We start from the raw sequence: 72,089 nt of genomic DNA, 5'->3' as shown, positions 1-72,089 counted from the left end.
TCTGCGTCATGGAATAAACCAAGATATCATCAATAAACACTATCACCGACCGGTCTAACATCATCCTACACACGCGGTTCATGAGGTCCATGAACGCGGCAGGAGCATTAATGAGCCAGAAAGGCATAACCGCGAACTCGTAGTGGCCATAGCGCATACGGAACGTCATCTTCTGTACATCCTCCTCTCTGGCCCTCATCTGATGATATCCTGAGCGCAGATCAATCTTGGAGAACCAAGATGCTCCCTGTAACTGGTCAAAGAGGTCATCAATCTTCGGGAGTGGGTAACGGTTCTTCACCGTTACCTTATTCAATTCCCGATAATCTATACACATCCGATGCAACCCGTCCTTCTTCTTCACAAACAAAATCGGGGCTCCCTACGGTGAACTGCTCGTTCTAATGAATCCCTTGTCTAACAGTTCCTGCAGTTGTGTAGACAACTCCTGCATCTCAGGAGGAGCCAACTGATACGGTGCCTTGGCTATCAGAGCCGCACCATGGACCAGGTCGATTCTGAATTCCACCTGCCTCTCTAGAGGTACCCTGGGCAACTCCTCAAGGAATACGTCCTCAAACTCCCGTACTATGGGCACATCGCCCACCGTTTCCCTACCCGCCTCCCAGGTATCCATGATATAGGCGACATAACCTGTACAACCCTGCTGAAGGTAGCGCCTAGCCCTCGCTGCTGAACATAAAGTTGGTCCTCGGTGTGGCCTTTCGCCCTGAACCACCAGCTCCCCCCCTCCCCACTAGGGGTTCTAATCCGTACTGACTGCTGCGCACAGTCGATCAATGCCCCATTGGGGCTCAGCCAGTCCATACCAATAATGACCTTGTTCCCCTGCAAAGGCATGGGAACCAAGGCCACCAGATAACGTTCCTTGAACAGCCTCAAAACACAATCCCTGTAGACCTCCGACGCTTGTACCGACCGATCGTCCGCAATCTCGACCTCTAGAGGGCAATCCAACATGCCTGAAGACTCCGGAAACTTCTTGCTAAGCGCAAGAGAGACAAATGATCGAGTGGCACCCGAATCAAACAACACCTGAACTGGGATACCGTTCACATTGAACGATCCTAAGCAAGGAACATAATATATCAAAATCACAGCGACATATCATAAAAGCATAAAATAAGAAATCATACCCGTCACCACATCGGGTGCAGCGCATGCCTCCTTGGCGGTCAGCTGAAATGCTCGGCTCTGAACCACTGGAGCCTCCACCTTGGCCTTCCGGCCATCCATAACCCGTGTTGTCGCTGAAGTCGGCGCCACAGCCGGTGCCGCTGCTGCTGCTGTCAATCTAGGGAAATTGGCCTTTTTATGGTCCTTCTGATTGTAATGAAAGCAAATTAGGTCAGATATCTGAATCGCAGGAGTAGAGGCAGTACAATCTCTACCAAAATGTCCAACATTGCCGCACTTATAGCAGCCTGAACCCAGCCCAGTGCGACAAGCTCCCTCGTGTCACCGACCGCATTTCCCACAGCGGTCTCGCCCTGACTGGCCTTTCGGCCTACCATCGGATCCCTTGGGCTTCTTCCCCGAAGCCCCCATCGTCAGCCCCTCCACTGCCTTCCTCTTCCGGATGTGCTCCAGATCAATCTCCCTTTCCCTAGCCCTGGTAATCATGGAATCCAGGGTAAGGCAAGGTGAGAAACTAACATGCTCTCGGATGTCAGCTCGTAGCATGTCATGGTAGCGGGTCCTCTTCATGTCCTCATCACCCGCATACTAGGGAACCAGCAATGCCATCACCCGGAACTTGGCGGTGACCTCCGCCACAGTCTCCGTAGTCTGTCTCATATCCAAGAACTCCCTGGCCAGCTACTGAATCTCCACAACTGGAGCAAACTCTGCCCTGAATCTGGTCACAAAGTCTGCCCAGCCCATAGCCTCAACAGTCGAGGCTCCCAAAGAGTCACCAACCGACTCGCACCAATCTCTGGCCCTGTCTTTCAAACACCCTGCAGCAAAACGGACCTTCGACCCTTCCGGGAAGAAGCTCATCAGCTGCGCAGACTCCATGTCTGCGAGCCATCTCCTAGCAGCAATGAGGTCCTTCACCCCATGGAAATCCGGCGCACCACTCCCTCTAAAGTCCTTAAAGGACAATGTGCGTAGCCCTGACTGGCTGGTCTCCATGTCACTCCTGAACGCCCTGAGGTGTTCCTCCATCAGCTCAATGATCCCTTCCTTGATTGACCCAAAGATAACCGGTGTCGCATCAAGGATACCCCTCGTGATCTCGGACACGATGAACTCGCGTAACCCATCATCCACATGCTCGGATCCTGTGCCCGAGCCCGATCCTGACCCGGATCCTGAACCTCCTACCTCATGTCGCGTGACCACCATTCTGAAAACAAACATACAACTGTCAGGGTCACATATACCTTTTAGATGTCTCACACACTTTCCAAGTTTCCAGGTTCCATCTCGGCCCTCCTTGATTCGAGTACGGATCCTCTTCTTTCAGTAGTACGGTGTGACATCCCCATATTTCTCGGCCAGAAAAGACCGATTCAATTTATGCTTTTTAAAATAAAATCAGAGAAATCTTTTTATAAGATATTGCGGAATTGGTCCCCAAACAATATATGATAAAAGTTTATCAAAATCCTTCATTAAGAAGGTATATAATTTCCATATATATATCAAAACCTCGGGATCTCATGTTCCGATACAGATCAAAAGCATAAACAAGGCATTATAAGCCTTTCAACAGTTATTTACAACTACTGGCCTATAATCCAAAAATCTCTCGTCATCCTCCGACTATGCTCGGGGTCCACTACCTGTAATCATAAAACTAAGTGGGTCAGGCTTGGGAGCCTGGTGAGCATATAGGGTTTTCAACCCACAATAATAATATACTTATTAAGTTCACCAATCAACTATAACCCTGATTACCCATTCCCGTTGTCCTCACTTTACGTCCCTAAACACCTATCACAAGGGACCTAGCCTAAGGATTATCATCGGGATGGACATTACTGCTAAGGGGTTTCCTCAGCCATACATGTCCTTAAGGCAACCATGAGGGGGATGAAGTACGCCAATGAACATTTAATTCATCAACACCTACAAGTTGCGAACCTGCTAGTGTTCCACTGGACTATCTAGAAAGTCCGTGGTCGTCATCTATACTTCGCTAGATGACTACAACAACAACAACAACATCGACATCGAGGCCTCTCACCATTTTAACACACATGAACTATTTCATCTACCCATGTTCTACCCAACATATTTTGTAGATAAAAAGCATATACAGTTTAAAACTTGTATAAAACATTAATTCAACAGTCACCTCGAATAAACAATTAGCATATTTACACATAACACGTATTTCAAGGTAAATACTTCATATCTATGTGTAAATTGAAAGTAACTACACACTCACATATTTTGGTGAAAATCGGGCAGCAATTCGTTTCCTAAAACGATCGTTTCTAATAAAACCGGGAGTTTTATTGAGAAACCGGGCTCTGCGAAAGGTCGGGCTTCGAAACCGAAAAGATAAATTTTTCGGGCTTCTCGGGCACTTCGTGGGGTATTCCGGGCTTTACAATTGATACCGGGGCTTTGTGGGATGTTAAGATGAAGAAAATATGGAGAGAGGGGCTAAAAATGGCAAAATTCCAAAAGTAACCGGAAACCCTCGCAGGTACCCTTCTATTTATAGGGTCCGAAGTTGATCCAACGGCTGAGAAGATGGCACGCTTCGGAGATCCGACGGCTCGCAGGGGGTGTCTCGCACATGGCTCGCACATGCGAGGGCTCGCTGTCGGCTTCTAAGTGGACCGCGGCTAGCTGGCGCACCTGCGAGGCTCGGAGCTAGGCTATGCGAGGCTCGGACACACGCGGCAGCTGGGCGAAGCTTCGGCTGGGGAGCTGGCTGCTTCGGATTGGGCCTCCTCCTCGGTCGAATCAGAAGAGGACACGTGGCTCGCATGACTCAGCAGCCTCGGTGACTCAGCAGCCTAATGACTCAGCAGCCAGGTGACTCAGCAGGACACGTGTCACTTTCTAAGCGAGGGTGACGTGGCAATTGTGACTATGCGAAATTTCTAGGTTTTCGCGCCAAAACTTCTAAAATCCATAACATTCACATACGAGCTCCGTTTTTGACATTCTTTATATGCACGCGTAGCTAAAATTACGATCTACAACTTCCGTTTAGACTTCGTCGGCTAATTTTGACTTTAAATTTTATATTATTATTTTTAACAGACCGGGACAGGAAATATGTTAAAAATTCATAACTACTTCATCCGACGTCCGTTTTCGTCAGACTTTTTACCGTTGTGCTCCTAATGACGAGACCTTCAATTCTCGTTTAGGTTGTGTCGGCTAAAAATCGTTTGATCTGAAATTCGAGTTTTTAGCTGTCTACTGCTATGCTGAAACTTCGAAAAATCATAACTTCCTCATACGAAGTCAGATTTGGGCGTTCTTTTCATCGAACTTCTCGGTTTAACGAATACTACGACTTTCATTTAGATTACTAAGTCTAAAAAGTAGTTTATCAAAAACTCACTTTTTACGACATTCAGCACCGTGCCGGTTTTGTCGCGAAACTTCGACAGGTCATAACTTCTTCGTTATAACTCGGATTTTGGTATTCTTTATATCCCCGAAATCCTTGTTTCGACCACTACAACTTTATGTAAAGATATCGGGCTTATCTCACACTTTAATTTTGACGCTTATTTTTAATCTTAATTAATTAAGCCTAAAACACATAATTCACATAATATTCACATAATTCCTTTTCATTTCTTCAAAATGAGTTACAAAGGTTAACCTAGACTATCAACTCAATATAAATGCCTAGGCTAGAAACACGAGTGTTACATACGGGCCCATACTACCTTCCACATCTACCCGTACTTTCCTCAAGAATTGATTCGACTTCGCCAAGTCCCCTTTACCGATACCCTTTCCACTGATCCCATCCTAGGCTTCCCTAGGGCACTCTCCGACCTACTCTCCGCCATTAGCTGCACTAGGAGTCCCCCACCACCTCCCCCTAACTAGCTTGCGGATATTGTTACATATCCATTCCTTAGTTAGTTGAAGTTGGCCAGAACCCCCATAGCACAAAGCAAGCAGCATTCGTGCATTGAGTAACCAAACCAGGCATAACCTACACAGGTCATCCTACCATTGACTAATCCGTCCTAGCATACGGCTCATACAACAGGCACATAAGGCATCCTTCCTAGATCCTTAGTCCTACTAGCATGCAATTCTCAAAATCATATATCAGGCACACAAGGCATCTTCCTAGATCCTTAGTCCTATTCTAGCATGCAGTTCTATGAATCAAACCATATAACATAACATATTAAGTATGGGTATCTTGGTGAAAACTTACTTGAACTCGGCCGGTCGCACGCATCACACACTTTGTCTTTTAAAATTTCTCAATGTAGATTTTAGAAAACCATTTTCCTTGTAAAATCTTTTAGTCACTTGGTTTGAGTCCAGACACCCCTGAGGGTGTGTCTGAATCCCTCAAACCAGGGCTCATATACCAACTTGTAACGACCCAAATTTCAAGCCCGAAAATTTCATTTTTAAACTAACAATTCCATAAACATTTTTACCATAATATTGTCGAATAAACAACACGTCACAAAATCATATTGTTGTGTCCCAAACCATAATGTCAAAAGTAATAAAATCAGAGTAAAATCCCAAGAGCACATTGTGGAAAACCATGTGTGTGTGTGTGTGTGATGCGCTGCTACACCGCCGGCTCCTTCCCCTTCGACGAAGAGGTACTTGAAACCAAAACCAAAACTGTAAGCACAAAGCTTAGTGAGTTCCCCCATCATACCACATACCATACAATATCGTCGGTATCTTTCAACCAGTAACCTTCATTGGTATCTTTCAATCGGTAACCTTTATCGGTATCGGTATCTTTCAACCGGTAACCAACATCGGTATCTTTCAACCGGTAACCGACATCAGTATCTTTCAACCAGTAATCAACATCGGTATCTCTAACTGATAACTGTCATCGGTATCTTTCAACCAGTAACTGGGACTATTTCACCCCCTTACCACTAGCATATAATCTACAGATATGAACATACAGTCAGGCATATCCAGGTACTGACCTACCCTTCGGTCCTACGGACCACTGTTAGGGGAACTAATCCCTACTATACACATAACATATCATCCACATAAATCTCATAACCAACACATAACCAGACCAAGATAATTATCACAAAGACCATTATCTTCTAAATACCCCTTTTTGGTGGGCCGGCATTGTGGCCTTAGACCCACCCCTACTGGAAGTCAACTAACCTCAATGTCGTGTATTGTTTGAATTATCCTCGGCGCACAAGTCGACTCCCTTCGACTCCTCGATCCCTACACGACAACCTTCAAGTCAACACACAGCAAGTACAACCCTAAACAGGGCCAGTCCAAGTCTAGTCAAAGTCAACTTCAAGTTGACCCGACTCACCGAGTTGGGCCGTCAACTCGCCGAGTCCCTCACCCTTTACTCGTCCTCATCCAAGACCCGACTCGTCGAGTTAAGACATCAACTCGACGAGTTCCTCCCTCACATGAATATCGCATGAAACTCAACCAACTCATCGAGTTGATGAACAACTCGTCAAGTTCACCTTCATCTGATGAACAAGTTCTGTCCTCGACTCGCCGAGTTGATGAACAACTCATCGAGTTCATCTTCATCCTTAAGAAGATTGCCTTGGACTCGCCGAGTCTTTTCTAGCACTCGTCGAGTCCCATGAACTCCAGGTCTAAAATCACGTCCAATACATTGGGTAACTCTTCCTGTCTGATTACCACCCTTCTGACACTTAACTGGGTTCCTTTGACTCTCAACAGATATAGGGTTCAAAGCCTCGGACTCATCGAGCCCCAAGAACGGACTCGTCGAGTCAATCATGTCCACACTCTAAATCCTTGATTTCTGATGTACAACCTTTGATCAAAAGATAGATCCAAACTTCTATAATCAATCTAGCATGTAAAGTTACAAACTTTACGTGCTTGCATGGGACTTTGAGCTCAAAAAGACAGAAACCAAGCTCTTAAGATGCATGGGGCCTTTCATGGGTGCAAAAGTGTAACACCCAAAGTTTTGAAGGCCAAGAAAGGAAAGAAAACCCTAACTTTAAGGGGGGGACTCGTCGAGTCCAAGGAAGAACTCGGCGAGTTCAAGCGGGATCCGGGTCGAGGAGTAAGTAACCGACTCGGCGAGTCGGCCAAGGAGACTCGGCGAGTCAGGTCTGCTCGAGGAAAACCCTAAATCCGGAACTTTGGGCGCTATTTAAACTCCTTATTCTCTCCATTAGGGTTCCTTAGAGCCTCCCTCATACAGAAAACGAACCCTAAGCCCCCATTGTTGTGCATTCAAGCTTCCAAGTCATTTTTAGGTCATTTTTGGTTGAATTGAAGGAAGAAGAAAGAGGGAAATCATTGAAGTCTCAAGGATTGGCCTTAGATCTGGAGTTTGTGGAACCTTTCTGAGTTATTGAAGGTAATAAGTCGTCTTTCCTTTAGATCTTCTTTGGTTGTGAGATTTGGGGCTTTTTAAGCCATGGATAATCATCCATTTGAGTTAGAAGGCGGATCTGGAGTTGCTACTTCAGATCCAAGCATACTATGGTCTTGAGAAGCATAAAGTTTCAGCCCTTGAGTTGATTATGGAGCCTCCTTGCCTTAAACCCTAGTTTATGGTGTATTTTGCCTAAATCTCCTTCTCTACACATAAAGTTTGCAACTTTACGTGAGGAATAGGCTTGGGAAGGGTAGATCTATGGTTTGGAGTCCATGCAATCTGCATGTATAGAGATCTGAATGGACTCGGCGAGTCCTTTGAGTGGACTCGGCGAGTAGCATGAAGATGAGGAGGAACTCGACGAGTGGGATGAATAGCTCGTCGAGTCAGATGAAGTTGGGTAGGAACTCGGCGAGTTGGATGAACAACTCGGCGAGTCTATTGAAGGTTGTCTTGGACCCGGCGAGTCTGTTCTTGGACTCGGTGAGTCAGGTCGCGAAACCCCAAACCCTTCGAGTTGAGACTCGAATCGGTGAGTCAAGTGGAGACTCGGTGAGTTGGACAGGTCAGGAGTCAGAAATCGGTAGACTCGGCGAGTCATGGACTGACTCGGTGAGTCGAGATGCAAATGGAAGAACTCTGAACATATGAACCCGGCGAGTCAATACGGTGACTCGGCAAGTAGGGTTGACCTGGAAGGTTGACTCTGACCAGGACTTTGTCTTTGACCGGAGTTGACTTGGTTGACTGTCGGGGGTCAGCTAGAATAAGTGTTGCGTTGATTTTGATAGCTCGGGAAGCTAGTGGAGCAGGAGTTCAGAGAATTGCTGGTCAGCAGCCAGTGGGATCATCAGCGAGTTCAGCCAGTGCATGTGAGTTTCCCTTTGTATGAATGGGTCTACGGCCACAATGTCGGCCCATGTAGTTATGAGTAGAAGACCCGGGGCTTAGCCCTAGGCACAGTATGCTAGTATGATATTCGGGACGAGGTCCAATGATAGAGAGCGGGTGCCCAAGGAATGATTTATGTGATAGTTTATACTTGTTGTCTGTGTGATACTTGTATATGCCTGGTAGGGAGGTGAGTGTGTGCGAGGTCCCGTATCTCACCAATAGCAGAGTGTGGATGGTGTTCCACATCTCAGTAGCAGAAGATCAGGGGCGAGGCCCAAGTTAAGGAAGGAGTGAGGGTGGGATGGTTCCGTACCTCACTATCAGCAGGAGTATGGATGGGGTTCCATGACTCATCAGTAGCGGGACAAGGGCGGGGCCCAGAGATAGGCGAGGCCTTAGGACAAGATCCGTTAGAATGTGTTAAGCTTACGTGATGTGATGTGATATGTTTATGTGCTATTGTATGTTAGTGGGCGAGGCCCTGTGACAGGCTAGGCCTAAATGAAACAGATCTGTATCAAAGCGGGGCTCGAAGCCAGGCGGGGCCTGGAGCGACGGGGTTGTTGTAGCGGGCGAGGCCCGAGGTAGGGGTGGGCGAGGCCCAGGTTAGCGGGCGTGGCCCAGTATGTGCAGTATGTGGTTATGCATGGTATGTGGTAAGGTGGGGAACTCACTAAGCTTTGTGCTTATAGTTTTCAGTTTTGGTTTCAGGTACTTCCGGTAGCGGATGATGGAGCTCGGGGTGATCGCATGGCACACACCATAAATTAGTCAGCCTGGGAATGTTTACTCTGATAACGATCGTGTATTTTGGAAAATATTACTCTGTTTGTGTTTTGAAAAGATGAATTTGCTTAATGTGATGTTTTATTAAAAGAAATTTTTAGTCTTGAATTTTGGGACGTTACAAGTTGTTATCAGAGCCTTGGTTTGAGGGATTCAGACATGCTCTCGGGTGTGTCTGAACTCAAACCGATGAATTGGTATAGAAGTTTTCAAAATGAAAAGAGAGTTTTGTAAAAAGAGAGTTTTGGGGAAAGAAAACAGTTTTAGAAAAGCAAAAATAATTCAGAAAGAAAAGAACTTTGAAAAGAGAAAAAGGGTGTGGTGCATGCAATCAACCGAGCTCAAGTAAGTACCCCAAAAATACCCATACAAGTTTATGTTTTGATTATCAGTTAGTAGAACAGCATGCTAGAATAGGGCTAAGGATCTGGGGATGATGCCTTATGTGCCTGTTATATGTGTTTTCGAGTTGCATGATAGTGCTGATTAGACAGTAGTCGGATAGCCTGTTTAGGTTATGCCTGAGTCTATGAGTTTGTGTGGTCTATGAGTTTGTATTGCATGCTACTTCAGTTTCTTGCTATGTGGATACGATTGCTTGAGTATGTTGTGGTTAGATTTCCCTTTGTCTGAATGTTGCTTGCTCTGTGCATTGTGGGATTCTGAGTGATGAAAGTAAGCCATTAGGTGTATACGACACGTCACATGTGATCAGGGTTGAATAATCTCAGAGTGCTGGATTTGGTCCTATTGCGCAGCTCTTGTTAGAGTCCAACCGTTTTAGGGATGAGTCTTTTACTTGAAGGATTATCTGAGCCTCGTCACATGTGATGGTATTCAGGTGATGGCTAATTGGCATCACAAGGAGACCCTCAGCAGCTAAGGACTGGTTTGAGCTGAGTCAGAGGTTTTCCTAGGGTAAGCCTAGGACGACATAGTGCTGGGAGTAGTAGAAGTGGTTAAGGGACCTGGTGGAGTCAAAGCAATTCCTGAGGAAAGTACGGATAGATGTGGAAGGTAGTATGGGCCCATACTACTGAAAGCAGATAATCCGTACTCGATTTGGGAAAGGCTGAGACAAGACCGGGAACCTGGTAGGGTGTATTTGGTCTCGCATCAGTGATGAGTATTCTGATAGTGGTTGTGGTATATTTTCAGCATGGTGACGTTGCGAGAGAGACCAGCGGGCGGATCAGGCGCCGGAGATGGGTCAGGCTCGGGTTCAGGGGCCGAGCAGCTCGAGGAGCGAATGAGGGAGTTGATATCCACCGAGGTTACGCGCAGTATTTTGAATCAGACTCCTGTGATCTTTGGCACGGTCAAGGAGGGTATATTGGAGATTTTGGATGAGAGGTTGGGAGCCTTCCGTACGGAGATGATGGCTTTGATGGGAACGCGTACTTTGACATTTCGGGATTTCAGGGCTTGCGGGGCACCAGATTATCATGGGGCTAGGGACCCCATCGCTAGCAGCAGATGGTTGGCTGATGTTACCAATGCATTCCGTAAGAGCCGGTGCCCTGAGGGGGACAAGGTCAGACTCGCTTCATGTCTTCTGAAGGACAGAGCGAGGGATTGGTGGGAGGAGATTGGTCATGCTTTGGGGGATGATGTCGCGTTGGACGCGATGACTTGGAGCGATTTCTTGGCCAGGTTCAGGGCGGAGTTTTCGCCGATTATTGAGGTGCAGCAGTTGGCACGGGAGTTTCAGGATTTGACACAGACCACTGAGACTGTGGCGGAGATCACCGCCAAGTTCAAGGAGAGGGCTCTTCTTGTACCGCAGTATGTCACGGATGAGGAGAAGAAGAAGGCCCAATACCATGAGATGTTGAGGAATGACATCAGGGAGTTCATGAGCAGATCCAGCTGTAAGATGCTGGAAGATATGATTTCTCGGGCTAGAGAAAGGGAAATTGATTTGGAGCAAAATTTTGAAGAGGAAGCCGGATGAGGTTCAGGTAGCTGCATGTTCGGGCAAAATGCCCAAGGGATCGGATTCGAGATCGGGGAATTATCAGGACCGCAGTCGGTGCGGGAAGTGTGGCAGGGCACACGGGGGCGTGTGTAGGAGTGGTAGCGGTGGTGAGTCTGGCTGTTTCAAGTGCGGTCGGACTGGTCATTTCAGCCGGGATTGTATTGTTACCACTGCGCAGGGATCAGACTTGTTATGTTTTCATTGCCATCAGCGGGGCCACAAGAAGGCCCAGTGCCCCAGTTTTTTTTAGCAGGGCGGGTGATGGCACCTGCCCCTGCAACTTTGAGGATCACAGACGGCTGTCAGGGCCGTACAGAGGCGCCTGCGGTGGGAGGCAGAGCTCTTCAGATGACTACCTTAGAGGCGTGATCAGCACCGGACGTTGCAGGTATGCGATTTCTGTTTTCAGTTCTTTTATTTGTGCATGATTATATTGTTATGGTTCTGCATCATTATCGGTATGAGTATTTTATTTTTTTTGAGCGGTTGATTGTGATCGAGTTATATGCCATCTGCATACCTTGGATGTTCGAATGGTAGTGAGGGGATGTGCCCTATTAGAGAAGGTTACATAGGATGCAGTAACTGTAGCATGCTTGGGATGGACTTGGTATGTCTCGCTAGATCGGAGTTGTATAGTGTTAGAAATGGATTGGTTAGATCCCTAGCTATGGTAAGCTTGGGTTCCTCAGCAGATCGATTATGGAATGGTAGCAAGAATTTCTTTGAGTATTGAGCAACAAGGGGTAACCAGGATCAAAGTGGGGGAGAATCCTCCGAGTGCGCAAAGGTAGGAGCACGCAGATCCAGAAAGAGTGTCCGACCTCCGAGAAGGAAAAGAAGTGGTTCAGCGTTGATGGATTGAGGATTTCTGGGTTGGGAGTTTGAGAAACTCTCCATCAGCTAGTGCGGGTAATGGTAATGGTTAGTACGTGGTTGGGAATTCAGGTTGTGGATCGCCCGTAGGACTCGAGGGAGTCGGAATGAGATCTTGAGAGCTAATGGCACATGGGTGCCTTCGCATTAGCAGTTAGTGGTAGAAAGTGATGTAAGACTACGGGGCAGCCGTAGCATTCACTAACAGTTAGTGGGGGAAGTTTTGTAAGACTACGGGGCAGCCGTAGCATTCAGTAGCAGTCAGCAATGGATGGTGATGTAAGACTACGGGTAAACCATAGCATTCCTTAGTAGCTTCGATAGCGGAGTTGGGGCGAGGCCCTTACCTCCTAGTGATCGGTCAGGGATCAGGAATGGGTAGTGGATGAGAATGATAGGGAGTTTGCCTATATACCCCTAGAGAGGTGAGACCTTGGGAGGCCACTCCAGGATATGGATGGGTGAGACCCGTGGGCGAGGCCCGAGCGAGAGTGATTAGACTAGTGGGACTAGAAGGATAGAGGCGGGTGGGACCCGTGGGCGAGGCCCGTGAGTTTTAGCAGCGCAGGTGGGACCTGGTAGGGGCCTTAGTGTCAAGTTAGGGGATCGGGGATCCCAGGATTGTAGTTCCTGAATGGCAGAACAGATTGAGCAGTTAAAGGTGGTCGAAGTTTCTTCGAAAGTCGCTAGGAGTGACTAGTGGTGGTGTTGGGACTAGCTACCGGTGGGAGCCGGTAATCCAGACATTGATAGGTTGGTAGGGACCAGGGTGGTCTTAGTTCATACGGAAGGCAGACAAGGAATAGCAAAATTTTCAGTCAGTAGTACTGCGGGTAAGCAGTGTATGGTGGAATTCAGTTAGTTGAATCGAGGGGTGCTCGGCACCAAGTTATGACAGAGAAGAGAGTGTCAGCAGTTACTGACGGGGGTGACCCGTACTGGAAATACTGGGGGTGATGGAGTTGGTGAAGGATAGGACCTTCACAGTGACAGAGGAAATAGTTGGATATGGATCATCGCCTTAGGAAGGCAAGGGAATCGCGTAAGGAAAGAAGGGGTCAACCCCTATGAGTTCAAGTGCAGTACTCGGAGAATACTAGAAGGATTGTCGGTTAAGTAAGTTGTGTTTCTAAGTTGTTCAGGGTCAGGTTTGACCCGAGGTTTTATCCGCGAGGTTTATGTTAGTCAGAATGACCAGGTGGAAGACCAGCGAAGGTAGGCAGCTGGTGTTGGGATAATTGGTGGGTTTTGGAAGCAGATCGCAGGTGGTGGACCATGGCAAATTTCGAGGACGAAGTTTAGTTTAAGTGGGGGAGAGTTGTAACACTCAAAGTTTTGAAGGCCAAGAAAGGAAAGAAAACCCTAACTTTAAGGGGGGACTCGGCGAGTCCAAGCGGGATCTGGGTTGAGGAGTAAGTGACTGACTCGACGAGTCGACCAAGGAGACTCGGCGAGTCAGGTCTATTCGAGGAAAACCCTAAATCCAGGACTTTGGGCGCTATTTAAACTCCTTATTCTCTCCATTAGGGTTCCTTAGAGCCTCCCTCATACAGAAAACGAACCCTAAGCCCCCATTGTTATGCATTCAAGCTTCCAAGTCATTTTTGGGTCATTTTTGGGTGAATTGAAGGAAGAAGAAAGAGGGAAATCATTGAAGTCTCAAGGATTGGCCTTAGATCTGTAGTTTGTGGAACCTTTCTGAGTTATTGAAGGTAATAAGTCGTTTCTTTCCTTTAGATCTTCTTTGGTTGTGAGATGTGGGGCTTTTTAAGCCATGGATAGTCATCCATTTGAGTTAGAAGCCGGATCTGGAGTTGCTACTTCAGATCCAAGCATACTATGGTCTTAAGAAGCATAAAGTTTTAACCCTTGAGTTGATTATGGAGCCTCCTTGCCTTAAACCCTAGTTTATGGTGTATTTTGCCTAGATCTCCTTCTCTACATGTAAAGTTTGCAACTTTACGTGAGGAATAGGCTTGGGAAGGGTAGATGTACGGTTTGGAGTCCATGCATGACTCAAAAGTCCTCTGCATGTATAGAGATCTGAATGGACTCGGCGAGTCCTTTGAGTGGACTCGGCGAGTAGCATGAAGATGAGGAGGAACTCGACGAGTGGGATGAACAGATCGTCGAGTCAAATGAAGTTGGGTAGGAACTCGGCGAGTTGGATGAACAACTCGGCGAGTCTGTTAAAGGTTGTCTTGGACTCGGCGAGTCTGTTCTTGGACTCGGTGAGTCAGGTCGCGAAACCCCAAACCCTTCGAATTGAGACTCGAACCAGTGAGTCGAGTGGAGACTCGGTGAGTTGGACAGGTCAGGAGTCGGAAATCGGTAGACTCGGCGAGTCATGGACTGACTCGGTGAGTCGAGATGCGAATGGAAGAACTCTGAACATATGAACCCGGCAAGTCAATACAGTGACTCGGCGAGTAGGGGTGACCTGGAAGGTTGACTTTGACTAGGACTTTGTCTTTGACCAGAGTTGACTTGGTTGACTATCGGGGGTCAGCTAGACTAAGTGTTGCATTGATTTTGGTAGCTCGAGAAGCTAGTGGAGCAGGAGTTCAGAGAGTTGCCGGTCAGCAGCCAGTGGGATCATCAGCGAGTTCAGCCAGTGCAGGTGAGTTTCCCTTTGTATGAATGGGTCTACGGCCACAATACCGGCCCATGTAGTTATGAGTAGAAGACCCGGGGGTTAGCCCTAGGCACAGTATGCTAGTATGATATTCGGGACGAGGTCCAATGATAGAGGGCGGGTGCCCAAGGAATGATTTATGTGATAGTTTATACTTGTTGTCTGTGTGATACTTGTATGTGCCTGGTAGGGAGGTGAGTATGGGCAAGGTCTCGTATCTCACCAATAGTAGAGTGTGGATGGTGTTCCACATCTCAGTAGCAGAAGATCAGGGGCGAGGCCCAAGTTAGGGAAGGAGTGAGGGTGGGTTGGGCCCGTACCACACTATCAGCAGGAGTATGGACGGGGTTCCATGACTCATCAGTAGCGGGACAAGGGCGGGGCCCAGAGATAGGCGAGGCCTTAGGACAAGATCCGTTAGAATGTGTTAAGCTTACGTGATGTGATGTGATATGTTTATGTGCTATTGTATGTTAGTGGGCGAGGCCCTGTGACAGGCGAGGCCTAAATGAAACAGATCTGTATCCGAGCGGGGCTCAAAGCCAGGCGAGGCCTGGAGCGGCGGGGCCATTGTAGTGAGCGAGGCCCGAGGTAGGGGTGGGCAAGGCCCAGTGTGACAACCCAAAATTTCCATTTGTACGAACGTTATCTATTCAATAGAAGCTAGTCCAGTTTCAGTGAATTTCATACTCTTCCGAATGAGTTTGTGTACATTAGGGTCTACGTCTAAGGAGATATCAGGAGAGTGGATGCTCCTGGGTTTGTGAAATTTGAACATTCCAAGTTTCATAATGTTACAGTCCAAGTTCGAGAATAAAAATATTTTCTGTCAAAATATTTCAGGACTATAAATAGTTTTCTGAACCAAATTTATTCATTATTCACATTTCCAACTAGAGAAAAGCCATTTTCTCTCTGACGGATCTTCGGGTTTTTATACCAAAATGTGAGTAACTCTTTCTAGTATTGATTTGAATGCTTATTAGATGCTTATAACATGATTTAGTTGGCTAAATCATTAGATCTAGGAGTTTACACCCCAAGGTGTTCTTAGGCGGTAAACTCCCGAAACGAAGCCAAAACCGACACTTGTGTTATGATAAGGCCTTAGATGTTTATGTATGCATGTTAGGGACAAGAAAACAAGCCAAAATCCACCCAAGATTGGGAGTTTACGGCCCAAGACTCTCATGGGCCGTAAACTCCATTTTCTAACACTAAATGGTGATTTAAGGACTCTAGGACTTTAAGGCTTGCATCTAGACTATTTTCCCAAGTAGTATAAGGTCTTAAACACATCAAAATACACAAACAAATGTGAGTTTACGGCCCAAGTGTATCTTAGACCGTAAACACCATATAAATGGACAAAAGGGTGTTTTCATGACACCTAAAGCCCTAGGCCTTTACAAGAAATTGTTACACACTTAATGGAAGGACCAAACCACATCAAAATCACTTAACCAAGTAAGTTTACGGCCAAGACATGGTTCTTGGGTCGTAAACTCCTAAAAAGGGCACTAAGGTGTGCCTAATGCCTTCTTATGCTAGGAATAAAAGTCTAGAACATATCCCACAAGTGCAAGAGGCTTGAAAGCAACAAAAACAACACCCCAAGGGAGTTTACGGCCGTAAACTCCAAGGGGAATGGCCTTGAGGCCGTAAACTCTTATTTGGAGTACTTCTAGACCTTAAACCCTTCCAAGGACTTAGCCACTAAGTTAGGATAATTCTAGAAAGCATTTGGGACTTCAAAACACACCAAACACACATGTTTGGGAGTTTACGGCCGTAAACTCAAGAGTTTACAACCGTAAACTCCATGTGTGATGGTTTATGGAGAGTAAACTCTCATATAGGGTCCTTTGGAAACCCTAAACACAGATACCCTGTCCCACAATAGCTTAGATGAAGTCCTTACGGGTTAAAATACTTATATAAAGTGTTAACTATGTCTAGGATGTCTTAAACATTATCAATTAGTCTTTTGAGTCTAGTTGAGTGCATATATGTGTGATTATATGTCATTAGGATCGTAGTGTGTGCACAAGTCCTCGCTTGACACCTAGCCATCCTATACCGTTCAGTTCATCCAAATCACCAACTACAGGTGAGTTCATACCCCTAATCAATATTTTAAATGATTTTAAATGCTTTAATGGGGGGAATACAAATAGAAACAAACATGTTATTTAATCATTGATATGTATTTTATAACTGTGTTTGTCATTTAACATATTTCACATGCTACAAAATATGATGCATGAAATGGTTTTACATCTTAAAAACACATTGTTACCAAATGTTTTACCTTTGAAATGTTTATTAAAATGACATCAAGTCATTGTTAATTATTGTTCAAAACCCATAAGATGTCCTACAAAAACCATTTTTCATTCGTGAACTAAACTATGCATATACACTTATATTCTTATATATGTATTGATGTTATAGCTTACATCTTTCATTTAGTTTCCCACACCCTTGAGTAGTAAGAGTGTACAACCCTATATGATCAACCAGTTATATTACAGTAAATTATCATAGGGATAATTTGAAGATATCAAACATTACTTCTATTACAAGGAATCATACAAGAGTCAGTTCATTCATGAGTCTATACTAGTACCTTACCTGATACATGAGTACTTACAGATGTTTACTTGATACATGAATATGTTTACATATACTTACCTGTTACATGGACACACATACATGAATACCATACAGGAACACTTTTACATAGGTGCATTATCCTGTATTCACTTACCTAGATACTTGTACTTAGAACTACGATGATGATTTATTAGTACTTACTGTGTAAATTGTCTTTCCTATCTGGGTTCAACGGGATAGCTAGGCGGGACTTACCATTCTGAACCCCACTGATTAGCACTAGTGGTCGATGACCATCTATGGAGGTCTAAGGTTACTATTTATATTAGGTAGATCGATTGGGACTAACCCTTCCACCCACCTGCTGCTGCTACAGAGGACAATTGGACAATCTTTGGATGTTCATTAGGTTATACCTTTCGCTTATTGCGATGATTGTGTTACTCCTAGTACCCAGCGATGACACTTACATTAATACTTGTTTTGGACAATCTTCGGATGTTCATTAGGTTACATATTTCGCTTAATGCGATGTTGTGTTAGTCCTAGTACCCAGTGACAACACTTACAGTAGTACATTTTTCCTATTTACTTTATTTTGTGATACATTCACATAATCGATGAGTTAGTCTAAGCACTTTTAGTACTAGTCAATACTAAGGGAAAACTATCATTTTATAAAACATTCGGGTCTTGGTAGAAGACTACACTTCATACGTAAAGAACATTCGGGTCTTGGTAGAAGACTACATTTCATACTTATAGAAAATAAGGGTTTTTCTAGGGATTTCATACTTACCTCGACATTTTCATTTAAAAGGTTTACATGGCTTTCAAAACAGATTTTCACAAATAAAGCAATGACACTTATATACTCGCTTTCAAAATAACTTGTATTCTCAGGTCATCAGTAGACAGGTACGGAGGCCAGGTTTTGAGAAGACGGAGCAGACAAGTCTCGTCTTTTATTTTTGATTGTATATTTTTGGTGTCTTATTACAATGAAAGAACACACATGTATTAAACTTACTTATAATGCAATGGATGATGTTGTTGCTTGTTTATTATATTACACTGTTGTGATACTGTACATGACGTCCTCCACCCCTGAACGTTTTCGCCGTTCGTGGTTTTGGGGTGTGACACCCAGGATAGCGGGCGTGGCCCAGTATGTGTAGTATGTGGTTATGCATGGTATGTGGTAGGGTGTGGAACTCACTAAGCTTTGTGCTTACAGTTTTCAGTTTTGGTTTCAGGTACTTCCGGTAGCAGATGATGGAGCTCGGGGTGATCGCATGGCACACACCATAAATTAGTCAACCTGGGAATGTTTACTCTGACAACGATCATGTATTTTGGAAACTATTACTCTGTTTATGTTTTGAAAAGATGAATTTGCTTAATGTGATGTTTTATTAAAAGAAATTTTTAGTCTTGAATTTTGGGACGTTACAAAAAGCCACTCAAATTTGCCTAGTGACCCCTTAAATGATGTGATTCAGAAGCTTTAACCCCCAACCATGTTTGCAAACATGGTTGGCCACCAAAAATGGCTTATAAAAGCCCTAAATCTCCTCAAAGAGGGATCTAACAAATGAATGAGCAAGGTTACAGCTTTTTACCTTCAATGAGCTGTAGAAGGTTCACAAACTCGGGTTCCCTTGGTCTCTACTTGCTTCTTCAAGCTTTTCTCCTTCCTTCTTAAGACCACAAGCACCAAAATCCACCAACAAGGCTTAGAATTCTTCAAAAACGGCTAGGGTTTCAATGGGAGGTGTTTTGGGAGCATAAGGGACATTTTGGGACCACATAACATTGTTTAAATAGGGTGTAAACCCTTGGATTAGGGTTTTTGTCCAGACAGCACTTACTCGTCGAGTCTGGGACCCGACTCGTCGAGTCCATGGCTTAAAACCCGTGTCCCGTCTTGCTTCTACTCGGTGAGTTGGTCCTTCAACTCATCGAGTCCAAGGGCAATAATGCAAAACACATAGATAAAAATAAAAAGAAGAGTGTACCAAGAACCAGGTGCTATAGTTCTGAGTTGATTGCTAATCTAAGAGAGATACCTAGATGTACATTTGAGTAGTTAACTGAGAGAGTAGTGAGATACCAATGAGACGTAGGGATACCTGAGTACGATAATGTCTCTCAGAGTTGCGCATATAGCAATTGGATTTGTGTGCTAAAGTGGTTTTATGTGTTGGTGGGGTGATTCGATGCCCGAATGTTGCTTACTTTGTGCTTTGTGGAACTCTTGATGATGGGAGACAGCTACTAAGTCAATATGAAGATATTCAGGAGGTAGATGGTTGGCATCATAAGGAGTTCTTCAGCAGCTGATGGCAGAGAAGTGTGAGAACCTAGGAAGTGACTTGAGTTAGATAAGTGCGCAGGTAGATGAGGGTATTCGCTAGAGGGCGAACATGTGTAACGGGATTAATGATCGAGAAGGTTGAGCAACTACTTAGGAAGTCTGGGATGATCCATGTGGAAAGTATGGGTAGATGTAGCAGGTAGTATGGGCCCATACTACTGAAAGCAGAGGATCCATACTCGAAACAGGGAAAATTCCAGAGGTTCTAAGTAGCAGATTGAGAAGATATAATATGGTCGAGTACCATGATTTGTATCAGACTAAGAAGAGATAACATGGTTCAAGTACCATGATTCATAACATATTGAGAAGGGATAACATTGTTCAAGTACCATGTTTTGTAGTAGATTGAAAAGAGATAACATGGTTTGAGTACCACGAGCCGTAGCAGATAGTGCTTCTGACTTTACCAGTTGTCCCGTTGTGATTGTTTAGACTAAGGACGGATATGATAGAGTGTGGAGCCAGAGGGCCATGTTGAACGAGTTTCAGTGGGGTATACTTGGAGAGGGAATCGAGTTAGTTTTGAGATATTTTTATTGGTGAGATGCCAGTTGGGGTCGCATGACTCAGGGATGAGTAGAGATGAGACTTTTTGGAGGATTGCAACCTGAGTTAAGCAATCGGCCGATAGTTGAGATGTCATTTTCTGTGACAAGAGTTGCATTGTTCTCATATCCTGGGAGAAGCAAAAGAGATATCGAGCTTCCGGTTTCAGAGTTTGAGGTAAACCCCGTGGGGTAGCATATGGTTGCGACCTTTTCACCAGAGTATTTAAGAAGCATGTCTACTGCGAGGTATTTCTTATACCATGAGAGAGTCATTAGTGAGGACTGAGATGGAATGCTTTTAGCAACAGTTCCAGGTGATTAAGAGGAGTATACCGGGGCGGTGGCCCTCGTCGCTTATGTTCTGTATCGACTGTAAGAATCGAGTCTCTTGTTTCTATGGTGATCCACACAATGGGACGTTGGATGAAAGATCGGAGATCAGGTGAGTGACAGTGTATTATTTCCATATTAAGAGTCGAGACTAATTCGGGACAGGTGGGATATCCGGCGATGTGTCGATCTGAGACATCGAGGTGACTAGAGGCAGACACATTGGGAGGATTCCGAGGATTTCATCTAAGATTCGGGATATCTTGAGTTGCTTGATCTCCATCGAGAAGGTCATCAAATGGTTATGTAGTACATTCCAAGAGTTAAGTGCGTTGTACCTGGTGATATAATCTATGGAGTAGACTGTTAGTATGCCAAGTGGTGATGGTTCGAACCCTGAGTGGGGGAGAACTGGGTATTTTATCGATAGGATCAGAGGTTTTTTCAAGTGTAGTTAGAGAACTGGTTATGGAGATCTGCAGTACGGACACATGGGACTTGGGTTATAGGTGGATGAGGTAAGGTACAGAGCGAGATAATGCATGTTGTATGTGTTTAGAAGAAGATGAGGTTTCAGATTGTCGCTGAGGTGTTCTTAGTCATTGGCAATTCCTTCGTGCTTCAAATTGTGAATTGAGGTATTTCGAGATTACTAGATGTGCGGGAGGGAGATCAGTGGTCGTAGCAAGACATCATGAGATCTGTGATGGGGTACCGAAGTATCCAAGTGTGATACCCTAAAATTTTGGACTATTTTGAGACTTGAGTTGTGAGATGGCAATTGGAGTTCCAAGTGACTATTGTTCCAGTGGGATCCCTTCAGCTGATTGTCATCAAACGGGATTGTCCAAGAATGTGAATTGTATCGAGAGAAAGTGCGTTGTTGCGACAATTATCGTTGGGAGTAGTGATGCTCAGTCTGGGTGGGTGGGTGAACCTGTCCACGATAGATCGTAGAGCATGGGTTTAGTGAACACAATACGGTGATGGCTTAATGATGAGATTGTGGGGTGGTAAGAGAGTGGAAAGGTCCAGGTGGGAGAAATCACTTGGTAATATCAGGGAAAACCATGGGGACAGCCCATGGCGAGCGAGTAAGTGATGTAAGCATGCAGGGAGCCGTAGCATTCTAGAGTTAGTCAATGAGTGTTGTAAGCCTACGGGGAGTCGTAGCATTCACGAGTCGGTGAGTGAGTGTCGTAAGCCTGCGGGGAGACGTAGCATTCACGAGTTAGTATGAGAGTGTTACAGGTCTGCAGGGAGTCGTAGCACTCATTATTCAGTAAGAGAGTGTTATAACACTGCGAGGATCCATGGTATTCACTAGTCAGAGCATGACGCAAAGGATTTCTTAGGCTTAGGTAGCCTTGACGATTGAGTCTTTGGGAACCTGGTGGCCGAGCCAAGGGCAAGACCGAGGTCTCCATGATGGTCGAGATCCGTTATATCTCGAACTGGGGAGAGGTTGCCACAAGTCGGAAGGAATTGGAGAAGTAATGTACACATAGATTTGCGGATCATGGGTTATGAGTCGGGTATCAGATTGGATATGAGTGGTACCAATTTTGCTGTCAAACCTGACTCTCAAGTTTGATTTTGGCCCTACTTGTGTAAAGGATATATGAGTTGAGATTTCGGATCCCTGATGAATTTCATTTTGAATGGTTATGGTTTCCATCAGATGTATTTGAACTAGGAGGGTCAGTTCGATTGGTTTGAGAAGGACGGCAGCATGCATAGGTTAGTGAGTGTTAAATGACAGAGGTCAGAAATGATGTGTGACTTCAGATAGGTTGTAATATTGCTTGGAGTAAAGCAAATTTAGTGGTTTCATGTATATTGTGGTTGTTTGTGATAACTATGTTGGATTGGACAGCTGGGGTTATGCTCGGGCTTATGGTCATGTCATTCAAGTTGTCTGGCGTGTAAGGGATGGTAAGGAATGATTTTGAGGACAAAATCTAATTTAAGTGGGGGAGAGTTCTAACATCCTATATATTAAATAAATAAATGGATGAGGGTTAATATGAATAGTGGCCTAAAATCAATAATATTTAGTAGGGTGTTGGTTTCGGGGAGCCAAATAATATAATTTGAACTTTCAAGGGTTAAAGTGTAATTTCAGGATTTATTTCGTAAAGATTTTTAGAATTCAGGGTGTGTTTGGTAATTATTAGGACTTATTATGAAGGGAATTCTGAGAAGGAAGGATTAAATGTGTCAAAATTGAGATCATGGGGGTTAAACGGTAATTTTCGGATTTGTCTTGCAAATAATTCTCAAAGTGGAGGGGTATATGGTAACTATTGGATTTAAGTTGAAAAAGAAATGATGGGGAGGGACCAGAAGTGAATAATAGATCATAAGTTGAATTGGACATAGGATTAAACCCGTGCCTTTCCCTCGTTGCAACAAGAAACCCTAAACCTAGAAGACTTTCAGCCGCCGCCATGCACGATTCCTCAGCCACCATCTCCTTTTATCGTCTATTTCCGATCAGTCATATCCGAGTCGACCGCCACCTTCCTACCTGTTACGTCGTCGAGCACCACCACAGCTGTGCTGCCGGATCTCGTAAGCAACCGAAGAACCACCAAGGACCATGGTACTCACTGCGGGTGTCGATGTATGGGTCACGATCAATTGGAAACTCTCGGTAAGATTAACCCCTCTCCTCTCCTCCGTCCCTTTCTAAGTGGTTGATGTTAGATGCGTCGCTGCTGCCGCCGGTGGCCTTGGCCATTGTTTTTGTGTTTTCCGGCAGCATTAGTTGTCGGGTCGGTGGCTGAGGGCTATGCTTCTCGTTGTAATTTCACGTGTGATGTTTTTAAAACTCAAAAAGAGTGTTAGTCGAAGGTTGACGCACCACCATGGCAGCCCACCATGGTGGCTGCCGTTTTCTGCCACTCATTGTCGCCACCAGCCACCGTGTGGGGGAGGGTTGTGTGTGTGTGTGTGAAGTATGGTGTGTGAGTATGTGTGTTCTATAGATAATTGTGGTATCAATTTCTTAGTCCAAGATGAAGAAAAAACCACCACCACCACCGTGAGATGGTTGCTGCCACTGTGAGCCGCCATCGACCACCACCGCCCGAGGTGGTAGTGGGTGGTGCTTGGCATAGTGAGACCCTAATCGGCCTAAATGCTTGATCTGGACTTAGTTGGATAGTGGTTGGGTTAGAAACCCTAATTAGAGTTTAGAAAACCCTAATTTTGGGTTTGTTAGTTTGGATTTTTACCGAGACCCACGGTTAGACTGTTAGATTGATATTGTGAATTATGTCCGACTTCATTGTGAGAATGCCCTAGTGGAGTGATGGACTTAATGGGTTAAGTGAGAAACACTTAACCCAAATCGTCATTTTATGTGAAAACCCTAATTTTGCTTTGGCCTTGAGTTAGGCCTTTCTATTGGGCTTTGGTGTTTGGGCTATTGATGGGTCATCTAAAAGCAACCAAATGGACTAGAATATTTATATGGGCTTTAGGGTAAGGCCTATATGAGGGTTTGGTCCCAATTTGGAAAATTAAGCCATAGTTTGGCCATTAGTGGACCTTTGAGGACCCATTTGGTATTAGGCCTTGGTGGGCCCAATGGACTTGGTTATTTTTGGGATGGGTTGGTGGACCATGTTTAGACCTAATATGTGAAGGTTTGGTCTTAGATCCTAACGGGTTAATTGTGGGTTTGGCTCAGTGTTAGAAGCTGGAGTACAACAGCAGCATTTATAGGATCTGTTCACTATTCGAGGTGAGTCTTCTCACTATTCTTACCAGTGTGGTAAATTATGTGTGATCGGAGGGTCTTATTCGTGTTATTGACCGGAGGGTCTTAGTACATTATCGACCGAATGGTCTTGGTACATTATCGACCGGAAGGTCATAGTACATTATTGACCGGGGGGTCTTGGTACATTATTGATCAGAGGATCTTAGTACAATATCGACCGGAGGGTCTTAATTGTTTATATTGTGATATGTGTTATGGTGCATACTGTCTTTGTGACTTATGTTGTTATATTATTCTGTGTATATGTTGAACCAATGTGCTTATATTGAGTTATGTGACATTATGAATTTTATCTTGATGATGTATGCTATATTATTCTGAGCCTTATTGAGTTGTGACCGGAGGGTCCAACCCGAGTTGTGAGACAGGAGGGTCTTTACTGAGATACCGGACTGGAGGGTCCGACTCGAGCTGTGAGAACCGAAGGGTTCTCACTGAGACACATGACCGGAGGGTCCTTATCGAGATATAGCCACGAGAGACTAATTATTTGTGTGTAGTATTTTGGGGGACTCACTAAGCTTCATGCTTACCATGTTATGTGATATGTGTTTCATGTACTTCTCAGGATCACGGGAAGGCGCCGACTTGATTGTACATACGAGATGGAGTTGTGTTTCGAGGGTCCTATATTTTATTCAAATGATTATGAACACGTGTTTTGATAATTGATATATTGAGATTTTGTGGGATATGTTGATGACATTTATGTGATTTTAAAAATGAAAAAAAATTATATGAAAATTTACGGTGTAACACCTAGAGCACTAGTATATAATCGAAAATACCCAATTAGGGTTATACAACATACCTTGATTGTTATATAGTAATAACAATCCAAAACCTTAGTGGTGTTGAGACTTTGAGAACAAGCGTCACAATTCTCACGACTCTAATGGCTCACACCCAACATTAGCAATGGAAGAATGATTGAGAAGGAGGAGAAGACTTCAAAATTTCAGCTGGAACTCTTCAAGATGAAGTGGCCGAAATTCATAGAGTTTATGCCATATATATATATATATATATATATATATATATATATATATATATATATATATATATATATATATATATATAGTGCAGTCTGGAAACCCTAGATAAGCCCTAATCCAACAAGATAATCTTAAACCGGGTAATTATCCAATTTCCTTTTATCCTCCAAGGATAATTCTAGAATTTCGTACCCATTAAGAAATAGTCTATCCCTTCATGGAGGGTTCTATATTGCCTCTTTCTCAACTATTGAACAATTACAATTCAATCCCTGCACTATTAATTAATTCTTTTAATCCTGTAATTAATTCTAATATATATTTGATGAAATATTAATTAAATATTACTATTTATAATTAATATATTATTCTCATAATATATTAAAAAATTGATTATTTCAATTTATTAATCAAATTCATAAATCAAACTCCTTCTCCAAAATCATTCGATCTAGTTGCTAGTCTTGAGGGCAACCCAAAAGGACTGTGCTACTATCAATTTAAGTATATAGCAATTATAGTTATGGACTTAGAAACCTAATCCAAAAAAGTAACTTTAACTCATGCATGGGCCAAGATGACTCATCAATATTGCATCTTTATGAACAAGGGACCTCAAAAATGCCAAGATCTACCAACCCTAGCTTCTAGAGTAGCTTATACTCTCAAGCATGGCTTAAAGGACCACAAAAGGCATAGAAATAAATCGTAACTATATCTAACCAAATGATTCATCAAGTTAAGAGCTTTATACCTCAAATAGCTTGCAAATTTGATGAAGATTATGGATATTCAAGCTCTAAGTCCACCAAAGCTTCAAAACCAAGCTTCACCTCCTTCAAAGGGTCCAAAAACACCTCAAGGTTACAACAATGGCTCACAAACACTCAAATGAAGGCTAGGGTTTCATTCTTAGGGTTTGAGAGATGGAAGCTGGTCATAAGAAACCCTAAAGGCAACTTAAGGTGTTTAAATAGGGCACAAACCTTGAAAATTATGGTTTGTCCCAACTGAGCGTATGCCCTGCATACTTCCACGCATGCCCAACGTACATCGGCACCTTTACGACCATCTAACAAGCCAGTACGCGCAGCATACTTGGCTAAGGACCATTTCTCAAGGATTTTAAAGATGAAGGGCTTAAGGTAAAAAAACCTAGAAATGCAGTGTTACATATATGATGGTAGTGGTTGGTGAATGAGTATGTACATATAAGTGTCAAGGTATCAGTTCGATAGGTGTAGAGTAGGTATATGTGTGGGTGGGTGGTGTAGGTTATATAAGGCAATGTTAGGGGTGTAGAAGTGTGGGTATGGATGTAGGGCGAGGTGGGTGTTATTGGTGTAGGCACAGGTAGAGTTAGTTGGATTGGTGGATGGGTGTGAGTGGGGATGTGGGATGGGGTAAGTGTCGGCATTGGCTTGTGGGAATGTGATTTAAGCCCAAACCTATAAGACATAAGACCTAATCCATAATCCATAATCCCTAAGTCATAAGTCATAAGCAATAAACTATAATGCCATAAGCTAAATGTCATACACTATAAGCTATAAGTTATAAGCCTTAAGTCTTAATTCATAAGTCTCGAGGCATAAACCATAAGTTATAAGCCATAAGGCATAAGCATTAATTTATAAGCAATAAGCCATAATCCTTATCCTATAAGCCACAAGACATAAACAATGCATAATAACACCTAAGAGACAAACCTTAAGCCTAAGATATACACCCTAATCTATAAGGATTATGCATTACTGTTTTTAGATTATGGTTTATGGCTTATTGTTAATAGTTTAAGGATTAAGTCTAAGGGTTAGCGCTTTGATTTTATCAATTCTGTCTCATATACCTTAAGCCTTAAGTCTTAAGCCACAATCCAAAATTCATAAGTCTTAAGCCATAAGTTATAATCCTTAAGCCCTAAACCATAAGTCGTAAACCTTAACCCACAATCTCTAACACCCACCAACCAACCCAACCTACCATAAGGCATAGGGCTTAGTGTTTGGTGTATGCTTAGTGCTTAGGGTTTCATACGTAGTGCTTATGGATTATGGCTTATGTGGTAGTCTAAAGGCTTGGGTCTTATAAAATGCATGCACATATACATATATACATATACATACACATACATACTCAAATACATAAAATCTAATGCATACCCCATAAACCCTAAGCCTTACACCATATGGCATAATCCCTAAGCATTAAGCCATGAGCCATAAGGTCTAAAACCTAAGTCATAAGTCATAAGACTTAAGCCATACACCTTAATCCTTAAGCATTATTCCTTACGCCATAAGCCTTAATCGCTAAGTCGTAAGCCATAATCCAAAGCCCTAAGACTAAGTCCCACAACCTAATCTGAAAGTCGTAAGCCATAATCCAAAGCCCTAAGACTAAGTCCCACAACCTAATCTATAAGCGATACGCCATAAGCCATAAGTTATAAGCCCAAAGCCCAAATCTTTAATCCTTAATTCACAAGCCCTATTCCATAAGCCCTAAATATTAAGCCCTAAGCCATAAGACTTAAGCATTAAACCATATTAGTTAAATATGTTCCATATCACATATATTGATAAAAATATACAACTTAGTTACTATTGTGGACAAAAATAAAATATGTTACTAATATGGATATAAACACATAAATATGTTGCTATTTAATGCAATATATTATTTAATTAATATATATTGATTTCTTTATTAGTTATATATTTTTTAAAGAAAATTACATGATTGGGCCATGTGATTTGTCATGACTCACACGGTGATGAAAACTATCAAAATATCATGTGCTTATCCACATGTTGTTAGTTTTCTGTATCGTTGATGTAACGACCCGAAAATCCTTCCTTAAACGACGTTAGTGTTCCATTACAAGGTTATTGAGCAACATAAAGTTATTTCGTTGCTAAGAGGATAAAACAAAATAAATTAAGTAAAAAGGGTGTCAATTAACACCTAAAAAGCTAATTGAGTATATTGTTTAATTAAATTGATGTGAAGGAATATAGAGCAAATATAATCCGTTTAAAAGGTGTATAATTTAATTAAACAATTTTTTTGTTTTTGGAAGAAATCTACTCTAATAAATGAAGGTTTTTTTTGCCATATGTCCTCTTCTCCTTCATTTGGACACATGTCATTTTTTTAGAATTTTTGAAATTTCTATTTTCCACTTGTCATTTTATTGTATTTTTCATTTTATTAAATGAAAATTCCACATTTAATGTGTAAGGTAATATATATGTAAAATATTTATTAGAAAGGGTTTATATATGTAATGTATTCAATACATTAAAGTCTCATTAATTTTAATAATTCAAATTTTTTTTTATTTTTCTTATAAATTCAAACTTTTCAAATTGTTAAAATTTTATATTTATTTATTTTTAATTAAACTCATGTAATGCATGGGTCTTACACCTAGTCTTTACTAATAAATGAAAGTTTTTTTTGCCACTTGTCAAACTCTCATTCAATTTGCCAAATGTAATTTTTCTAAGATTTTTAAAATTATTATTTTCCACTTGTCATTTTTTGAGGATTTCACATTTCTTAAAATAAAATTTTAATAAATTCTAATGGATTATATATATGTAAGGTTATCATTCTATTAATTTGATAATATATTCTCATAAATGCTCCAAACGATTTGATTTCTTTCATAAATGCTCCAAAAGATTACATTTTGTATGAAAAAGCATTATATTATAAAATATTTAATGTTTATATATTTTCATATTAAAATTTTACTTTTAATAAACTCGTATAATATATGGGTCTTACACCTAGTAGGATAATATATTGAATTAAAAAGAATAAATATAAATGTGGAATGAAAATGTCATTAAAACAAATTTAGAATGTCAAGTTATTAGGGTTAGGAATGTTTGGAACTTAACAATGGAAGTCTAGGGACAACTAGGGGTGTCGAACGGGTAAAATTTTCGGGTTTCGGGTAGAACGGGTATTTCCTTAAGAAAATAATACCCGATACCCGAGCTATATTGTAATTCGGGTTTACGGGTTTCGGGTATTCGGGTTTGAGGTCGGGTCGGGTAATTATCGGGTGTACCCGAAAATTTCTTAAATGACACTTCTTGATAATTCTTTTTACATGTTGGTTGGTTTAATAAAGAATCGGGTAGAAAAATACTCCATACAATTAACAAGTCCATATATAATAACAATACAAATCATTATAATATGTTATGTACTTTTTTAATTCCACTCCGTGCGATAATGAGAAACTGAGAATTATGATGATGGCTCAGGACTTCAGCTTCAACGTCGTCTTCCCTTTGCAAGTTTGCGTCGACTGTCGACCGTCGTTCATAAGAAGGAAACGAAGGGTTTTGTTTCACTTGAAGTGTACATACGTGACAGCATTGTATATTTGGTATTATTTAATAAATGAATTCGGGTATTCGGGTATACCCGAAAATAAATATTCATACCTAAAACCCGACCTATATTATTATCGTGTTAACCTATTACCCGAATGTTCATACCCGTTACCCGTTCTACCCGACTTATTCTTCCCGAATTCGAAACGGGTCGGGTGGATAGAACGGGTTTCGGGTTTTTTCGACGGGCCTAGGGACAACTAGAAAAAGCGTTAAAACTCCCATAGACTGTTGATCGATTCCTGTCCCTACTTTACTTGTATTCAAACCTTCTATGTATAAAGAAAAAAAAACACGAGACATGTTCAATTGGTTCTAGGGGCGGATCGTTGTTGGGTCGTCGATCAAGAAGCAATTGAAAAAAAAACAAACTCGAAGGAAAAGGAGGTAAGGCTTTGTCAATCTTAAGGAGAGAGAGAGAGAGAGAGAGAGAGAGATGTGAGGCTGAAGTGACGATTTTGGTGGGTTCATCAATTGACACTGAGTTCACACCATCTTTCATACGCCAAACTACCATACGTGAAATTCCCTCTCCGTTATTCATCAATTAACGCTTAAATCTCTTCCATAGAAATCAAAATCATGTATAGTTCAAAATTCCTCTCATGTTTCACACATCTTGGTAAACTACCACAGTTCCTCCACTCACTGGTGTTGAGTTCATAAAGCCTTAGATGAACTAGTTTATTTACCATTCTATTGTATTCGAAAATGGAATTGGTGCAATTTCATCTAGTTTAGAAGATATACCTTGAATTCATATAAGGCTAATCACCAAAACTTTTAATCTTTTGAGAATAGTACTAGTGTAGTACCAGCATGAATGCATTTTAGGTTTTTGATGAAATGTTTGTGAATCTTGCATATGTATTTTTTTCAATCTAAGGCTAACAAATTTTTTCTCTATAATTACACATTGATCCCCTTTATCGTCTTGTATGCTGATATTGTTTCTTGAACATGGATCAAAAATCTAGAAATTGTGTTAACCAAATGCCCATAAATGGTGCACATGTGTTCATCATGTTCTTGATTCCAAACCCAAATGAGTGGTGATAGGAAGGTTTCAGATGGTTTTTGTGTTCATCGACTCTTTTCAATGGAATAGTTTGGTTTAAGGTTTTATGTGGGAGATATGAGATGTAGAAATTGTGGGGGTGGGTGGAGATTTTATTTTGTATTTTTAAAATTATTAAATATATAATAAATGTTAAAGAAAATGTTTAAATTAAATGATAAGGGTAAAAAAGTCTTTTACTTTTAACATGTATCAAAATCGACAATGAAACTCGTTAAAATGATGAAATTTATGATTTTGAAACAATATGACAATGAAACCTATTAAAAATGATGAAATTTATAATTTTGAAACAATCGAAACCCTTATTTTAATGGCTAAAAGTATTAAAAACTAGCTAGAAATTAGGAAGGAAACAAGAAAATAACAATCAGTTCATGAATAGATTTTGAAAATATACATGATCACTCTATGGTAATTGCCAACACCTTGTGCATTTATCCATTTGAAAATATCATTCATATCAACAAAGTAAGGAAAAGTTTTATCCAACCAACACATGACCGGACCGGGTCCAAATCCGTCAAAACATGTACTTTTGCATCCAACTAAACAATTCTTTCACTCTTTTATCTTATGTTTGTTGTGTAAAAACTACATCTAAAGAGACACTTCTAAACTGTCAATACAATGTTCTTTAGCACCTAAACAACAAAATGGAAGTAAAACTTTTCATGTAAAATAAATTATCAATAATTTCATATAAACTCAAACAAAATACACATATACAAAACTTCATTACCCTATTTCTCAATCTCTAACGCAAGAAACCAACCTTCTAATATCTCAACAACATTCCTACTACTTTTTTTTTTCAACTTTTCATTTCCATGTGTACTTTCCATAAAAAAAAGGACCAAATATACAACAAATACACTTTCCTTTTAATGAGAACAACAACCTTTTTGTTTACCATTATTATTATAATCACCAACATTTATGGTGGTCCCTTGGGTAGGAACCGCAGCAGCGGCTTCCTGAGCCGCCAGTGCTTTCCTACTAATTATCTGATAAATATCCAATAAAATCATCTGGAATGCCTTTTCGACATTAAGAGCTTCTAATGCAGAAGTTTCTAGAAAGGAAAGGTTTTCCTTTTCTGCTAACCCTTGACCATCAGTTTCTTGTACGGCTCTTAGATGGTTCAAATCGGACTTGTTTCCGACCAACATGATGACAATATTCGAGTCCGCATGGTCTCTTAGCTCACGAAGCCACCTTTGTACATTTTCAAAAGATTGTCTTTTTGTTATGTCGTACACCAAAAGGGCACCTACTGCTCCTCTATAATATGCACTTGTGATTGCTCGGTATCTTTCTTGACCCGCTGTGTCCCATATTTGTGCCTTCACGGTCTTCCCCTCGACCTACATTACAATGCTCAAACGAAATTATATGGTAATTCGATTGTTCCTTTTTTTACACAAGGGTAAAATGATAATTTAGTCTCATTCAGACCATGCAAATTCAGACCATGCGGTAAAAAAGAAACTACCTTTTTTCATTGGACGATTTTATTTATCCATTCAATAACCAATATATATATATATATATATATATATATATATATATATATATATATATATATATATATATATATATATATATATATATCATGGGGAAATTTCATGGCTTGATATGAAATAAAGCTTTGTAGAAAGCGACAAACCTGAAGAGTTCTTGTAGCGAATTCGACACCAATGGTGGATTTTGACTCCAAACAGAACTCATTTCGGGTAAATCTAGAAAGTATATTGGATTTCCCGACACCCGAATCCCCGATTAACACGATCTTGAATAGGTAATCATACTCGTGATCAACCTTATATGCCATTATTTGTCGCTACACTTGCCACAAACCTACACAATTGGAAAAATTTTGCATATTGGCATTCAATCACCCATAAAGAAAAGCTAAAATACGAAATGAATAGAAGGGCGTATGTTAGAATCAATTTTTGTACCTTCAAATCTATAGCATTCAATCAATTCGTTGGAAAAAGCAAAAGGGGTGATGAAAAATGAAGAAACTAACCATGCAGAAAAGGTAGATGAAGAACAAGCCAGCAATGGAAGGATTAGAGGTGGCAGAAGTTGCAGAGGATTGAAGAGAGAAATTCCAAATCCAATTGCGATAAACTGAAAACACGAATAAACAGGAAATTTAAACGGAACCAGAAAAACACGGAATTATTTCGAATTGGAAGTTTCAGTAAGACCCCCTGAATTTATTGTATCTTTGTTGAAAACCCTTCAACATATTTGAGAAATAATGAATTAAGTTTCTTAAATATATATATATTTTGTTTTCACTCAAATCAATTTATGTTAGTAGTATTTAAGACTAGGTTATAACCCATTTGATACAATAAATAAAATTTAAATACAAAAACATAACAAATTATTTAATCAATAAATTGCAAATAAATATTTATATATAATATATATTGGTAAGGATGTTTATGTATAAATAATATTTTAAATGGTTAGAACTTAGAAATAAATAACTTTATTTAATTCATGATAAATAAAAAAACATAAAATATAATATAAAAAAATTATATTTAATATATTGAATATGATAACAGCAATTATACATGGTAGATCAATATATGAATAGAAAATTAGGTTTGCTGTTTATAGTTTTATAAGAAATAAAGGTGTTTAAAATTTTGGATTCAACATAATATATCTTTACTATCTTATAATAGAAATCTCACTATTTCTATAAATAGATTCAATATAATAATAATATTTTTTAAGACGTTCAAGTCTCTAAGCTTAAAGTACAACTAATCACTAATATAATAACAATTATATAATATTTATCTTACAAATGATATTGTTATGGATACAAGTATTAACAACACTTTTAAATTAGTATTTCCTTATTTTCAGGGATTGAATTAGTATTTAAATTAGTATTTCCTTATTTTCAGGGATTGAATTAGTATTTTCCACGATTTTGAAACAACCTTTTATCCCGTGATTGAGTCTTCGTTTGACTCCTAAGATCTTGCCAAAGATCACTTCTCTGGTATCTATGTAAACGCATTCCTGCATAAATCTACCCTCACTACACCATAATCAAATACACTTTTCCGCAATTGGTTCTCTACTAAACCGTTCCTCAGGATGTATTGTGTTCTTTTCTCTCTTTGGTTCCGATCTCTGCCTCTGTCGCCATCAGAACATCGTCGTCCTTAGTCTCTATCACCAATAACCACTCTAAACCCCTAATCCATAAACTACAAAAGAATAATTATTCTTTTCTAGCCACACTGAAGCTAGGTATGATCTGTATCTCTCTCTTTTTGGTTTTCTTTCTTTCATTGTCAGATTTGTGTTATTCCATTGGACCTCTCTTTCTCTTTCTCATTAAAAACCCATCACCTGCCACGACATGTCTCCCTTCTCCGCCATATATACTTATTCTTTTCTAGCCAGCACAGTTTTTTGAATCTTCAATGAGTGTGACGGGAAGGTGAAACGAATGGAGGTGTAGGAATGATAATTGAAGTCATGAAGAGGAACAAGAACAGGGACAAAAATATGGTGCTTCATTTTGTTTGAATTTTTCAACCCTTTTTACGAGCTATAAATGAAATTTTGTATTATTTTGATTTTCCATCCGGTGCAGGAATGGGTCAAATCTGCCACTGGGTTTGAATTTTTTTCCTATTTTAATCTTTGTCACTGAATTTGCTTTCCCTGTTTTGATTTATATTTATCATTAATGTTGTCAATTTTGGTTTCGATACATTGCATGTTCTTTAGAAGGGGACGTGTTTCCGTATAGAAATTAATCATTGAAATGAATACAATCGTCAAAATAAACTATTTGACGAAAAGAAACTATTTTTGCCGTAAAATTGTCTAATAACATTAAGTATTTATTTTGTTTTCCTTGAAATATAACATATTTTCGAATAGAACTAATTATCGAAACAACCTAATTGTCGAATGAAACTACTCGCCACCGCTGCTTTGCGCGGGTAGACGGCTAGTGTGTGTATATATATATATATATATATATATATATATATATATATATATATATATATATATATATATATATATATATATATATATACCCTAATAAATAAGAATGATTTTGCCACATGTCCTTCTCTCATTCAATTTGCCACATGTCTTTTTGTCATAATTTAAAGATATATTTATTTTCCACTTGTCATTTATTTAATTTTCCATTTCTAATATATTAATAATTAGTTTCCATAAATTAAACCTACCATAATAATATTAATTTCAAATTTTAAATTTTAAATTTCAATTTCAGTTTCAAATAAATTTACAGTTTAAACCTTTGTTTTTTAATATTTTGTTATAATTAACCTGTTTAGTATACGGGTCTTAACTAAACAATAATTTTAATTTATTTATTTTTTTGCATGTTTTTTTCTCATAATTTTTTATTTATTTCAAATTTCGAATTCAAATAAACTTCTCATTTAATCGTTTCTATCTAACATTTTGTTTTAATCAACCCGTATAATATACGGGTTTCACAACTAGTATATATATATATATATATATATATATATATATATATATATATATATATATATATATATATATATATATCCTTCTTAATAAATGAAGGTTTTTTTCGTCACATGTCCTCTTCTCCTTCATTTGGACACATGTCATTTTCTAGATTTTTTGAATTTTTTATTTTCCACTTGTCATTTTATTCTAATTTTCATTTTATTAAATTAAAATTTCACATTTAGTATGTAAGGTAATATATATGTAAAGTATTTATTAGAAATGATTTATATATGTAATGTATTCAATGTATTAAAGTCTCATATTTAATAATTTAAATTTTTTCTTATTTTTCTTATAAATTCAAACTTCTCAAATTGTTAAAATTTCATATTTAATTTTTTTTAAATAAACTCATGTAATACATGGGTCTCACACCTAGTATATATATATATATATATATATATATATATATATATATATATATATATATATATATATATATATATATATATATATATATATATATATATATATATATATATATATATATATATATATACCAAAAGAAAGTAAAGATATTACCGTTGCGTTTCATATTAAATATGCTTAAGATACTCTTAATCTAACATAATTTAAGTAGTTAATAATTTTTTTGTGTTAAAAGGATTTAAAAAAAAATAAAACTAATAATCATCAATAAAAAGATAAAACAAATATAATAAGTTTAATAACATAAATTTTCAAATAGACACCTATTAGGTTACTGCATGTGTATATAATCACTAATAAGTATATGTATGAAATCAAAATAGATTTATTCGATTGAAAATTTTTAATTTATATGTGAGATCATAATCAAATCATATTGTCTAAAAGAAGCAGATGTTTCACCCTAAACCATATAATATGATATAAGTTAAAAGATTTAAACAATTTAGTCATTTAAATAATTTAAAGGGTTGCGGCACAATTTGTTGCTCGTTTACCCACTATGTTTATGTAAATCTTTCTTATGAAAAAAATATTAACATAAGTTGATAAGTTGAAAAATATTGATAAAGAAGTTTTTTATTATTATTTTTTCATTAAAACAAATACCTACTACATAACATCTATATATTTTTTTGTAAAAAAAACATAATCAAATCAATTAAAAAAGAAAATACAAATTTGGTCAACCACTAAATTTTGAGTCATTCAAACCTTAATGCAATATGTACAAATCTATTATGCATTAAAATCTTATTTGGGCAACGAAACTCAAATTGCAAACGCTAAAACTTAAGTCAGTCACTTTTATTTTATCGCTTAAATATCTCCACCTAACTCACATTCATCAAGTTGAATCGGTCAAAATGAAACTTATTTCAAATCATTTTCGTGTGAAGAATAGCCTGAGCAAGAGCCTAGCAGCTGCTCCATGTAATTAACCTTATGAATGAAATTTGTGAAAAAGGTTGGAAACATGAAGAAATTAGAACCTTAATGAATCATGGTATGCCTTGTGATTTTTTGGGTATTTGGTTGGCAAAAATTAGAACGGAATTTAATAAATTAAAATTAACATTTTCAAATTTTTATTTTTTTCCCTGATGCTTTTGGTTATGTTTTCATGTTATGGTATTACAAGGATCCATATTTGAGTACCAGTGGCATTTAATTTCTATTTTTTCTAATATTATTCTTTACAAAATTTAAGTCGAGTATCATGTTTTTCTTTGGAACACATGAGCACTCAAAGAGGGTGGATATGTGTCAATTGGATTCCAACGGACTTTTCTAAATGCATTCAAGTATAAAACGGCTAAATATGCATTCAATCTTTTTTTTTTCAATCTTAATGTAACATGTTTTTCTAATTATAATATTAAATCTAAGGTATCATGTTTTTCAATCTTAAGGTATCATGTTTTTCAATCTAAAACGACTAATATTACTCTACATACATGGGGAACCATAATGGCCCCTGTTATATAAAAAGAAAAGTTAAAAAGTCGAAACAGTGTACTTTGAAAGTAGATTTCTGAAGGATTTCATATTTATCTATTCCTAGTAGATTGCTAGTTTATCTTAGTCTCCAAGTTTATCTTTATCTTAGTCTGAAAGTATATATATATATATATATATATATATATATATATATATATATATATATATATATATATATATATATATATATATAAGAGTTATATGAAAAATAAATGATTAGGGCAACACATATTTGAACCAATGACAGCATGACAACACATCACTTCCACAATAACTTCCACAATACATTACTTGTAAAGAAAGAAATAGACACGTGTCATTTGATTATTGGTTCCGGTAGATGTTGCCCTAGTTATTTGTTTTCCATAGAACTCATTCCTATATATATATATATATATATATATATATGTGTGTGTGTGTGTGTGTGTGTGTGTGTGTGTGTGTGTTGCTTCTGTTTTGAATGAAAGTTAAGTTCTTGGAGAATTCAATTTTCTATGGTATCAGAGCAGGTTCCATAACCTACTGTGAAAATCGCCAAGATGGCAAGAGACAAACCGGAGTCGTTGAAGGTTGAGGTGCTACCACCATCGATTTTAACTCACCCTACCACATTCACTCATTTGAATACCCCCAAACAGATGCATGTAAATGATACCCTTACCGACAAGATCTACAATGATTGGGCTCAAGAGATGAAAAATTTTCTCTTTGCCAAAAATAAGATTGGATTCATTGACGGGACGATCAGCAGACCGGAAGCAAAGTCAAAGATCTACATGAAATGGATGCGTTGTGATTCCATGATAAAAGGATGGTTGACCACCGCCATGGACAAGGACATCAGATCTAGTGTGAAATACGCAAACACAACCAACCAAATCTACAGTGATCTTGATAGAGGTTTGGAAAAGAAAGTGCGCCCAGAGCCTACGAACTAAATAAACAACTCATGAAGACAAGGCAAGAAGGAGCATTTTTTTTAGTTATTGCACTAAAATTCATTCCATATGGGATGAAATTCAATCGACAACACCTAATCCACGTTGTGATTGCACTAGTTATGCCTGTGAGCTAGGCAAAAGACTAAACGAATCCAAAGATAAAGAGAGGTTGTACGAATTCCTTATGGGTCTTGACAGTGAGTATTCCACCATCAAAACTCATATGCTATCTACAAAACCCACACCAAGCTTGGTAATGGCTTATCATCTTGTCGTTGTGGACAGACAACAACAACTCATCACAGCTGGCAAAAATCCATCTAACGAAGCAGCGACGTTTCAGAATTTTGTTCAAAATTGAAGGCAGATTGGTGACGATCACAAGGAACAATACAAAAAGGTTGTGCAAAAGGATCAACCCAAGAAAGGAAGCGTTTATGAGCCAAAACAATGCACATTTGCAGAAAGAAAGGACATAACAAAGAAGGCTGCTTCAAGCGCATTGGATATCTAGATTAGTGGCAAAATAAGGCTAATCTAGAAAATGGAAAGCCGAAATCTTATATGCAAACATGGAAAAAAGCCCCATACAAGTTTGACTGTCGACCAATACCAAAGACTGCTTAAGCACAAAAGATGAGGAAGTCAATTTCGCTCCTACTATGAACATGGCTGGTAAGATTAATTGTGATGATGCTTGGGTCGTCGAATCGGGCGCCACTGAGCATATAACGTGCATCCAAGAGTTGATTCAAAACATCACAAAGAACCCCTTTGAACCACTAGTTACTATTCCTAATGGTGACCATATTCACGTTGAAGGAAGAGGGAATTGCAAGTTGCAAAACCACATCATAACTGATAAAGATTTACATATACCCACTTTCAATTGAAATTTATTGTATGTTAGTCGATTAACAAGGGACTTGTAATGTGTTATAACCTTTCTTCCTAATTTTTGCTACATGCAGCACTTACGCTCGAGGAACCTGATTGGTGTGGGTGAGTGCAAGAAAGGTCTATACCGAATAGGCATGAAGAATCGGCTGATCTCGGTTTCTATTTATAGGCTGCTAGGTCTGGGATTACGCTAGGCGTACTCAGTACGCCGGGCGTAATCTTGGTTACGTTGGGCGTACTTTGATGTCACTGCATGCGTCATTTGGTGGCACTCGAGTATTGGTCAGGCAAATTGCACTCATCCGAGTACACTGGGCGTACTCAAATTACGTTTGGCGTAATTTGACTCGTCAAATTTCTAAATTGCGTAACTTTGGCATACGAGCTCCGTTCTTGACGTTCTTTATATCCACACGTATGTCAGACAATACTCTACAACTTTCATTTAGACTCCGTCAGCTAATTTTGACTTTATTTTTATTATTTATTTTTAGTAGGCCGGGACAGAAAAACTTCGTTATAAAATCATAACTTCTTCATCTGACGTCCGTTTTCGTCTGTCTTTTCACCAATGCACTACTATCAACGAGATCTTTAATTCTCGTTTAGGTTATTTCGACCAACAATCACTCGATCTCGAATCGAGTATTCGGGCTGCATACTGCTAAGCCGAAACTTCGAAAAATCATAACTTCCTCATACGAAGTCAGATTACGGCGTTCTTTTTATGCACGCTCTATGTTTAACATTATCTACGTCTTTCGTGTTGATCACTAAGGCTAAATATCTCTCATTCATAAATTCACTATTTACGTCACGCTGTGCCACACCGGTTTTGTCGTGAAACTTCGACAGGTCATAAATTCTTCGTTATAACTCGGATTTCAGCATTTTTTATATATTCGGAAACCTCGTTTCAACTACTACAACATTATCCATAGATATCGACTTTATCTAACATTTCATTTTGACGCTTATTTTCATTTTTAATTCAATTAAGACACACAATTAAGCATAAGACACATAATACTCAAATAATACATTCTTATTATTTCAAATGGGTTACAAAGGTTAACCTAGACTATTACATTGCTAAAAAATGGCAAGCCCAGAAACACAGGCGTTACATCCACCGTACACAATCTTGCTAACTTTATTTCATATAACAAATTTATAGATTCACACAGAGTTTTTTTTGGCACCCATTGACTCTCATAAGGAACCCAAGAATTTTAAAGAAGCCATGAAAAATACCAAGTGGCAGTTTTAGCTCTTGAATTGAAGATCTACCTGCTAGAAAACATGTCATCGATTCCAAATGGATCTACAAGGTCAAATACAAGCCCACTGGAGAAGTCGAAAGATATAAGGTGTGTCTAGTAGCTAAAGGTGTCACACAATAAGAGGGTGTAGATTTTCATGACACATTTGCACCAGTGGCAAAGCTTGTTACATTCCGTACATTATTGGCTATTGTTGTGAAGAAAGTTTGGGCTATTCATCAGTTGGATGTCAACAATGACTTTTTGCACTGAGATTTGGATGAAGAAGTTTACATGAAGATTCCTAAGGGTTGTGCAAAGGAAGGAGAGACTAAAGTGTGTAGACTTCAGAAATCTCTTTATGGATTTCGACAGGCTTCTCATAATTGGTATCAAAATTTTACCATGGCTTTGTTGGGTATCAGTTTTAGACAATCCTATGTTGATCATTCACTTTTCGTCTATAAGCAACAAGACAAATTTGTGGCAGCTCTTATTTATGTCGAAGATGTTGTCATAGTTAGGAACAATGCTAAAAAGATACAACGAACAAAGGATTATTTAGATAAAAAGTTTAGCATTAAGGACCGTGGTCCATTGAAGTATTTTCTTGGCATTGAAGTTGCAAGGACTTCTAATGGTCTTGTTTTGAGCCAACGGAAGTACACCTTGGATATTCTTGAGGATTGTAGAATTATAGGGTGTCGTCAGAGTGCGTTCCCCATGGAGCAAATTTTGGAAATCGATCAGTGTAATGACAGTCTTGGATTTGACTCTAGTCAGTATAGACGGCTTGTGGAAAGGTTGCTTTATCTTCAAGCCACAAGACCTGATATTGCATACTCAGTTAACATACTAAGCCAATTCATTTTTGATCCTCGTCAAACGCATATGGATACAACCATACGTGTCTTACGTTATTTGTAGTCGACTCCTGGACAAGGAATTTTTCTTCCAAGAGCATGAGGGACACATCTTTTTGCTTACAATGATGTTGATTGGCTAGCTTGTGCAGTTATAAGGCGGTCAAGGACGGGTTACTTGGTGCTTTTAGGAGGAGCTCCTATTTCCTGGAAAACAAAGAAACAATCAGTTGTTTCTCGTTCATCTGCTAAAGCACAGTATAGAGCCATGTCCACTACTGTCAGTGAAGTCTTATGGCTACGATGGCTTCTTAAAGACTTGGATGTTTTTTCTACCGGGCCTACACCCCTATTTTGTAACAATCAAGCAACCAGACATATTGCCAACAATTATGTCTTCCATGAACGTACCAAACATGTCAAAATGGGTTGTTATTTTTTTTCGTGAACATGTGTTGTCTAAAGAATTTTTGCCTCCTTGTGTTCATACATCTCACCAAGTGGCAGATTTGTTCACTAAAGCTATGGGAGCACAATGACTTCAGGTTTTACTATGCAAACTAGGCATTCGGGACTTGCATGCTCCATCTTGAAGGGAAGTAAATGATTTTATATTTATCTATTCCTAGTAGATTGCTAGTTTATCTTAGGTCCAAGTTTATCTTTATCTTAGTATCCAAGTATTTTGTTTTCGATAAGGGCTCTCTTGTATATATATGTTGCTTCCGTTTTGAATCAAAGTTAAGTTTTTGGAGAATTCAATTTTTTTAATTTCTTTAATTATGAACGCTTTTATTTATTTTACACAAAAACCCACAGTTTACAAATACACACACACACACATTGTTTGTCAAAACTGAAAAAAAGGTAAGAAAAGTATGATGCTATTATATTGGATAAAAAGGTCAGAATCGCTAATTCCAATTGAATTTTATTTCCACCAAAATTGAATTTTCTTTTAGACACAAACAACAATAGACTAACAAAGTTAACAATGATCTTCAAAAAAGTGCAACACAATGGAACAGTTCATTCTAATGGAATGACCCATTCCAATTGAGTTTTATTTCTATCAAAATTGAATTTTTTTGATCTGCATTTGATCAATTTACTTTGTTTGTATTAAGTAATCAGTGAAGACTGAAATGGAATGAACCAAACGGTTTCTTTTTACTAATTTCATTCTTAACAAGGTGTTTAATAATTACCTGATGGCAGAAATCTTCAGATTTCTCAGAAAAAAGAAGCTTGTAACAGATGGTAGCAGTTGGCAAGTCAATGGAGGCTGTTATCTTAGCGATGCAAGAAAAACGAACAGAGAAGAATGTTAAAATTAGGGAATGATTAAGGTGTTGGATTAGTGTCTAAGTCCATAACTATTTTGGTATGTACTTGACCCGATGGTGCATGGTCCTTTTGGGTTGCCTTCACCAAAGCAACTTGATTGGAGGAATAAATAAAGAGAGAAGTTATTATGATTTATTAATATGTTATAAGAATAATATATTAAAGGAGAAATCATAATTGTTTAATTAATATTGGTCAATAATTAATTAAGAATTAATTTTGTGATCAAGTGTAATTAATTAAACTAGAGGGGCTGAATTGTAATTATGTGATAGTTACAAAAGAAGGTAAGGATTATCTTATATATATGGTGAACGAATTTGAGGTGTAAATCCCTTAGAATTCGACTAGGATAAGGGTTTCTAAGACTTATCTTATGGTTGCTTGGTGGGCAAGCAACTAGATAAGGATAAGGACTAAAACCCTAATCTTTACAACTATATAAACCCCATAGGGCTTAGGAATTCGTCCAACCCTTCCCAAGAGGTCCTAAGGACGAATTCTAACCTCCCTCCTCTCTCTTTATACCTTCTCCACTTGCTTATGGTGTTTGTAAGCCATTAGAGGAGTGACACTTGTGACTCTCAGCTTTCCAAGGTCAATTCAAGGAGGAATTGGATTGTTATTGCTATATAACAATCAAGGTATGTTCTTAAACCTATTTACATGTGAATTCTGATTTCCATATGCTAGAATTAGGGTTCAAATTCTTGGATTCAAAGTATGTACAATAGAGAAACCTAGATCCAAGCTTTAGGGTTTGTATGAGCACATAGGATGTCTTATGACCAAAACCCATCAGTGGTATCAGAGCCATGATTGGTTCCTATTGTATTGATGCTTAATGTAACTGAAAATCGTATTTTGGCCTCACTGTTCGACCTGACTCAGCGAGTCACTCGTGGACTCGGCGAGTCACTCGTGGACTCGGCGAGTCAGCCCTACTCGTCGAGTTCCAGAGGGTGACTCGGCGAGTCGGTGCATCAGATAGTGCTTATCTCGGGATTTCTTGCTGTTTTTGCATTGGGATAATTACCTTATCATGTTAGATTAATATTAATCCGATTATATGATATATTTGACTATGTTTTTAATCTAATTGAAGATATTTATCAATTAATAAAATAATTGTTTCCTTATAAGATAATTGATTAATTATTTTAAGTAAATTGATAAATTATTTTGCAAGAAATCATCAAATATGGATAATTATGTGATTAAATGTTAATTTGAATTATTTGTTATTTGATCCTCGTTGTTATGAAAAGTTTCATATTTTGCCCTTTAGGTTTTATAGTTTAAATTTGAACCCAATAGTTTTGTAGTTTTGAAATTTAAATAGTTGAAACCCTAATGTGTTGAAATGTTTCAAAACCTGCCCTCAAATTTTGGAATTTAAAAGTTGATTAAAAGTTTAATTAGGAATGTTAAATTCGAAAACCCTAGCATAATTTTGAAAAAGTTCAAATCACACCCTTATGGTTTTATTAATTAATTAAGGTGTATAATTAAAAGAGGTTTAATAAATCCATAAAAGTTTAGGTTTACAATTTAATTTGAATTAAAGGTATAATTGTTAAATTAGACCACCTAAGTATTTTGAAAGTATAAAATACACCCTATACTATATATATAACATTAAAAGTCTAACATTATATATATGTATGAGTAAAAGTCAGTCTTACCGTTAGTAGGCCTCATTCACGAAGCTGGTCTATAAGGGGTGTTTAAGGAAATTGCCTATAAAATGGCGATTGAATGGGTATCCACTCTTACCCACCGCACTCTTGACTAGTGGAGGGTCGTTAGCCGAACGAGTAGGATATGACGAAACCTTCCATTATAAGTATAATGAATTATTAAAGTAACTAAATGTTTTCAAATTCCCAATCTTAGTTACTTAGGCAAAAGTGAATTGATGCAATTCCATGAAATTACACTTTGTGCCCTTGCGAAGACGTTAGTGGAGCGTGTGTGGTTTACCGGCACACTAAATGGTTCTAAGCAAAGGTAGCAAAGGCTGACTCAATGTTTGTCATAGTTCGGTGGAGCGTGTGTGGTTTACCGGCACATCGAATAGGTGACTGTAACATGTGAGGGCACCATGTAAGTTTGCATGGTTATTCACACCCGCTTTGTGATCCTCGGCATCCCAATCACAAACAAGAGGGGCATATCGAGATTTAAACATGCCATTGAAAGTTCAATGAATCTCAAAGGATCTAGGAGTTTTCATAGGTTTAAAACTTAAATTTCTTTTTCATTTTTCGTGGTGGAAATTAGTGAATCGTCATTCACTTACCTTCAAATGTTCTGCAATTAGGGTTACGGCATCCCTCTCCCGAGTTGTAGAATATTGTGTTGGGTCCTAGCCTTAGTATTTCATTTGGGTGATTTACTAAGGACTCAATCAATCAACTAACTTGAATTTGTTTTTTCTCCCGTTTTGTAGATGTCAAAGTTTGACAACTATGGTCTTCCCAAATCCCGTGGAACAAGCATTCCATATGAAGATGGTATTCCACGATTCAATCGAGGAACGAGAAATCATGCTTCACTTCCTCCTCCTCCTCCTATTGTTCTCCCCAACCCACATGATCGAAGAATTGAAAGGTTCAATATCACTAAATCCCTATTGGAAATGAAACATGAAGATGGTAAACCCGTGTGTGCCCACGTTTTAGGAATGAAATCACACATTGATAGGTTGATAATGTTGGGTGTGTCATTCCCGAATGAGTTGGCTGTGAATTGGGTTTTGCAGTCACTTCCAGAATCATATAATGAGTTCAAAATAAAGTATTATATGATGGATCATGACGACAACCTCATTGACCTAACTTACATGCTCATTGCTGCTGAATCAGAAATTATTTGGCGAAGCAATGGAGCGTATTTGTTGGGAGAGTCAACCGACCATACTTCCGAGGACGTTCTAGGAGAACCGACCTGCGTTTGCTGCCAAAAGAAAGGGCGTTGGATACAAGTCTGCCAAAAGAGCCTGAAGAGTCCAAAAGATGGGAGAGTCAAAGAGTATGGCTGCGCTTCAGGTAAAATCCACTATCTAACTCAATTAAGTTCCTATTCATTGATTCTTAATACATAATGTGATAAGATTGCATTTGGATGTTTTGCAGGATCGGTGAAAAGAAAGGAAGCTTGGTGAAAAAAGCAAGATGAATCTAATCACAAGGAATGGATCTTGATCGCATGGACTTGAAGATTAGATTTTGAGCCTAGAGAGTTATGATAGAGTTGTTAGAAATTTTCTTTTTACGTAGTTTTCAATGGATTTTGCATTGTAAGGACAAATTTTTCCGCTGCTTTTATAAATAAAATAAATTTTCGTTTGACTTATTTATTTGTTTATTTCCTTGCAATGAAATTGTTATGAAAATTGGTGTTTGCATATTTCTACAACAAATGGATATAATTCTTATTTATGGTGTTTATGGAAAAGTCGAGAATTTACCATATAGGGAGAGTTTCTCATTGCCCAAGTTTCAATTGGACAGAAACTTGGAATCATGCAACGTGGATGCATGATGAATGAGAAATTTCGTATTTGGAAATTAGACTAATTCATTGACAAAGAGTCAAGTAAAGGACTAGGAGATCGAGTACACAAAGTTATGTGTTGATCAAAGTCCACCATAAGAGTAACAAAGATATTCGTCATGATTTACTAAAAGTCTGGTAAATATGATTATACTTACAAGATTAAGTGTAATTCTGAATTGATTGAAAAAAAGTTTAAATCAATAGCAAAACGAATAAGAAGAATCAAGTAGGCAGAAAGATAAAAGTTTCTCCATTCTAAGAAGAAGGGAGAGTAGCTTTTATGCTTTATGATAGGTCTTAATGATTAAGAACCATATCTCAATTGATCCTCTAAGTGAGTCTTAGTACAATTGTATGTCTAAGAAGAGGAATCAAGGATTGAAGAAATGGTTAAATCAAGAAGTCAATCATACTTCGTCCCAATAACAAGTCTTAAAGTTAAGATTGTGACAATGAGTGAAAAGTATTAAAGGTTTACAACATTCATTAAATGTGGTAAGTTGTGATGTCTTGGATAAGACAAAGACCAACTAGTACCAATTTATGAAGTGTTTTGATAAAAGCTACACTAACTCTTGAATATTTGTTTGTCAAGAAATGTTTTGACAAGAGAATCGTATATGTCAAGGAGTCAGTGGGAGTCTTAATGGTCTTGAAAGGTTTCAAGAACAAATCAAATAAACCTTATCGATCATCACTAGCACACGAGTTGAGGTTTACAACCTATCGTAATGACAATATTTTGATTATGTGTTGTTCCAATTAAGTTAATTATGCATGTAAGTTCTATGAGTTCTCATTTTGAACGCATAAAAGGCAAAGCACCTTAATCGATGAAAGGTACATTGATAGGAAAGGGTGAGCTGCTTAACTACTTGGAAGACATGGTGGGCAGCTGTGCTACCATAAAGGCAAGAAATCAAGATTAAGAAAGTTCGGTCCATATGAGTTTGAATTTGTCGTAAACTTTAGTTTTAACAAATTCACATGGATAGGAACACATACACCGCTCAAATCTAAGTGTCATAAGATTTCCTCCTTCATGAAAATGATTGTGAAGAAATGCTTTCACTAAGAGAGATTTTAAGAAGATAGTGATTGTAAAATTGCATTCTCAAATTCAATCATGGTTACGGCATCCCTTTCCATAATTTGAATTGTGAGGTTTGGCAATTAGTCTTAATTGTTTAGACACACATATGAACTATCGAAGGCAAAGGTGTATAAGTTCAAAAAACCTTGATAAAAGATTATCAAAGCACTAAGTATTAGGAACATGAACTTAAGAAATTCAATAAGCATTGGTTTTCTGAAAGTTAAGATGTTTATGAATACATGTCGAAGCTAGTGGGAGCATAAGTGTTATGTTTTATAATAATCATCAAGATAGTGGCAGCATAAAAGTTATGATCATATGATTATTAAGGAAAGTATTGCAAGGTTAGCAATATTAATTATAGAAAACAAGAGTCATACTTTGCAAAGTCGCAATAGTTGAAGAATTGTTTTACTATAATTAAGGGAGAGAATATTATGCTTCATTTCAAATCTAAAGGCTTAGGTTGTGGAATGTTAATAAAATTTAGTCAAAGGTACATAGTGTGTTCTTAAAATTTCAATTATGATTACGGCATCCCTCTTCACAATTCGAATTTTGAGAACATAGCAAATAAAACATTATGCGTCGTGTCCCATACGCTTCGGGTATAGGATCGATTGCAAATACTTTAATGTTTGACCATTCTAAAATTTTCCAAATGTCGAGCGCATTTAGAGGGAAAAGGGACTAGAATTGGTTTTGACTAAAACAATTAAACAACTATCAAAGGACAACCCAAAGTCCGACGAGGATTGGTCGCTTGTGAGTAGTTGGAAGTATAGTATTGGAAAATATGGAAATGTTTCCATATTGGATGGACCGTATCGACATCATTACGAATAGATAAGATTCTATTAAGAATGAGTTGTCATATGGAACATATGGAAGTGTGTCCATATTGGGAATTGAATATTGAAAATCTATGACTAGATTAGAAACTTTTATGCAAAAGGATGTTCAAAGGAATGTACTTTGAGTGAGAGACATCACGTCTATGGAATTGTCTTGTAACAATCTCCGATAGAGGACTTTGTAATATCATTGGCAATAGTCTTTGTGACTTTGGTGTAGTGACATTACGAAAGGATAGTTGCGTAGAATGTTAGAATCTAGCATATTCTATAAGTAACAAGAATTTGATATTCTTTAACTTATGGAAAAAGGATTTGGAGTTGAGAAATGATAATTATTGGAAATGTGTTCAATATGATCTATTTCACAAAGTAAGAACCATAGGTAAACATTGTGTGCATGCTAGGAGCATGGGACAAGTGTTGTAATTCAAGTAAGAAATTGATTACCCGGAACTACAAATAATGAGTAATCAATATGGTGATAAATAAAAGGTGTTTTATTTATGCTCAAAGGGTTGAGGCCATATGGGATTAGTATTATTCTTGTGTTTCACATTTGCATGTTTTAACTTCCAGAATAATTGAGTTTATTAAGAATAATCGAATTATTCAAACGGGCCACAATCGTTCATATGTTGGAAGTAGATATGAATGAAGACTGTCGTGAATTGGTGTGTGGATTGTCTAGAAAAGTATTAGACATAAGCAAATGTTTGCTGCAACGTTCATGAGTGCTTACGAATATGATTTGAGCATTGGATTAAACCCACGCTCACTTGGATCACTCCATGAATTGTATCACGAGTGATTGGTGAGACGATAACATCTTATATTCTTGAAACCGAGATGTGTGAGTTGTATCTTGCGAATCGGTTGCACATTGATAATATGTAAACGCACTAGTAACTTGGTGTTATAAAACATATTGTTGTGTGTGATTCGGTGTGTGAGTGCAAGCGAGCATTGTATCAAAGTTTATCTGTTCCTTTTATTCAAAGTAGGATAAAAGCGATATCTTTGGGCCCCTCGATGATTTAGTGATGACAAACGTAAATGCTCGGCCGGGCTAGGGCTAATTTGATTTGTTCAATTAGTCAGTCGTCATAAATCGGGAATCGAGATATAGTACAAAGAGAATGATTTGAAATCATATCTCATATGATATCTAGAATGGAGGAATATATGATCCCTTATCTAAGGACACGCGTATTTGATATGATCAGAGTTGACAGCGGCTTTGGAAAGCTACGATTGCAGATCGGGATCCAAAGTCATACGCAGAATAGTTATTAGACTTATCCAAGTGGGAGACTGTTGGATTAGTGTCTAAGTCCATAACTATTTTGGTATGTACTTGACCCGATGGTGCATGGTCCTTTTGGGTTGTCTTCACCAAAGCAACTTGATTGGAGGAATAAATAAAGAGAGAAGTTATTATGATTTATTAATATGTTATAAGAATAATATATTAAAGGAGAAATCATAATTGTTTAATTAATATTGGTCAATAATTAATTAAGAATTAATTTTGTGATCAAGTGTAATTAATTAAACTAGAGGGGCTGAATTGTAATTATGTGATAGTTACAAAATAAGGTAAGGATTATCTTATATATATATGGTGAACGAATTTGAGGTGTAAATCCCTTAGAATTCGACTAGGATAAGGGTTTCTAAGACTTATCTTATGGTTGCTTGGTGGGCAAGCAACTAGATAAGGATAAAAAACCCTAATCTTTACACCTATATAAACCCCATAGGGCTTAGGAATTCGTCCAAACCTTCCCAAGAGGTCCTAAGGACGAATTCTAACCTCCCTCCTCTCTCTTTATACCTTCTCCACTTGCTTATGGTGTTTGTAAGCCATTAGAGGAGTGACACTTGTGACTCTCAGCTTTCCAAGGTCAATTCAAGGAGGAATTGGATTGTTATTGCTATATAACAATCAAGGTATGTTCTTAAACCTATTTACATGTGAATTCTGATTTCCATATGCTAGAATTAGGGTTCAAAGTCTTGGATTCAAAGTATGTACAATAGAGAAACCTAGATCCAAGCTTTAGGGTTTGTATGAGCACATATGATGTCTTATGATCAAAACCCATCATAAGGTATATAAGAAAGGAAGTTATTGAGCATTGTTTCTAATATATCGATAAGATTAGTTTTGTTGATTGATTGCTTAATATGAGTCAATTTCAAATTATTAGATTAACTTTTAGCTGATTTTTAGGGATAATATCATTGTTGCTAGTTTAAATTGCTGATTAGGAATGAAATCTTACTATAATAAATGAACATCAATTTTGATACATGTCAATCTCTAATGAATTTTAACATTTGTCATTTTATGATATTTTTAAAATAAATAATATTCAAATGTCAATTTCTTGTTTTTTCAATTTTAAAATTAAAAAACGACATAATACTTATATTTATATATGTTAAGTATTAAATGCAATAAACGTGATAGTAATAAAGTTTCATTTTTTTCTTATTTCGAAATTTTATTTTAAAATATACTTATTGTTTACACTTTGATATTTAATCTGTTTTTTAATCAACTTGAGTAATGCACGAGTCTTACCCCTAGTTTAGAATAAATATGTGGAAAGTAATTTATGAGAAAATATCACGTGTCAAAATAATGGTATAGAAAATGGACAAGTGACATAATTTAGTTTTGTTTATCAGAGATCAGAGATTTATTATTTACGATTGGTCAAAACTAGCTAGGAATTGAGTTGTAAGTTGTTAGCTGAAAATTATAATTTTTATTGGTGTAGAAGCATTACTAAAATATAACTTTAAATTTTTAAAATAACATTAAAGATAAGAGTTATACGCTAAAATATATCGTAACTTTTGGATTAAAAATATTTATTTAAAATATATCTCGAAATGATTATATAAACAAATTATGATTTCTAGTGAAATATAAAATACATGTCTTTAGTCTTTACCTTATAATTTGGGTTTTTGTTAAACCGATACCAAACACGAAGTGTTTCCAACTTTCCTGATTTTATGAAATGAATAATTTGATGGGCCTTTCTTATCCAGAGGCCCATTCCTTAGACTATTAATATGGTTGCAACTTGAAATCTTGAATGAATATTAAAGTTTATTAAATTATTTGTGTCAAATGTTGAATTTACAAATATATATGACATATTAAATATAAAATAAACGTTAAAGTAGAAAATATTATAAAATAAAGTTATAAATAACCACGTTAAATAATAATATTGGAATAGGGTTTATATAAAAGAAAAAAATGATATCATACAGCTTTTAATGATTTATACATAATCTTCTCACTTAACCCAACAAATCCATATTACTATATATTTTTTTAAATCATTGTATAATATTTCTTTTTCAGAAATATCATTAAATCTTCTCCGCAGTAAGTCCATTAAAAATACACACACATCTTACATTGCTTAAAAAAATATAATATATTTCTTTTTCAGAAATATTAGCAATCATTATAAGAAAATGATGATATTGGTTTTAAATGCACCTTTTTTCAATCTTATTAATTTGTTAAATAATTAAAAAATTGTTACTTTGCTAAATCTCAAATCAATTGTCGATATGCTTAGACGAATGTAAGATTAAGAAAGACAACAAGAGCTAGAGGTTAAAGGTTGACAAAAAATGTTGTAATATCCTATTTTTGAAACCCTCAAAGTTTTATTCAGATTAAAATGATAGCTAATATTTAGTTGATGTTGAAACATTTTTAGATAGTTTAATTGCATACAATCAAAATCCTATTGATTTGAGAATCCAAGGTCGGCCCAAAGGAGTTTTGTAACAGGACCCACATAAGAAAGTATAGTGGATAGAGTCTAAGAGGCGATGCATTCTTTAAACCTAAATGTTTTTCTCTTTTTCTACTCAAACTACATATTATATTGTACTATTTTCTATTATTGCTTTTAACTTTTGATTTGTTTTTTTTTTTCATAGGCCTTGAATCATACTTTGGACGATCTATCAATGAAAGCTTTTTATTGTCTAACTTTGTTAAATTACATATTATATTGTATCATCTTCTCTTTTACCCATTTGTGCTCCTTTTTTTCAAAATTATGATATTAAGTTATACTTTATAGTTATTAGGCAAAAGCTCATGAATATTAGTTGTAAACGTGTAATGTGATAAGTTCATACTCTATTATTGCATTTCTTCCAATCATTTTGAAGTTCATGACTACTCATTTCATTGTTGTTTGGTTGTTGGATATTTTTTGCTCTTGATTTCACATTTGTAGTGAATGTGCACATGAAACATTCAATGATAATTTCTATATTTTAGAGTTTAGTGGCTTAAGGCCTAATTTAGTGAATTATGCAAGGCCTATAGAGTATCAGGGTCGGCCCTATGAGGATCATTTATATTTACATTAAAGCAAAATAACAAATTTAACCTTTCTAGGGCTGACCCAAGGGGAGTTCAGAAGGTGCCTATGAACATGGTCCATTCTTCCCTTGGGGCCTAAATTTTTACCCACTTCCAAGGTGTCTCTTTAGGTTAATCAATGTTCACGACTTCACAAATTTGAAAATTGGAAAGCGGGAATTAGGTTTGAATTTCTCAATGATCAATTGCCAATTGGTGATACATGTGAAATTAATGACAATGATTCATATCCTTTGTGGGTGACTAAGTGGTAACAATCTCAGTCTCAATTTCACATACTATCATTCGTATTTAAGAATCACAAATGTAATCCATAATTCATAGTTGCAATAAAAAATTTAGAAACCTTGTTTTCGGTTCTTGTCTTCACTCTTCAGCCTTTAAAAATCACAATCATTGGCTCTTCGACTCTAATCTTTGTAAATCTTGATTAAAATTCAACTCAACAGTTTTCTAAAATTACTAACCCAAGTATGTTTATATTCTAACTTTCTATTTTTCTCTCTTAGATTCAATGGCTCTAAATTACTAATTTCTAAAGTATTGACCTCTAATTCAGATTTTTACATTCAGGGTTCACTTGGTTGCTCAAAACTCAAGAGCAGAGTTCCTTTTACATTCAAAATTTAGCAATTAGCATGCCTCTTGGAATTAAAAACCGTGAAACAAGTATCATTTTTTTGTGTAGTTTTGTATTAAAAGTATATTACAAGATGAAATGAGAAACTACTTTGTATTTTATTATTTTATAATTTTTAAGTTTTAGGGTCGACTATTTTACTAAAGTGCATTGAACCTCCAAAATCTCGAGATCGGCCCTGATCCTTTCATATTGATATTTGTCTTCTGCTATGTAAGAAAGGACGTCTCATTTTGGTCTCACTTTATGAATCTTCATACTATTTGATCTCACCAAATAAGATCATTATATGATGACATATAGGTACACAAAAAGAAATATTGACTCGAATCTATGATGATATATAGAATATTAGTGGAATAGAATATGTTCTTACCAAATAGAATAACATTCAAATCGCTATATATATACTTTCTTTTTGACTAATTTGAAAGACCCATGGCCAACTTTATTATATTCATTTTATTCAAACTGTTTTTAACCAGAAATCATGCATATGTTGCCCATACACAGAACCAAGAATAAACTCAACCGAACTTTCAAAATTTCCACATGTATCACATGTCAACTATATATTCGAGAATAAATCATCCCGATAAGAAAAAATATTCCAAATTTGAGAATCATTGAAAAATTGTCTGGTGTATGAACAGTTGGAGGTCATTTTTTCTTAGCTTTTATTCACTAGTCAGCCATGTCTAATCAATGTGATGAGCTCATACTCTATTTTTCCCTTTCTTCCAATCATTATGAAGTTCATGACTACTCATTTCATTGTTGTTTGGTTGTTGGATATTTTTTGCTCTTGATTTCACATTTGTAGTGAACGTGCACATGAATCATTCAATGATAAATTCTATATTTTAGAGTTTAGTAGCTTAAGGCCTAATTTAGTCAACTGTGCAGGGCCTATAGAGTGTAAGGATCGGCCCTATGAGAATCATTTATATTTACATGAAAATAAAATAACTAATTTAACCTACCCAAGGGGAGTTCAGAAGGTGTGCCTATGTACAGGGTCTATTCTTCCCTAGGGGCCTAAATTTTTTATTCACTTCAAAGGTGTCTCTTTAGGTTTATCAATGTTCACGACCTCACAAATTCGAAAACTGGAAAGTGGGAATTTGGTTTGAATTTCTTAATGACCAATTTCCAATTGGTGATACATGTGAAATTAATGACAATGATTCTGATCCTTTGTGGGTGACTAAGTGGTAACAATCTCAGTCTCAATTTCACATACTATCATTCGTATTTAAGAATCACAATTACAATCCAGAATTCATAGTCGTAATAAAAAATTTAGAAACCTAGTTTTCGGTTCTTGTCTTCGCTCTTCGGCCTTCAAAAATCACAATCATTGGCTCTTATCTTCGACTCTAATCTTTGTGAATCTTGATTGAAATTCAACTCGACAGTCTTTTAAAATTACTAACCCATGTATGTTTAGGGGTGACAATTTATAACACGACACGACAAGAAACGAAATTGGGACGAAACAGAAATTTGAATTCGTGTTCGTGTTAACTGTAAAAAACACGATGTCGTGTCGTGTCGTGTTCATGTTCAAAATTCAACACGAAATTGACACGATTTAGCAGTTCTTTATCGTGTTTTTCGTGTTTGTCGTGTTATATTTGATAAAGTATTCATTAAATAAACTAGTTTTTAGTATATGTTATATTTTTCGTGTCGTGTCGTGTTTGTCGTTTTTTAATTCGTTCGTTTCCGTGTTAGTTAAAAAAAACACAACATCGTGTCGTGTCGTGTTCGTGCTATATAAAACATTGTCGTGTCGTGTCGTGTCAGACAGAAACACGAAACGATAGCATGATTTGCCACCCCTAGGTATGTTTATATTCTAACTTTCTATCTTTCTCTTTTAGCTTCAATGGCTCTAGATTCTAATTGACTAATTTCTAAAGTGTTGATCTCTAATTCAGAGTTTTACATTCAAAGTCTCACTTGGTTGCTCAAAACTCAATAGAAGAGTTCCTTTTAAATTCAAAATTTAGCAATTAGCATGCCTCTTGGAATTAAAAACCGTGAAACAAGTATAATTTTTTTGTGTAGTTTTGTATTAAAAGTATATTATAAGATGAAATGAGAAAGTACTTTGTATTTTATTATTTTATAATTTAAGTTTTAGGGTCAACTATTTTACTAAAGTGCATTGGACCTCTGAAATCTCGAGATCGGTCCTGATCCTTTCATATCGATATTTGTCTTCTGCTATGTAAGAAATGACGTCTCATTTTGGTCTCACTTTATGACTCTTCATACTATTTGATCTCACCAAATAAGATCATTATATGATGACATATAAGTACACAAAAAGAAATATTGACCCGAATCTATGATGATATATAGAATATTAGTGGAATAGAATATGTTCTTATCAAATAGAATAACATTCAAATCGCTATATATATACTTTCTTTTTGACTAATTTGAAAGACCCATGACCAACTTTATTATATTCATTTTATTCAAACTGTTTTTAACCAGAAATCATGCATATGTTGCCCATGCACAGAGCCAAGAATAAACTCAACCGAACTTTCAAAATTTCCACATGTATCACATGTCAACTATATATTCGAGAATAAATCATCCCGATAAGAAAAAATATTCCAAATTTGAGAATCATTGAACAATTGTCTGGTGTATGAACAGTTGGAGGTCATTTTTTCTTAGCTTTTATTCACTAGTCAGCCATGTCTAATCAATGGATTATGGAGGGACGAGTCGTGATTATGTAAAGTTACAACAAAAGAATGTAAAGAAATTGAATACAACTTATTGAATGTATTTAATTGTCTTTTTGTTGAAAATTTACAACAACAAAAAAATGATGGTTTTTAATATAAACATTTAATTATATTACAAAAAAATCAATTTTAAATAATTTTACATTTTTACAATTTAAAAAGGTTACTAGCTTGTAATCAGTTATAGGATAATGAATTATTTGGAATAATATGATTAATATCCAAATCACTTGCACAATTATGGTTCAAAGCTCTCTACAAATGGAACAACAATGCACGATGACAATGGCGTGTGTGATTTTCATTGATTATCAATCCTAATATAAAGAATTATACAAGCTGCGATTCAGTCTATAATTAGGATAAACATCTGAACACATTCTAATTCTAATACAAGATAAACACATATCCCAAACATTATATATAAAAAAGATTATCTTGACAAAATCTATTACACCTCTACAGTCAAGCGAGAGGTTCAACTACACTTAGAATACTCTACACATTACTTTCCGAAACATACATAACATCCAAATCGTGGTGATCATGATGACTTCTACCACCTTTTTTTTTGACTGGTTTAAGCTAGCTGAATCCACCACAAGCATAAATCATTAATATTATTAAACAAAGGGAAATAGAGATCAAGCCACTTGAAGATTCTCCTCTAAATCATCAACAAACATATGATTAGAATCCTCCACCTGTAAATCGCAAGAAGGGCAAAACAGCAACGAAATATCAACATTCCTCTCCAATAAGTTAGCCAAACTTTAAGATGTCGACTATCAACATTCCTCTCCAAGAAGGACAAATTACTAAAAATTAAGAATAAAAGTCATTTGGCAAAGATGCCGGCTATCTAACAGTCGGACAAACTTTAACAACTTGTATTTGTACAACTACTTACGATATGATTAAATATTGGGATGTCCAAAGAACAAGAAATATGATGTAATGCTAATTGTATGTGAGCGTATGTGGTATGCACACATTAAAAAAAAAATATAAATAAATGAAATAAATTCTATATTTATAGTAGATCACTATAAGAAAAAAAGGAATTAGCGGCGACAAAAGTCGTTGCTAAAGGCTATCAAAGTCGTCGGAACTGCTCTGTCGCTATTGCTCAAAATATTTCCGGTAAACATATATATGTTGTCACTAATGTCCTTGTTGCCGGTAATACCTTCTGTTGCCGATAATAGTGTCGCAGGTAATAACATTTTTCATTTAATTTTTTTTTAATCAACGATTTTGGGTACAAAAAAACCGATATGTAATGACATTAAATGCAGAAAAAAAATACATAATCACATCCGATTAGGTACCAAATAGTGTTATAATTAATTTCATATCAAAATAAACAACCAAAATTTTATAATTCCAACAAGTACCAAAGTTTCACAACAGGTCTAACATACAAAACACAAACTAATTATCCGACGAATCATCATCTTCGTTCTCGTCGTTTCCTCCTTGATCTTTCCATGATTGAAAAAACGCATAAAGCTCCTCCTTACACGTCGGGTCGTTGAGCATTGCCCGAAGATTTTTCAACTACATAATACATAACAAAATATATAAACTTATAAGTTAAATTATCAAACATTAACAAAAACCACCGAGGTACATTGTTATTTCGCGCAATTAATAACAAGAAATACCAAAATTACATTGCTATTTCTTTCCCTTGGGACAAAAACACAATTACCAAATCAACATGTATTTATTGATGCCAAAGTACATTGCTATTTTTAAACTAGGGACAAAAAACCAAAGTACATTGCTATTTCTTGCACTTAAAACATAAACACAATTTCAAACACAATTACCAAATAAACATGCATTTATTAATCATTATATAGATATATGAGACTTTGAAATTAAATAATCTACATTTTTGTGCTAAAGAACCTTAAATACATGAAATACCAAAGTACATTGCTATTTATTGGACTTAAATACAAGAAATACTAAAAGTACATTGTTATTTCTTGCACTTGGGACAAAACACAATTACCAAATCAACATGCATTTATTGATGCCAAAGTACATTGTTATTTTTAAACTAGGGACAAAAAACCAAAGTACATTGCTATTTCTTGCACTTAGAACAAAAAACCAATTACCAAAGCTTTTAGCAAATAATCACCACAAACCAAAATTGTTAAATAAACATGCATTTATTTTGGAAAGGGAACTTCCCTATTTGTTGAAATTAAATAATCTTGTTTTACCTGTGATGGTTGTGACGACTGTGGTTCTGGCTGTGATGGTTGTGCAATCAGCGGGATACCAGAAGGTTTTCAGCCGATGCCTCTGATATGGCCATGTTCACCTAATACTCAAAAGAAGCTCTTTCTTTAGCAGGTGTTAACTCTCTTTTACCTTCTGGTCCTTGCATTTGTTCTAAGAGCTTTTCCACTAACTGATTCTATGTTTTCCAAAAGTGATTAACAATTAGGTATAAATAAACACTTAATTATATGATAAAATTATAATTAAATACTTACGTATTGTTGCTCCGTCTCGACATTAACAAAGGCAATCCATAACGTTTGCTTTTGAGAAAGATACCACTTTACAAGAAAAAGAATATCGTACTCGTTTAAATCCTTCAACTGATTGTGTTAGACACCTATTGCGACAGGGATTGGCATTTCGTGGTCATAATGAGAAGAAAGAATCAGATAATAAAGGTAACTTTCTTAAACTTTAACAATGGTTATCAAAACTGATTGTGTTAGACACCTATTGCGACAGGGATTGGCATTTCGTGGTCATAATGAGAAGAAAGAATCAGATAATAAAGGTAACTTTCTTAAACTTTAACAATGGTTATCCAATAGATGTGATATGGTAGATCGTGTTGTGTTAAAGAATGCTCCAATAAATATATAATTGAAATGCAATGATATCATACATGCATATTTAGATGCAGTTATGAATGTTATTATGGAAGATCGTGGAATATATATATATATATATATATATATATATATATATATATATATATATATATATATATATATTGCAATTTTAGTAGACGAGTCACATGATGTTTCTTGTAAAGAACAATTGGCATTACTATTGCAGTTTATAAATAAAAATCGGAAGTTGTAGAAAGGTTTGTTGGCCTAAGAAATGTTAGTGACATTTCATCTTTGACGCTAAAGGCTACCATTTATGATATGTTCTCAAAGTGGAGTCTTTGTCATTCTAGCATTAGAGGGCAAGGTTATGATATGGCTAGTAACATGAGTGGTGCATTTAAAGATTTTGATTATGAATAAAACAAAACATGCATACTTTATTCATTGTTTTGCTCACTAGTTACAGTTACTCTTGGTGTGTAATGCAAAATTTCACTCAGAGGTTTATAATTTCTTTGACGTGGTTTCTCAGTTGTTAAACATTATTGGATCTTCCTACATGCGACGAGATAATTTAACAAAAAAGCAAGCAAATAAAGTTATGGAAACATTGGTTAGAGGTTTGTTTTGTAAATGTATTAAGTTTATTATTAAAATATTTTTAGTTATCTTATGCTAATTAATTTTTTGTATGGTAAATTTTAGGTGAGCCTGAGAGTGGTATCGTTTTGAACCATGAAATGGGTATCAAAGGACCATGTGATACTCGTTGGGGTTCTTATTTTTCATCTCTATTGATAAATCAGGAACATATATTCTTTCATTTGTGAAGTAGTTGAAGACCTTGATAAAGATAATAGTAATAGTGATCATAAAGCTGAAACAATTTGCATCTTAAGGTTATTAAAGTCGTTTGATTTCGTGTTTTGTCTACACTTAATGGTTGATATCTTTGGAGTCTCAAATCATTTGAATACAACATTATAAAGAAAAGATCAAGACATCGTAAATGCCATGAATCAAGTAAGTAGCTCTAAAAAAGCAATTCAAGAAATTAGGGATGCAGGATGGGAACCACTTTTAGGGTGTTACTCGAATGCAGGTGATTTTTCTGCTCTACACAATGATTCCATTCTTCATCTTATTACTATACCCATGGATTATTATGCCAATTTACTCGGTATTATTTCATAATTATAGCATTTCACTATTAAGAAAGAGATTTGTGTTTGGTTTTTTAAACACATGTTTGATTCAACTTCTCAATTGATCGTGTTTCTAGAAATCATAAAAAAATTTAGTAATAAGTAGAACATTATATAATTAAGAATATGATTTTTGTTTCTTTCCATAAACTCGCGTGTGTTTTATTTATAATTGATTTGTGAGTGTAGAAATAAGGAAAAAAATTACTATTCTGACTGTTATTTGACTTTCACAACATCAACCTCTTTGTATTTTGATGTGAACAACTCTTAATGTCAATTGTTTGGTTTACTAAAGGGCTGTTTTTTTTTACTAGAACTGTGTTTTCGTTTAGATGCTTCAAACTGTTACCTTTTTTATATCCGTCAACTGAAATTTCAGTAAATATTTTACCAACAAATTTGGCATGGAATGTATGTGACTTTGATGTGTATTCTTTGGTCATTTCATTGAACGATACCTATATGATATTCTGATCCTAATTGAAATGATTTATTTTGAAATACTTAAAATTTTGTTATGTATTTTTTTATGAAAGAGAAAAAATTTGTTGTGTATTTGAAACTTTAGCTGATTTTGACTTTTGGGTGATGCTTTCTTGAATTCTATTATCTAAACAATTTGTATTTTTTATGAAAATTTTGTGTACATTAACTGTCATTTCATTTGTGTAAACGACTTACCTTTAATGTACACTGATTATTTATGTAATTTCATATACGTAGACATTTCATATAATGGTTACCTCTAATGTTGATTTTTTTGTAAATAAAATTATGCCGCAATATTTGATTTTTTTGGTTTGTTTCGTATGCAAGGACCATTTTTGTGTGTGTTTGTTAATCAATTATTGTTAACGTTACCTGGTCACGTTAAACTTAACGGAAGGCCTAGACAGAGCATTAACATGCTAGTACATTGGCCAAGACCTGGTCTTGGCCTACGCAATCCAACGTCGGGTTGATAGCTCACTTCCCATCACAAGGAAAGAACATTTCACTTGATCTCCTCATTCACCCATAGCCAATCAGAAGGTGACGAATAGCTCAGGTGATGTGGGCGTCACCTAGCAGTTAGTTAGCGTAGGCAAATCTCCCAGTAAGAGGAGGCCACGTCTCACGCTAATTGGACGGGGTCCCCACGATCTTTTAGAAGCAGGTATAAAGGAACTCTTCCGCCTCAAAGAAGGGATCCATCTTCTCTCTCACGAATATTACCCTAAAATTACCTCTCTTATAAATCTAACTTGATCGTCAGAGCAACGTCTCAGGAGAACACTCGGGCGTCCTTTAACGATTTTTCTCTGTGTTGTGTTCTTAGGAAAACTGTTAAGGCAGATCCATTTTCCGGCATCCACACCCCTGTTGCACATGTAACAACAATTATATTATTCTACTATTTAGTTTTTCGTTCTATCGAACTGATATTTTTTGTTTATGTTTGTGGAAAAATAACCAAAATGCCATTTTACTGTCATATGAAAAGAAAAAGACCACTTGACACTTATTTTATTTACGGGAAAATATGACCGAAATGAAAATAAAAATGACCAAATTTTATCTGAAAAACTAAGAAAAAACCAAAAAATAGCAACATACTTTGAAAGAAATGTCAAAACATGTTATATGGAGATTTTTTCGAAGTAGGTTGCTATTCTGATTGATTTCCGAAGTTGGGTAATCTGTTAAAATAGTCACCTACTTTGAGTTTTGCCACATTCACATATTTTACCATCCTCAAATTTTACATGGTTTTACCTGTAGGAAGGAGTTGTCTTCGAAAATGATCCTTATGCTTGCGCATCAGATAGAGTAAAAAGTTTAACATGCAAGATTATATGTTGTTTTTAATATTTTATAGTATGGTTCGTTGTGATGAAAATAGGTTTGATGAACACCATTAATAAGCTACTTAATGAAGTCATTTTTTTAAAATCTGGAATTTTTTTATGTAGTGGTGAAGTTAAAGGAAACTTGTAAAGAATTTACAATCTAATTATCATTTGTTTATTGTTTTCTTAGTGTTTTTTATTTGTATACATAAATTTAAATTTTGTTGTTTATTTTTTCATACCAAATCATGGTGATTGTCAAATTGCATAGCTCTACAATTTTCAGAGGTTTGGTCTTTTGTACACCCTTACTTTACTTGAAATTTACATCTATGAACATTGATTTATTGTATTTATTGTGTTAGTTATAATGGTTGTTTCATTAGGGGTTCTTGGTATTACAAATGGTAAGTATGTTTTTTTTTTGGGTGAGACGACTCATCCCATGTATTCTTATCTTCTTCTTTTTCTATAAAAATAAATAAAGTATATGATGATAAAATTGGATTTGTGGCTTTCCTATTTATGTAATTATTATTATTATTAAACTATTTGGATATGTGTTAGATTACTCACATATATTTTTAATGAAATTAAGTGAATTTAGTAATTTGTAAGTTGTAATTATCTAAAGTTAAAATTATATGTGGTTGATACAATATTATTAAGTGGCTAGAAATTTGTATTGTATTTACCTGGGTCACCATTTTTCTATGTTCTAACAATTAATTAGTGGGTTTTAAATTGACTAGCCAAATTAAAGAAAATAACAAAGTTGTCTATCTTTTTTATTTTTGTTTTTGTTTTTATTTATCTATCTATTTATTATTATTATTATTATTATTATTATTATTATTATGCATCAAGCTTCCAACCCAATATGCCATCTATAAATATGATGTTTCCGGACATGTAATGCATTTCAAGTAAAAGGTGACTTCCATATTGATACATACGGTCAACATGAGACCCTTAGGCTTCCTTTAAGAAATAAATAGGTATTGAACTCTACCAAGTTATATCTGCTATATGGGTTGTTTTTTTATTTATTTAAGATTGTGAGACTTTTTAGCTTTCAGTGCCAAATTAGTTAAGAAATGAAATAATTTCCAATAGTAGTGTACTTTCAAGAAATGGTTAAAATGGTCATTTTTTCGTCAAAATGGTAATGCACATTTCGATATGGGTAAAAGTGGTCAAAAGTGATGCAATAATAAGATATTAACCAGTTTATAATAATGCAGTTCCAATCTATCTTAATTGGAAAAAATATTTTTGATAAATTACTTATAGACTAATTACCTTACCATTTTCCAATTTGATGAACCAAGAGTGGTGGAAAAATGAGAGATTAAAAAAGAAGTAAGTTGATTGTGGTTGTTGCTATAGCAAGGGGAGACTGTGAGGACAAAAGCAAACCCGCCTTTACATGTGAAAGATATCACAACCTGCACTAAAAAATAGCAATCAAAATATGAGTGATTGTTTTGTAAAAATTACAGTTTTATGTTCATTTATACATTGTACTATCTGAAAGTCACAATTATGACATATTTAGACAGGGGTAAATTACATCATTGGTCCCTCGTGCACATACCAGAAAGCGTGTTTAGTCCTTATTTTCAAAAATTAATTCGGGCAATCCCTGGTTGTTATTTTTCATGCATGGTTAGTCCCTATAGACGTTAACCGTTAAATGCTTTTGTTTAAGCTCCCCACGTGCCTTGAATGCTGGGGAATTTTCGAATTTTCAGGGTTTGTATACATGAACCATTATGGCACGACTTTCAGAACCGATCATTTCTCATTTCATCCTCCTTCGACCTTTTGCATTGCCCAAGAAAACCCTAGTTTTCTACGATGGTGAACTGGAGGATTATGCAAGAATGGGAGGAATACGATCTCCAAAACTCATATGGTAAAATGTTCTACAGTACTCAGTTGATCATCCATTATACGTTCCTAAAAGGTTAAAAAGTTTAATTTTTTTATTTTTTTGAGTTTTGCAGCTGACAGTCCATCTATGTTCTCGATACGATTGAACTATGGTGGAGTTTTTACGAAGTTTTCAGGCCGCAAATACATCAATGGGAAGATGAAATATATTGATGGCATTGATAGTGACTTGTTCTCAGTGCATGATATGGATGGGATGATGAAATTGCTTGATTGCATGGAACCGGGTAAAAGTATTTACTACCATTTCAAACGACCAACCTGGGATTTAGATTTTGGGTTGTATGCTTTGGGCTGTGACGAAGATATAAACCACTTTAGGTCATACATTTATAAACACAAGGTGATAGAAGTGTACACAGAGTTTTGGGAAACCAAGTTGCATACGTATGAAATGTCCCCCAACCCTACAAAGATAAAGATACACGAACTAAAGAAACTTAACAGTGAAGCATATGATCGACTTAATTCTATTCCACCTAAGCACTGGTCCAGATCCCACTTCTCAGGTATATAATATTATGTTGATAAGTGTATAATTTTTAAATGTAATCTAATACAGTTGTGTTTTATCAGGGAGGGCACATTGTGATACTTTGTTGAATAATATGTGTGAGAGTTTGAATAGCAAGATAGTGATGGGTCGTGATAAGCCAATTATCAGTTGCTTGGAGTTTATTAGGGAGTATATCATGAGCAAAATTGTCATGGTCCAAAAAGAAATTGACAAAGCTAATGGCCCATTAACTCTTACGACCACTAAGACCCTTCAAAAAATTAAAGAAAAGGTAGTTCAACGTAGGGAAGTGTTCTATGGTAATGGGAAGTGCCAGGTTACACGTGAAGGTACTAATTAGTGTGTGGTTAATATGGAACAACAAACTTGTTCATATAACAGGTGGGATCTGACAGGCATACCCTGTAAACATAGTATAGCAGATATATGGGATATGAGGCTCAACAATGAAAATGTTAGAATACCTAAGACATGGGTTCACCCAGTGTGACATCCCCATTTTCACGGCCAGAAAAGACCGATTTTTTTTATGCTTTATAAAAATTAGAGTACTTCTTTTAATAAAAATGTTGCGGAATTTGTTCCCAGTAAAACATGATAAATATGTTATCAAAGCATTTCCGAAGAAAAGTATTTATATTCATTTTAAAACATTCGTGATGTCATTGTCAATACAAAAACATAAGCATAAACAGAACTTACATTCATTATCACTAGTGATTTACATCTTCTTAATCTCTCAGTATAATGTGACATCATAACAACACCTGCGATATAAATAAACTGAGTGGGTCAGGTTGGGAAACCTGGTGAGTACATAGGGTTTTCAACTTACAATAATATAATTATTATGTTTAAACAATCATGCAATCAACCCAATTACCCATCCCCATTATCTTCTTTATTCTTAAGGATCTACCCTAAGAATCAGCTATTTCTCGTTCACTCATTCCTAAGGATCATCCTAAGGAATCGGCACGAAGTCCATCATTGCCATGGTTTACACAACGGGCACTAAGTCTGCATAGTCGCCAGGGTTTAGGCATCAAGTCTGCATGATCACCAAGGTTTAGGCATCAAGTCTGCATGATCACCAGGGTTTAGGTATCAAGTCAGCATGATCACAAGGGTTTAGAGTACACCGGGAGAACACATTGTTCACAACACTTACAGGTTGCGAGGCAGCTATTGTTCCACTGGACTGTCTAGAATAGTCCGTGGTTGCATCCATACTCTGCTGAATGACGGGGCTGTCATTTGGGGAAAGGCTTCTCACATCGTCCACCTCTCACCCTCACATCGTGGTCTATAACACCTCTCAACTCATCATCCAACTCATATTCCATCTATTACATCTACCCATGTTTTACCCCAACATTATGGTAGATATAAAATACATATACAGTTTAAATCATTTAAAACATGTATAAAATCGTTCGTTCAGCTAGACAACAAGTATACAGATAATATTGACACATAGCACGTAATTTATATTAAATATTTCATATCTATGTGTAAGATGAAAGTAGCTATGCACTCACCTGATTAGGTGGTGACTCGGTACTCGGACAACACTTCGTTATCTCAAAACAATTTTCCCTCGACAAAACCTAGTATCAATACCACTAGGGTTTAGTCTAACGTTAACCGCGACTAATTAATAGTCTAGCTATTATTATTATTATATAACCATTAAACAACACTCTATATAACTAATAATAATAGCCCAAATAATTATTTTAAGGACCTAATAACATTACTATAATTATTTAAAAACTATATTAAAAATAGCGTAGGCGTAGCTCACTTACAGCGGGTTTTATAGAAAACCGGGCTTTGTTGGGAGCAACGTTTCCGAACCGAAAGACCATTTTTCTCGGGACTCCAGGAGCCTCGGGGCTTCCTTCGAGTGCTAGGGGTTCACCTAGACTTTAGGGAGGGTTCAAAACCCTAGAGAGAAAAAGTAGTGAGAGAAGAAATGAAGAAAGGTGTGAAAATTTTGGAAAGGCTCGCATGTTATTTTATAGCCTCCAGCAGCCTCGGACTACATTGCGTGTCCAGCAGCTACGCTGGGCCTAGTCTCGGATAGGGTTGCCAGGCGTGTTCCAGCTGGCTCGCACTCGGACAGAACCCGGATAAGACCGAAGGTAAGCGGGGCGTACCGGACCTCGTACGTGGGGCGTATGGCGAAGCGACGTGGTGTTCATCGGATGCAAGGCTGGCCTTCATCGGACGGCTCAGATCAAGCCACATCATCTATCTCGCATCAGATTTCGTGATTTTCTACTCAGACTTCTAAAAATCATAACTTTTGCATACGAGCTTCGTTTTTGACCTTCTTTATATCCACGCGAAGGCGGGAACATACTCTACAACTTTTTTTTAGACTCTGTTGGCTAATTTTGACCCTATTTTAAAAGTTATATTCTTAACAGGCCGGGACACGATTGGTCCGTTAAAAATTCATAACTTCTTCATCCGACGTCCGTTTTCATCTGTCTTTTTACTGATACCCTACTATTAACGAGATGTTTCATTCTCTTTTAGGTTGTGTCGGCTAAAAACCGCTCGATCTAATATTCGAGTTCCGGGTTGTACACTGCTAAGCCGAAACTTCGAAAAATCATAACTTCCTCATACGAAGTCAGATTTTGGTGTTCTTTTTATGGACGCTCTCGGTTTATCATATTCTATGGCTTTCGTTTAGGTCGCTAAGGCTAAAACTCGCTCTATCGTAAATTCACTATTTACGCTTCCCGGTATTGTGTCGGTTCCGTCGTGAAACTTCGACAGGTCGTAACTTCTTCGTTATAACTCGGATTTCGACGCTCTTTATATGTACGGAAACCTTGTAACATATACTAAAACTTCGTTAAGATTATTTATTCTAAATAATATTTTTTCGAAAACTCGTTTTCGACCCCTATTATCTCTAAATTGACTAGCCCAGATCTACGGGCATTACACCCAGCATCTTGGCTCAAGACTTGGAATGAAATGTATGTCTTCAAAGTTGAACCTATTAACGGGAGGTTTTATGGGGAATAAGCACATGTCCTACCAAGATAATACCACCAAAGTATCATGTCCCTATTGGCAGACCAAGAAAAAGAACATCTACAATTGAAGATGATGGAGTGTCCGTAAAATGGAAATCTGTAACATGCACAAAATATGGAAATGTGAGCCATAATGGAAGGACCTGCAAGGGATAATCACATACTAGGAATGGCACAGGACAAGGTGCAACATGGAATACAACATGAGAAGGTGCAGAAGGTTGCAATACATGAGTTAACAAGAGTGCAGGAGCAGATACAGGTATAGGTGCAGCAGGTTGCAATGGTGGTTTCAAAAAAGGAGTTGGGAAGAAGGGAAAAAGCCCCATGCTTTGAGAATTTGTAGTTTGGTATCATGATCATGAAGGATAACTATGTTTTTGTTATGCATTTATTGCCTTATTACTTTGTTGTTATGCTTTGTATTTTGATACTTTGTTGCTATCTAGGATAACTATTTGTATGCCTTAACACTATGTTGCTATTTTAGATGTCCCTTTTTGTTAATGGTAAATGGTCATCTTGGATATTTTAAGATTTTCTCCTTTTGTTGTTATATTGGATGCTGCATGTATTGAATGGTATATTTCATAGGTTGCAAATACCACATTTTAATTAAATTTGAACACCAACTGAGAACACCACGTTATGATTACACAACATATTGTAACTGGAATTAAAGGTTTTTTCATAATACAAACAACAATACAAAATACACATAACAAAAGACTAAGAACTTCATTACTAAACCTACACTTTATATATAAGGACTGATAAAAACCAAAAAAAAAAAGCTAATAACTAGGTAAATCTTCAATTTGCAATTTTGTTCTTCAAGTTTCATCCTAAACTCCATATAATCATAGTCCTGATCATAATCATTCACCCATCCTATGAACTTGCATAATGCTCCCTGAACCAATTAAAGAAGATCAAGAATTAGGGCAAAATTAGAGAAAATGAAGAACAAAATTAAAATCATCACCCTTACCTTTACTGTACAAGCATAGTAGAGTTTCCTAGGGTTTCTTTTGCTATAAGATGTGCGAATCACTGCAGTGGCTCCACAATTTCATTTAATATCGATCATTGTTATCCAGTTGGAAGAAATCGATGGAACAAGAGGGGAGACGAAAGAGATGATAGTAGAGGAAAAGAGGGAGGCAATGTTTTGTAAGCTAATATGGTGCAACAACATTAAGAAGAGACACAAACCCTGCACAGATGAAATTGCCCCTACGTGCAAGGCACATATGGAGCTTAAACGTAAGCATTGAACAGTCAACATCTATAGGGACTAATCGTGCAAGAAAAATAACAACGAGAGACTGTCAGAGTTAATTTGTGAAAATAAGGACTAAACACGCTTTCTGGCATGTGTACGAGGGACCAATGGTGTAATTTACCCTTTGGACAGTTTCCGAAAAAATGAGATTTTTAATTTCACTTATAGCATTATACTATGTAAGTCATAATTTTGACACATTTGATCATATTCAAGAAAAAATGAGCATTTTTAAGTTCACTTATAACGTTGTAGTATTTAAAAGTCATTGTTATGACATAATTGGCCATGTTCTAAAAAATTAATAGTTTTTAAGTTCATTTATAGGATTATACTATTTAAAAGTTATAATTTTTACATATTTGGTCACATTCTTTTTAGTTAGTAAATTTTCTTATTTAAGTATTGTACTTTGAAAACATGTTGCTATAATGCAAGAAATGTTGTATGTGTTAGTCATTTCAATAAGGTAAAACATAAAAAAGAAAAAAAATGTTTTGGTCGTTTTTAACTTGGCATTATAAGTATAATAGAACGAAGTTGGACCGTTTTGATCATTGTGATCATTTAAGTCTATTTTGGTCATTTTTGTCAAAATGATCATTTTGTTCATTTTGTTCGTTTTAATTAGTTAAAACATAAAAAAAATTAGTACTTTTTCATTTTAAACTTTGCATTGTAGGAACAAAAAAACACATTTGGACCATTTTGGTCATTTTAACCATAAATCTATTTTTGTTATTTTTGTAAAAATGAAAATTTTGCATAAAAAGTTAGTATTCGAGTTATTTCTAAACTTGTCATTACAGATACAAAGAACACATTTGAACCCTTTTGGTCATTTTGGTCATTTAAGTTTAGTTTTTTTATTTGGTCAATAATAGAAATTTTTTTCATTTTTCATTTCAATTAGGTAAAACAAAGAAAAAAGATAGTATTTTGGTCATTTAAAATGACATTACAAGTATAGAAAAACGCATTTGGACCGTTTTGGTCATTTGACAATTTGAATACATTTATGTTATTTTAATCAATATAATTTCGGTAAGATAGAAAAAATCTTGTATTTTGGTCATTTTAAGATATATATCAAAACAAAAGAAAATACCAAAAACAATATTAGTTATCGACTAAAGATGGTCTTTTTACTATTATTGATTCAAATTCAAAGTATATTCCTTATATTCTTGAACAATTTCACATATTAATTATAAATACTTATAAACTAACATTCATTATTATATACAAAGAACTATTTGCGAGTTTATAGTTAAAGACTATGCTTTCCTCATTATCTAATTTATTTTAATTTTTCGACCTTATATTAAAGGGTTTGTACAGTTACAAACAAAACATCTAATTTCATTTTAAAAATAACTACTTGCAAAAATATGATTAATTTTACGCCTTTAAAATTTATAATATTGTTTTCTTTTGTGATAATTTAATAATTTATTTAAAATAACTGATTAATAATTATAAGTTTTACTATAAAAATTTAATTATTTTTGTAACCGTGGTCTTCACGGGCTATACCGTATTATATATATATATATATATATATATATATATATATATATATATATATATATATATATATATATATATATATATAAAATTAACTATCTCCGTGGCTCGTTTGGTTAAATTGGTTGAAGGAGACCGGATTTAAATCCAGAGGGCTTCAATTAGTGATAACGAGAAGAAAGCAACATAACGTCGCTGGCAAAGTAAAAGAATTGGAAATAGACTTATTAAGGTAACTAACATTTCAGTTTGCTTATATCTAGGTAACTATTTTTTTTTGTACACATCTAGGTGACGAACTTTTTGGAAGTGTTCACATATGACCATTATATCCAGTCATAATGGTCATATGTGAACACTTCCAAAAAGTTCGTCACCACCTAAATGTGTACAAAAAAAAATAACTACCCAAATGTGAACAAATTGAAAAGGTAAGAGCAAATTGCATAAATGGTCCCTATGGTTTGGGTAATTTGTACGTTTGGTCCTCAACTTATTTTTTTAACTCAGATGATCATTACTGTTTATTGCCCCTGTTTTACTGTAAAAGCCTATTGTGCCTAGAGATGGCAAAAAAAATCCGTACTCGATGGGTACCCGAAACCCTAACCCGAGATGACCGGGTAAATCCCCGAGTTGACCGGGGAAGGGGATGGGGATGGGGATGGTTCTATCTGTCGGGTACCCATACCCGTACCCAAAACCGGCCCCGATGGGTACCCGATATATATATATATATATATATATATATATATATATATATATATATATATATATATATATATATATATATATATATATATATATATATATATATATACCCGCGCCAAGCGACAAGTTTGAATAATTTTTTCAAAAGTTTATTTCTAGAGCCAAATAGTTCAAATAGATAAACTTACACGGTTAGAAAAAGAAAATAAGTCATTCAAACAATCAAACTTCAAGAATTGTTGATTATAGAATAAATTTATATACTCCTTTGAATCATGATAGTTATTCAAACATCCTCCATTTTGGTGACTTAAATAAATCAGCAAAATCAACCATTTTAACTGTTAAAAATGATGACGTGCTTTGGTAGTCATTATCTTCTTCTTTTGTATCATTATATTGTCATTAAACCATTTGGTTTGGTGATATTCATTGTACATTTCTTTTTTGACACCACCATGCAATATAAAAACTCAATCAATGGTTTAGTGAAACCTGTGTGTTAGAGAGCAGGGTGGAGTAAGAGAAAATTTGTCATTTTCAAAAAATATAATAATTAAGGTGTTAATTTTACTAGAACATGGATCAATCATATCAAAATAATATTTGTAACCCTGATAATAAATAACAAAATAAATTTTTAGTGTGCAATGTTTTTTGATAATCCTTTTATAAATTACGGTACATTAACACAAACTAACTTGCACATTTGGGAAATGCGCATTAGCTTTGGCTTCAAAGAAATAGCATCTCCATAACCCATTTAAATATAATATGAAGTCGAAAAAATATTTTATATTTAAATCTAGCGTTTTTATAAATAATTTTCTTTTAATTGTTATTTATTTTCTTTTAATGATATTGAATTAGAAAAAAAAAGAATTAAACTAAAGACTATTTAGGCATCATTGTAATTTGTGAATATAATTTATATATTTATTTTAATAAAAAATCACATAAATTGATAACAACAATATAATCGTCATGACACAATCTAATAAGTTAAATAATTGTATTATTTTTGTCCATGACCATATTTCAATTTTAAAGTGTGGATTA

At 36.5% G+C, this 72,089-nt stretch overlaps 2 protein-coding genes across 2 annotated transcripts; one reads left to right on the top strand and one right to left on the bottom strand.

The window, feature by feature from the left end:
• Positions 1 to 31,560: 31,560 nt before the first annotated feature.
• On the bottom strand, positions 31,561 to 33,012 carry LOC111882014 (ras-related protein Rab2BV). Its single transcript, XM_042898103.2, has 3 exons — positions 32,927 to 33,012; positions 32,561 to 32,751; positions 31,561 to 32,258 (listed from the first exon to the last, which is right to left on the bottom strand). Exons 2-3 carry the CDS (start codon positions 32,723 to 32,725, stop codon positions 31,776 to 31,778), a joined length of 648 nt encoding a protein of 215 aa, XP_042754037.1. The 5' UTR covers positions 32,726 to 32,751; positions 32,927 to 33,012; the 3' UTR covers positions 31,561 to 31,775.
• Positions 33,013 to 37,931: 4,919 nt separating this feature from the next.
• On the top strand, positions 37,932 to 38,330 carry LOC111882003 (uncharacterized). Its single transcript, XM_023878372.1, has one exon. It carries the CDS (start codon positions 37,932 to 37,934, stop codon positions 38,328 to 38,330), a length of 399 nt encoding a protein of 132 aa, XP_023734140.1.
• Positions 38,331 to 72,089: the final 33,759 nt, after the last annotated feature.

Source organism: Lactuca sativa, chromosome 9 (genome assembly GCF_002870075.4).
Source record: "Lactuca sativa cultivar Salinas chromosome 9, Lsat_Salinas_v11, whole genome shotgun sequence".
NCBI classification, from domain to species: domain Eukaryota; kingdom Viridiplantae; phylum Streptophyta; class Magnoliopsida; order Asterales; family Asteraceae; genus Lactuca; species Lactuca sativa.
Note: the sequence above shows the minus strand (reverse complement) of the source record. Positions and strands in the feature narration are given on the sequence as shown.

Coding starts and splice junctions, on each gene's coding strand:
- LOC111882014 (XM_042898103.2), bottom strand. CDS start 32,725: ATGGCATATAAGGTTGATCACGAGTATGATTACCTATTCAAGATCGTG. Junction 32,259..32,560: donor TCGCTACAAGAACTCTTCAG/GTTTGTCGCTTT, acceptor ATTGTAATGTAG/GTCGAGGGGAAGACCGTGAA.
- LOC111882003 (XM_023878372.1), top strand. CDS start 37,932: ATGGCAAGAGACAAACCGGAGTCGTTGAAGGTTGAGGTGCTACCACCA.